Raw genomic sequence first — 72,089 nt, 5'->3', positions numbered from 1 at the left:
ATAAACTCTTAGTATGGTTCATTCACTCACCAATTTTGCAAAAAAAGAAAAATAATTGCAAAAATGACTAGAAAGATGCTTAAGCAAAATGCCTCAAATGCCGTCAATGTACCCTCCTTCCCTTTTGGCACACTAGGAAGGCTAGGACCTATAACTATTGGTTATTGATGTAGGCATGATTGCCCATCTTTTGAAAGGAGGGCAAGGCTACATTCTTCCTTCCCAAACTCAGCCTGGGTGAGATGCTTGTGCATTTGGACACCCTTTCATTATTTGAGCTAATTTACAAAAATAAACTTACCTAGACATCCAAAGAATCCTTCTAATTAGATTCTGGTTGGCCCCCTAATGGAGCTACTATTCACTTCCTAACAGGGCATAATGGTTTTCAATTGGGATTCCAAGTTGTTTTCAAATAGATCAAATTAAAATCCATCCCAATGGGAATGACATCCTTATTTGGAAGCTTTTCATGACAATGGGCACTAGTATTGAGTCCTAAGCTGACTAAAGTCTAGTCACAGTTTACCATTACATTGTGAAATGATCTAGCTAATGAATGTCAATTAGCCTAGTCACAATGAATTATTACATTCAGAAGGGGATCGATGCACAGAAAAAATTAGTTATGCAAGGTAAACAGCCCAAATTGCCAAAATCATTAGTTAGATGGGGTTGTGAATGGTAACTTCAACTACTTATCAATGATAAAACTAGAACTTGTTGAGAATCATAAAAAAAAATCACAAGATTTAGATGGCCCTAGAAGTCTGCTATTTCTAATAACATTAATACTTCTTGGCATAAGTTGCATTCAATTGCACTCCTAAACTATCATGTTAACACCTTTTACAGTTTTATACTTTCATAACTTGATTAGACAGCTGCTGCCATTCATTATCTCAAAAAAGTGAACAGTATATATTTGCACTTGTTGGTTATGACAATACTCAAGTCATCATACTAAAGTTCTACAAGTTGAAATGTACACTCCGCATCCTCTGCATGAGACTATATAGATATAATCCTAACTTAATATCCCTGTAAAATATATCACTAAATCCTCGGATATGTATTCAAATAAAGCATATTTGGTGTTATATTCATATATGATTAATCATTAACATTTCTAAATGCTAAATTTATTAAATACGGGAACTTACAAGTAACAAAATTTGGAACACTCAAATTGAGACAAAGTGATTGTCTATAACTTTAGGTGCCAAAAATTTGTCACATTTACATGTATCAAATAAAATAAACAAAACTAAGGGTAATTATCATTAGGGAATAAACTAATATGTGAAATACAGCTTTATATTTTAGCAAGATTAGAAAGGCATTTCATTGATGCCAAGTCAACCATCACCAGTAAGCATAAGACTGGTTATTTGGACATACAGATGGAGAGATACCAACCACATGACATTATGTAAATTCCGCATTTCAACCACCACATTTGTTGGTAGTACTCCAGCATACCTTTGGGCATCTGAAACTTCCCGAGGAAATCTGTGTAAATCACATAAATAGAGACCATGCATTGCCGTTGACTAATCAGACATGTCTTCATCTTCACTGAACTGATCTATATCATCCCTCCGTGTAAGCTTATTCCGTCCTTCAAGTTCCTCGTCACCAAAGGATCTTCCTCTCTTTGAATTCATAGTATCTATCCTCACCTGAAAGAAATCATATATTATTGAAAGTTCATGGATAGAATAATAAAGCTGCATGAAAGAATTTAGCTTCCAAAAAAACACTCCTGGTTTATTAGAATCAAAGTCAATTATAAAGAATGAAGCTATCAATTCCATTAAATAAGCAAAATTAAAAAACACACACACACACATACAAAGTAAAGGAGCTCATATTCTATCTTAAAGCTACTTATATCCATTTCCCAGCAAGCTAAAGCAGATAGATGAAGGAAATAGAATACTACTCGAGAATGCATTTCATAGAAAGAATTATCACAATCAGCAGATAACAAGAAGAACAAGAATAAATCAATACAAGACAGAGCACTAGACTGAGTTCCGCAAATGTGCTTTTTCAAGACTACAGCCACAACTTCAGCTTTCAGGAATAAGTCAATTAATAGAAGATGATTATACAGTAAAATAATACCACATAATATATAAAAAGCTCAGAAATAGCTCCTATTAATAATTTCTATTAGTATAAAAGCATTAAAAAAAGAGTACAACTGCTATAACACACGTCACCAACATTTTGTAGCTTGTCACAGTTACTTAAGTGAGTAATGGTTCATAACTTCATATGAAATCATAAATTCTGTATGCAATTGAAGAGTTCTTGAGGATTAGCTATTATGGTAGGAAAATCTGTAAGAAGGCTATCATGCAGACAAGAAAGAAAACAGAGCAAGCAGAAAAGGACCAAAGTATACTAAAGAATGTCTCAAAAAGGCTTTGCGCTCATCATCAGCCTGAGAAAGGGGAAGGGTTCAGAAAAAATAGAAGAGTATTTTATGGTTGTGCAATAAATACTACCTGCCAACTATCTTCAAAGACTTAACAACATCCTCTACATTTTCCATTCAGACAAATCAGATGCAGAAAGAATTGAGGTAGTAAGTCAGAGAGTGACCTTAATGAGTAATATAAAACTTGGCAGTAGGAGCAACAGAGTATAGATAAGAGGAAAATTACAAAATCACCAATATCAATCATCTAAGTCAGTCTTTCCATATTATATGGTCAAATATAGTCAATTCATAGATGGAACGAAAGCCTTAGAAATGGTAAGAAAAGAAGTATCCTTGCTATAGGGACCATACTATCATTTACAACTGGAACAATGGTCACATCGAGATTCATAAGGGCTGTAACAAATCGCTCACAAGGAGGTATTCTAGCAATGGAATTTCTCACAGATCGATGCATTTTAATGCCGATGTCTGACAAATTGGACTCTGAAATACCAAAGAATACCCAAGGAAGACGAAGGCAGCACATTAGAAATGGTTAAAGACAAAGAAGTGATATTCTGAGCCTTTGTTTTAAACCTTTTGAGACCAAACAAAAGCATTTCTACTTCAATACAAACCAAACCAGACCCGTATGTATACTTCAGTCAAATGCGCACATTAGTCATTTGGCAGTTACTTATAGTAAACTGTAGAGATAATTTTGCCTTTTGAGATCAAGGGAAAAGAGATTTAGGAGCTTCTCACAAAAAACGAAGTAGAATCCTGAACAATCAATTTGCAAGACTTTGAGATTTCAAATTGGAGTTTAAAACTATATTGTCAAAATACTTTCTTTTTATCCCTAAATGATGAATGAAATCTAAAGTTGAACTAGCAAGGTCCATCTAGTCTCCAGGAATAGATGTTACTTTTCCAAACTTCTCTTTTTTTAATCCAACACCTTCAAAGCCTGCAGTTCATTCATCAAATTTCAGTCCATAGTTTCTTCTCTCCTTTGAGATTTGTAGATAAATTGAGGATCTACATCTTTGTAGCATTATATTTGGAAATTCTTATTTTAGTTGCACTACTTGTCATTGGCATTTGTATATGCCAAGACTCACATAGTATGTAATGGTAGATATGTGAACCTATTAATGTTTTTGTTTTATTAACATTATTAGTGAAAGTATCCACCACTCTTATCATCAAAACTTCTAAAACTCTACAAGGTTCTAAAAGTCCTAACTCGCTCCAAACAAGGATTTCTGTGCCACCCACTGTACATGTGAGGTGGCACATTCTCTGCTAGCAAGCTGCCAAAACAAGTGAGAAACTGCTCTAAATGACAATAAAAGATGCAAGGAACATGCGGTTGCAAAAGTGGAGTGAGAGAGGAAAAGATGGAGAAACATTTGGTGTACTGGTAGCTAGCATTTGTTAACTTGTGATCAATGGAAATGGATGAAAATGGAAGCAGGCCAGGTCGATCTGATTCAACACAATCCATCCTAACCCAAACTGAGATCTGTTTAACTAAAATAAAATGTATTGCAATGTGGGTTGGCTGGGCACAAAACATGACCTAACCCGCAATACGAAGCCATTCACTCAAGTTAAATGTGTTATGACCTGCTATTCCCACCTTCCTTCTTTCCCTGTCCCGACCTTATTGTCCAAAATATTTAGAACAATACAAGTTAACATATTTGAAAGTTAGAACAAATTCAATAGTTGAATAAACGTCCAAAATATTTAGAACAATACAAGTCAACATAATTTCTCCAATGAATTGGGCTCAAAGCAAAATTAGGAAAATGAGAATTACAAACATTGGGGATAAGTTAGAAAATGATATGCAACCCGTATGTATGCCTTCATATGTCCACACAATATTAAATACAACATATATAGATTTATACGCACATATGTAATTTAATATCAATGTATATGTGCAGTGTGTTGGGTCATAATACTTAATAATAAACAATCGCAATCTAATACATGTGGAATTAGTATGAACAAGCAATGAATGTAAGTCATCATACTTACAGTACATAGCATTGCAAACCTAGAATCCCATCTATTAGATATATTCCCAACAAGGAAACAGAAGATGATATAGAGGCATTAGTCTACTTGGTGTATGATATGAAAAGTAAAAAACTATTGCAGGAAAGGAAAGAATGATAAAATGCAGTTCAAAACCAGCTAGACGATATTTTAGACATTAATACTTAATACTGTAAGTTTTCTGTAAATAGTTAGTAAATAAGAGTTCATCAACAATAAAAGTAGGATATCTTAATAAATGCTTCCATGATGCCATGCATCTGAAATCCAAAAGGAGAAAACCAATTTATACATGTTTTGTAGAAGTTTCTCCATGCCCTTTTTGTTCTCCAGCAGCAGCAGCTGGTTTCCTCCTCACAGTAATTTTCGAAGGCACAGGAAAATGTTCTACATCATCTCCAGATCTGCCCTCTTTTGCCTTCTTCTTTTGCAACGCAAGCTTTGTGGGGAGAGGCTGCACAAAGAGAGGTCATTTGCATTGCAACCAACGGAGCACCTAAGCTTAGTATGAGAACATCCAGATTTTTACCAAATATTTTGCAGCTTTGTCCTCAAATGTGACAAGGTATGTTGTTGGGTCATCAGCATCATCACCCCTCACCTGCAACACAAGAAAAGGGTTCTCCTTTATGTACGTAGCCTTTGATGTGAAGTGTGATACCACAAACACATAGATTAAAGGAGCAAGGCATCATGAAGTATTATGACACTTACATCCCAGTGATACTCTCTCAGCCAAGAGTATGATTTCTCCTCATTTTCATCATAGATGTCTTTGGTTAGCTGTCAGCATAAGTAGAGTGAATACCATCAGGACTGTATAGTTCAACTTGATCATACAGTTAAAAAGATGATGGCAGCAATGCAAATTCTATCAATATTGAATCCACATTTGATAGACAAAGGGCAAGCATATTCCATCTCAATTATCTAGATTTGCATGCAAGTAATTGTAAAATTTAAACTTAATACCTCTTCAGGTTCTGGAACCATGTATGCCAGAAACTTCTCTGGTTTTGCAGGATCTGAACCATTTGCTACAAAACTCTTCATTACAGCCTGTCATAGAAATATAAAAGAATATAAAAGAGTCTAAGCAAAAATGGGAAGCACAAATAACTAGACAAAGATGAAAATGCAAAGCTATGTGAGATAACCAATTGATCGTTAACATGTTAGGTAATGCACCAACAAAGCATATCATGCCTTAATACATTCCTCACATGTGATATACTGCACATGGACAAATGATAAATATGAGGATGTGCGGCTCTTCCCGCACCAAAATAAATAGTGTAAAATAAGTATAAATGGGGCTAGACAAGGTTTGAATTCAAAAACTTTAGAAAATTGACAATAATACCATATTAGATAACCATAAGACCCAAAAGCTTAAGTTGATCAGTAGTGCACCAACAATGTACAATATACCTTAACAGTCCACAACTCTAAGCACAAAATATATCCCAATAAGCCAAACTAAACTACATTCTTGTGACAGATTCCAGAATGCCTTAAGAATATCCGTTCAGTTTAAATGTAAATGCATAAACAAAATGCTGCAGAGAAATGAATATACATCCATTTTCAAAAGAGGGATGTAGCCCACCTGTGATTCATGCTCATCACGAACAGATCTCTCAAGTTTGTTGTATTTCTCTGAATCAGCAGTAGGATCTCCATCAAAGTTTACCATAACAAACCGATCATCATACCTGGTACAGTTAATACAATTCAGCAAGCTGCAAAGGTGACACTACCAGTGGCCATCTCAAGCTTGATTAAATTGTCTAATCAGCTTATTCTTCTAGCATGACATCTTTCAACAATTTTATCTTCATGAATTAGAAACGCATAAAAATTGAAAAATGAGAAGCATTTCTCATGTTCTTTGCTGTTAAAAATTTCAACATGTCTATGAAAAGCACAATAATATTGTTTCGCTGAAAATATAGATTGCACCAACAATGTTAACTTGTTTTACATCTTTATACATATAAACTGATCTGGTATCACCATGCTACTTGTGGAACCAGACCAGTTATATCCTCATTCAACTTAGATGTCGTACTCATTTCCATGTCACCATTCAAGAAATTTAAACTTGTTATAGTAATTGCAAGAACAGCCAATGTTTCTTGTTGTGGTAAACACAAATATTTTATCCTCAGATAATAATCTTGCTGCACATACAAGTGCACGCTCATTAAATGAGTATTGGTAATCAATTTACATGCTATATCTCTAGAGAGAGACATACCTATCAAAGTCAGGTAGCAAAGGCAGAACCCATTCAGCCTCCATAGCAGGTTTCGTTTGATGCACGGGAGGCAATTTGGCTGCTTTAAAAGATTCCTCAATGGCCTGAATTTTCTTCTCCCTGAAATATGTGTACAGTTGAGAAAAATAGAAAACCACGTGCTAATTTTCTCTTGAAATGATGTGGCAAAAATATATTGTTCTATTAATGTTTATGGTTCTCCAAAATAAATAAAAGAAGGCAAAAATTTTCTTGATTTAAAGAACTCATGGAATGTTGTATGGGCCTACCTATTGTTGAGATTCTCCAAGAAAGCATTACGCCCCTCCTTTGTTTCCCGCATTTCTTTTGCTTGTTTTTCAGTTATGGACTGTAACAGAATTCAACTTGATTAGCTAAATAATTAATGTTTGTGCCATTAGAAACAAATGTGATGGTGAGTTACTTATGTGTACCAGTTTGGCGGCATCCATGCTAAGTGGAGATATGTATTGAGTCTTGACCAGCCATGAAACACCTTTATCGGTAGGTCGTTCCTTTCTTCTTATACCTTCCTGCTTTATAGGGGTTACTTCCTCATCATCACGCAATAATTCTTCATCTTCTGGAGCAAGAGGAGGCAAGACGGCAGGAGGACTAGAGAAGTATACAGTATGAGTGTCAAAGGGACTAGAAACCTTGCAAAAGGAATAGAAGAAATCGATAATTACATATCTTACTTGTATACACTAATATCAAGAAGGTCAAGAGGTATCCCAAGATCTGGCTCTGGAATAAGTTTGGGCTTGTGCAATTTCTCCAATGATGTTATTGTATATTTTGTATATCTGCAACGAAGCAAGAAATTTCTTACCTATAAAATTGGAGCATAATGGACAAACAGTATATCAAACATGATCAGTTGATTTAATATTGTATTTTGCAAAATACATAAACCACATTATCTACTTTAAAGATAACTTAATCATCTAGAACACAAACATCATCATCTGCTCAGCCAGAAACTAGTAATTTAGTTTTCCAAGTGAAAGGAAAAAAATGACACCAAGCATTATAGTTATTAGAAATAGATCAAGGAAAACACGCAAGGTCAAAAACTAACCTTGAAGAAACATTAAATAAGCCATTATTATTGTAAGAATATCACATATCTTTCTACATAAAAGCCCAAGCAAGCATCTTTTATGGAAAACAAGGGATCTTCTTAGTATTTGTGTCTACTGGAAGGTTTTGTTATGGTTTTATGACCTAAACCAACAGATGCACTACCAATGCCACAGGTGATGCCATTCACATTTTGGCAAGTCAAACAACCATTGCTGATGGAGTCCAATACTGACTGGCAATAGTCAACCCTACAAAACAAATCTAAGCTGACCCACCTTATTAATCCAAAATATTCCACCTAATCACTTGGGCTGTTTCTCAGGTGGTTAGAGCCCAGGCCATGAATAATGGACTAGACATTACTGGGACAATAAGGATTAGATCAAGGTCAAAAGGCTGGTAATGTTTATTGAAAAAAGCAGTTCAGATCTTATCTAGCTAATTTTTAAGAATGACCCATTTAAATAATCCCCAAAGTGTAAAATGACTCATAAGATTTTACATAACAAACTTGCTAATTGGTTGGGACAAGTTTGCATCAGTTCTACAAGACTTCATATTGGAGGTTGACCTAATGTCAATAAAAAATAAAAAGTTTAAAAAAAACCAATCAAATTGGAAAAAAAAAATACTAACAAAGAAAGCCATAACACAGATAAATGTAGCATGCTCTTACGACATTTGCCAAACCATGAAATTTCATATGCCATGTTACTTCTGAGCGAAGCTCTAAGGAGTGTTCATCAAGAATGCTAATCTTCAAAGGAATATGAATCAAATAGAACATGCTAACAGCAGAACAATGAGAAATTCTAATGATGTAATATTAACTATCACAATAAAATGTGATAAGACTGGCATAAAAACCTTGTATCATAAAACAGTGGTAGTTACTAACACCACCTTGAAAGTGATGTTTGCCATGACACTATAATCTACTTTAGCCTGTGGAAAATAGCATATCCCACTGTATAATTCCTTGTAATTGAAGAATAAGGAGAGGTGAAGAAACAAAAAGCAGCTAAGTAGCTCACAAGAAGAAACAACAATCTACAACATCACTGGCTAATCAGACTGATCAAGAGAAATAGCTATAGTGGAAAGTAGACAGAATGAACTACAAAGTAGAGGAGACAACAATATGCTTTATTAAACCTACAAACATGAACAGGTGTGGGAACAGGATGCAAACACATGTTCGTAGGCGAATAACAAAGGATGGTATGACAAGAAAGGAATTCTCAAAGGTCAAGATGATAGAGAAAAGAGGAATTGAAAAGCTATTTGCTAGAAAAGAGAAAAGCCATCACTTCCAACAGCAGTTTAGCTTGCATAGAATCACTTCAATCTAATGATAAGTGAAGGTAGACATACCAATTAATCAGTCCACAGACAGTTTTATCAACTAATAAGAGGACTATATATTCCAGCATGAGTGCAACATACATCCAAATGCTCAATAGATAAAAATATGAAAAAATTACATTAGTAAAAGGACTTAACTATTAAAAGAACATATGGTACATGTGGACTGGTGATGTGATACTAACAGGTACAATAAAACACAGAAGTATAATAGAAGCACAATAAAGACAATAAAGAGAAACAGAGCAAGTAGCCAAACATACCGGTCTTTATCAGTGTTAAGTGGAAGTAATTTTGGTTGTGCTGTTGGATCTGGTAATTCATTCCTAAACCTGAATCAAGGTAATTGGAAGTGAAGATCATAAGTATGTACTATTCACACAACAAGGTACAGCGAAGGCATATTTGGCAACAAATGGTTTACCAAGATGTAGTAAGATTATATGGATACAAATTACTCTAAAGAAGAATGAACAACATTATTTTGAAATACAAAATCATCAGGGGTGATCTCACAAAGCATCAACTCTAAATAGCAATTCCTGCATTCTCTCATGATATCAAATGCATTCTCAAATAAAATAAATAAGTAAATAAAAAGATGGCAACAGATTACTTACATTGTCAAACAAACTACCCAAGAAAAGGTTCCCAGTAAGCAATCACGCAAGCACAAAATCCCGTCAGAGGATTCAAACTTCACATGAAATGCATGATAAGTACTTCTAATAGTTTTCATACGCCTTAAAAGTTTATGGATTTAGAATTCTCCACTATGTGAAAATGACCTGAATTCATAATCAAACTCACTTCATTTTGCACAGGAATGTGGTTGGTTTCTTAAGCCGATTCTCAATCCTCTCCCCACCCAGGAACGGCCCCGTGCGACGTGCATGGAGTGAACCTGCCATTGACCCATAATGTGGCTTTGCGCCACCTCCGCTCGAAGAGGCCAGCATCTGCGTCTTATGCAGCACAGCACCCTGTGACTGCTTCAGCATGTGCTGTCGCCTCTCCTCCTGCTTCTGCTTCTCATACTCTCTTTTCTTCCTTATCCTCCTCTCCTCTTCTGTTTCTGCCCTCCTGGGTGGCCCATTCGGCCCCGCAGCTTTACCCCCTTGCGGTGCAGGTGCGAAAGGTGGCCCCTTTAGCTGCTTGGGTGGGAGGACGGGCTTCTGATTGCGCCCAGGAGGAGCGGATTCCTTCGAATTGGCGTGGGGCGGGGGGTGGGACTGGATCTGGTGGGCAGAGGGCACGGGAGGAGGGGGAGGAGGAGGGGAGGAAGGCGGAGGAGGGGGAGGAGGGGAAGAAGGCGGGGGCTGGACAGGAGGGTTATTATACTGAGAAGGGAATTGCGAAGAAGGAGGGTAGTACATCTGCGGCGGGGGAGGAGGAGGGTAGGAGGACGAAGGGGGCGGAATCGGAGGAGGCGGGGGGAGAGAAGAACCGCCATACCCACCGTACTGCTGCTGCTGCGGCGGCATCATCGGCGGCGGGATCCGGCCGTAGTTAGCCGGTGGCGGCGGCGGGGGCGGCGCGCCGCCCCCGCCTCCCCGGTAAGGTAATGGATTCATCAGATGCTGCTGCTGCTGCGGCGGAGGCGGAGGCGGAGGCATCGAGGGGGGAGGAGGGAGAGGGTTCTGCGCCGGCGGAGGAGGAGGAGGGAAGGATGACTGCGGCGGCGGAGGAGGAGGAGGCGGGAATGGCCGGAACGAGGCCATCGGCAAAACCCTAGATCGGAACCAACTTTAGGAAGACGAGAGTTCTAGGGTTTCGACCGGATGCCGAAGAACGGAGTTGGATTCTCGCTGTTGAGGTATCGAGATATTTATAGAGAGGAGTCGCGCGGCGTGGACGAAGAGTTATAGAGAGAGAGAGAGAGAGAGAGAGAGAGAGAGAGAGAGAGAGAGTGAAACGGAAAGGAGTGACGAAGAGCGCGAGGTGTTTGACAAGCGGAAAGACAAGGAACAGAGTAACGCTTCTTTTCTTCTCTCTTTCTTTCCTTCTCTCTATATATAGAGAAAGAATCTAGACATAGTAATTTCTTTGATTTCCTCTCTTACACTATTTTTGTCTTTATGAGGTGAGGAAATATTACATCATCTCCAATGTCCTAATGCCTATCCATTCCAATATTGGAAAGATTTTCCTCATATCTTCACTAAATCCTTCCTTGGAGATTATTTTTCAATTAATTATATGCTCATTTTATGTCCTAATAAAAAAAGAAATGGTTACTGTATTTCATACAAGATTTACTAATATATAGGCAATATCTCTTAAAGGTATGTAAGATATCCCAGGATATCTATATCTCAATAAAGTTACATAACCAATATCTATCATTTTATTTCTTGACATACATATTCAAAGACTCAAAAAATAGTGAATCCAAAGGTATCATATGTTAATTACTTTCTAAAACAATATTAATATATAGGATTAAGTATATTTTACTTCTCTTATACTTATGTTCAAAATTATTTTACCTCCGTATGCTTTAAAAAGTCTTAAATTAGTCCCTGTATCTACGACTAAAGTGAAACAGTCAATTTTTCTATCAAAATTGATACAACAAATTACCAAAATATCCCTGCCGTGTTTACTAGGTAAAATGTGATATAACTATTAAACTTTATATTAGGTTTAATAAAACACGTGTATATTTTTTGAAGAGAAAAAAAATGCTTATATAAGAGGAGAATGATAATTCTGTATACAAAAAAAATTAAAAATAAGATAATTTAAATGAAACAACTAATCGTCACACTTTAATAATAAGTATATGACTAATTTGAGTTTTTTTTTTTTTGAAGTAATAAGGTAAAGTAATTTTTGGACATAAGTACAGAAAGGTAAAATATATTTAACCCCAATAAAGAACTTTAACTCTAATCTAATATTTTCATATGTAAGATATGAGTTGAAGTGAAAAGAAAAATTAATTATAAAAAAATAAGTACAAAAATAAGAATAATTATACCTGCTTTAGACAAAGATGCTTGGAATCTAATCTGATAGTGTTGGTAAACTGGGGTTGTAGTATATTATAATGGTATAACTCCAAAGAGAAGAAAATAAACAAATAACTTACTGCAAGCTCTAAAATGGATAACCTAAAACTTAATTCAAGCAATAAAATGAACAAGGTACTCTTCTATTCTATAATATATCTCTTATTCATATTTTATAATTTTCAATTGAAAGTTTATGCTCACACTTTCAATTAGCATTTTCTTCTTTCTAGTCTTTTCTCCCAAAGATCTATATTGAATTGTAATTACCAAAATCTAATTAACATATAATATGTTAATCCTATACTTATACTATGGAGGTAGTGGTTTAATTGTAATTGATAAGTATGTAATTTTCTTCAAGTAATAAGTTTTTAAAACAATATTAACATGAAATGGCCAACTAGGATAGAAGAACTTAATTTCACTCTAATATTGTCAAATAAAGATGTTCATGAAATATCATCAATCTTTATAAACTAGACAGGTTTATTATCATTACTATGTCAGACTATAGGATCAAGAAATGATGAAAGAAAAAGAGAAGTATAAATAATTCTTAAAATAATCATTCAAAAATTAAAAAAGATGAGATAAATAAAGGACCCTCTAAAACTAAATAATTAAAAATAAATCAAACTTCAAATTTAGTTGAATTGAGAAAGAGGAATAGTCAGAAAAACAAATACAAAATCAAAATCGTAATCTCATAAATGTGATACATATTGAGCGATTGTTGAAGTATAAAATTTTCCTGAGGAAGAGGGAAATAAGAAGAAAAGAAATAGAGTGTTTGATTTTTACAGGATGATTATTTTGTGACGCAATAAAAAAAAAATGTGTTTCTTGCAAAATTTCATAAATTATGCAAGATTTTTTAAGATGTAAAATTTTTTCTAGGGCATTCATATCTTAATCAAGTATTAGCAATACTTAACTTACTTCAAGATCTATATCTTGGATAAGCTAAATATCACTTCAAGCTATAAAATGAACAAGATACCCTTCTATTACATAATCTCTCTCTTTCATATTTCATTATTTTTAATTCAAGTTACTCAACAATTTCTTTCTTTCCAAATCTAACTGCATTTGAAGTGAAATAAGTAAACAAATAATACTTGACTTCAAGATCTGAAATGGATAAGCTAAAAACTTATTTTAAGCTATAAGATAAATAGAGTACTATTTTATTACATAAGCTATCTCCTTTTATTATTTTTAAATTCAAACAGTAGTTTGATAATTAACTCCTTATTATTTGTAGCACAACAAGCACCACTCTCTCTATCTAAAATAGTGCTTTAATATGTTCGACATGCATAATTTTAAGTTATGCATATTTTTCTATTTTATCTAAGTAGATGCGATAAAGTTATCACACCCAATCTTTTTTTTTTTGCCAAAAAATATTTAAACTATTTATTTGCTTTTAAGGCTTATACATGAATCAAACGAGGCAAAAGTCTTTTCTCTTCCTAAGATTTATATTTAATTATAACTAAGTAAAATATCACATATTTAACCTCTACATACCATGAAGGTAGTGATTTAATTGTTATCGATAGTATATAGATTTATTGCGTCAATAGAAAACAATATTCATATGAAATGAACTCTTAGCATACAAAAATTTATCAACAATCAAATACTATCAAATAAAGTTTTCCACAACCTTCTAAACCTAAACATGTTTATTAGGAAATCAATTATTTGACTAAGAAATGACGAAGGAAAATGAAAGAAAGATAATAACCAAAAAAATCCTTGAAAAATTAAAGAGTGCTCAAGTAAAGGATTATCAATAGATAAAATGGCTGATGTCAAACTTTCAACTTGAGCTGATGTAAGAAAGAAGAATAATTAGAGAAAATAAGTACAAAATTCAGAATAGCTATACCTTTTCCTTCCAAACATGCTTGGAACCTCATCTGACATTATTGATAAGTTGAGATTCTAGTAACTTGTAATGGTATAGGAACAAAGATAGGTGAGGGCAGAGAGATTGTTGAAGTATGATGAGTTTATAAGGATGGGGAAAGAGAAGGAGCGAAGGAAAAAAATGAGAATAACTAGAAACTACGAGATAGGTGGTCTATATATAGTAAATATGATGTTTGTTTCTATACAAGGCGATTATCTCGTAACGCACGCAAAAAAAGTTTTTCGTGTGTATTTTCTACTAGATTTTCTAAGATATGCAATATTTCTTAAGATACGAGATTCTCTAGAATATTCGTTCCTCAGCCAAGTTACATAATTTGCTAACGACAATATACGCAATAAGAAAAATATCATTGTATAGTGCAAATTTAAAGTTTACCCTATAGTTAAAATTAATTTTAACTTATCATTTATGGCCGACATTTAACTCCTTATAGTTGGCACCATATTCCAACTATTAGATTTTTGTTCTATAACTAATAATGCAAATATTGGGATCATTTTAGTTTATTGGCACTAATTTATCATGTTCGTCCTATGATTTGAATAGTTTACTATTTAATTTTAATGATAACAAATAAATATGGGAGTTATATTACTTTGATGATAATAATAAGCTATATTAGGAGAGAGCATAGAGATTGTGGAAGTATGAGGAGTTTATAAGGATAGGGAAGGGAAAGAAGAAGAAGAAAAAAAAATGATAATAATTACAAATTATGAGATAGGTGGTCTACTTGTAGCAAATATAATGTTTGTTTCTATACAAGGCAATTATCTCGTAATGCATTTTGAAAAAGTTTTTCATGTGTATTTCCTACTAGATTATCTAAGATATACAAGATTCTCTAGGAAATTCATTTCTTAGTCAAATTATATAATTTGCTAACAACAACATACACAATAAGAAAAATATCATTGTATAGTGCAAATTTAAAGTTTACCCTATAGAGAATTGAGCATTTAACTCTCTATAGTCGGCACTATAGCAATTTAATATAGCTTTAGCCTAAAGAAGAGGAGCCAACCCATTATGACTCAATTTATGGGTCTAGTTATTTTACTTATGAATTGTAACAATTTATGAGTTTGTTGTTGAAAATAAGGTGCTCAGGCTGAGGCATTCGGACACCCATTCTTGGTGTTTGAATGCCCTAACTAGTCAAGGAACTCTTGTCTCAGGCTTGAACGTCTGAATGCCCTAGCTTGAGAGCTAGAAATGAGTTAGGTGTTCGCATGCCGAAAGAGGACGTTCAAATGCCTGATGCCAACACCATTCAGTGTTAGGGTAAATTTGAATTTTTTTTGAATTATTGGCTAGCATCTAAATATGTGAAAGATAACCATTTTTGATTTCGTCGAATACTTAGAATTGATTGAATCATAAGCTTTGAGCCAACTTATTCCATCATCCATCTTCCCCTCAATACCCATGCTGAATTCCTTCCCACGAGCGAGGAACCACCTCCACCATTTTTCCCTCCTTACTCTAGCGAGCCTCCCTTCGGTCTGTCGCCCCACACTCTTTCATCATCTACAACCCTACTCGAGACCTAACCCTCCATTGCCCTCTCAATCTAGTTGACCTAGCCATCTCTTCATTAATCCTACGTTTCGTAAAACTACCCCCATAATTTTTCCAAAATATCTTCATTCCTGTAAATCTATCTAAATTAAGCCTCCACCACCCTAAGTGTCATGTCGTCACCACCATCACAACTTCCATTGTGATCTCCTCTTTCATTTGAGCCATTCCATCTTCTATCTACTTATATAAAGTAGATCAATCCCCTACCAATAGCCATATCTAAGCTTATATATTCTTCCCCTCACACCAGCTCGTACCAATTTGGAATTGGGTTATAACAAGTTGTCAACCATCACCATTCGCCGTCCGCCACCCTCCGATGACAGCCGCAACATCAAATATTTATCGTTATACTCCGTTCTGATCTTGCTCCACTATTTTAACCATAACTTTCCATCCGAATCTCTAACTGACTTTATTCTAAGATCATTAGATCCAAAACTTTTGAGGTTACTACCCGTCAAAATATCAGAATCATCTTACGAACGAACCATTCTAGATTTGGTTCATAACAAGGTATAAGATCACAAAGTGAGATATAGCAAAAGATAAAATAATATTCTACTAGACAAAAAGATATGCCACATCAAATCTGACTGTCCCTAGTTAAAGAAGTTAATGAGCACAAAAAGAAAGTCCCTTTAGCTACCTAGAGGCAAAAGTGATTCAATTAGCCCATATAAAGTAAAACGATAATGAGCTTGCAAATCTTTACATTATCGCAGAATAAGATAATAAGGTTTGTAAGACAATTACTAAATAATAGTTTTTATATGATGAATTATAAAATGCTTTTAAAGTTGTTTATTCTCTTTCTCATGAAAATGAACATTGAAAGATGAAAAATGATATTTTGAAAAATAAAATTAAAAGAACTATCTTTAAATAATTTTAAGCATGAAAGATTTTTTAAAAGAAGTTGTTGTGCAAAGAAACGAAAAATTTCAAAACTTAATTTGGAAGACAGATATATTATTTTAATAAGATTAATATTGATTATGATTATTCTCAAAATCAAAAGTTTTACATAACTTATTTCTAAAGACAAGTTCTCAAGTTATCGTCATATTATTTATCATTATTGTATAAAAATGGTCATTTATATTATTTATATCATATTAGAATAATACTTATGTTGGAACTAAAATTATTTGGCTTCCTAAAAATCCCCTCATGCTAGATTTAGATTCCAAAAAAAAGAAAAAAAACTTATGTAATTTTAGAACAATCTAAACTTGGACTCAAGAGAGTTTATGTGCTAGATTATAATGAGTATTTTTCTTGTTTGTAGGTATGTTTAAAATTCAAAGACATGAATGATAGATGGTTTTGAGATAGTGAATGCTTAAGAGAGAAAAATTAAAGTTCGCCAACATTGCCACCCAAAAATAGAAGAGCTTGTTAGGTTTGGAGACAATAGTAAAAGAAAAATTACTAGTGTTGATAGCATCGATAAAAATACTTCTCCTATTATTAATATAAATTTACTTATTGAAGGTTTGAAATCTAATCTTTTAAGCATCATTAACTATGTGATAAATGAAATGAAATTATATTTAAGCACTCTTATTGTACTATAGAAAATGTTAAAGATAGTAATACTTCCTTTACTATGTATATCTATGAAATATTTACACTGTTGATCTTAAAAATATTTTTTTCTTTTAATGTCAAATATTTTTCGGTTATACTAATAATGCGTTCTTATTGCATAAAAGACTTGCTACAAATTTGATTATAAAAAGAGAGATAGTTATTAGTTATCTGTAAATCAAATTTGAAAAAAAAATAAACTTTATGTTGCATGCCAAAAAGAAAAAGAAACAAAAACATCTTTTAAAGCTAACAATGTAGTTGATACTACTAGACCTCTACAATATTGCATATGGATCTAATTAGTCCTACAAGGCTATTTATCTTGGTGGAAATGATATGTATATGCTATCATTAGTGATTTTTCTAAATTTACTAGAGCTTTTTTATTGCTCATAAAAATAAAGCTTTTTGTATTTTTTTTATAAAACTTTGTAGATAAATTCAAAATGAAAAAGACTTTGTCACATTTTTAGTATTAGAGGTGATTATGATAGAGAATTTGAAAACAAGAATATTAAATTTTTTTTACAATAAACATAAATAGATCTTAACTTTTTGTCTCCTAAAAACACCTCAATAGAATAGTATAATTGAGAGGAAAATAAAAATTTGGAAGAGTGGCTAGAACCATGCAAGCTTTGTGAGAATGCAATTCTTCAAAAATATTTTTGGCCTGAAGTAGCTAACACTACTTGTAATATTATAAATCGAATTATGATGATATCTATTCTCAGAAAAGAAATTTCTGATGTTTGAAATGAAGAAAACTATATATTAGTTATTTTCATATACGGTTGTTATGTTACATTTAATATAATAATAAAGATATTTTGTATTTGATACCAAATCAAATAAAGCTATTTTTTAAAAATATTTTACATCTAGTAAAAGATATAGAGTTTTCAATAAAAAAAACACTTATAGTGAAAAAATTTATATATATTGTATTTGAAGAGCATAATAATGCATCTCACAAGAATATTTCAATTGAGCTGATAACTAAGTAAGATCAAGAATGAATAATCATTCAACATAGAAAAAATAATCTATAAGTGAAAATCCACCGGTGAAAGGCTCAAATTAATCAAAGAAATGATGGAGCTAACTCAAGTTTTACCACAAAATAGAGGTAGGCTCACAATCATAAAAAAAAATTAATTATTAATAATTCTTTCAAAGATATAAAGGTTCGCTCTTCACTTGGTAATTTATGGCAATTTTGTTTGTCCCTTTCAAATAAAGCCAAAATATTTTTTTTTAAGAAGTCAAAAATTGCCTAAAATTAGATTTTGACTATGCACGAAGAGCTTAATTAATTTGAAAACAAGTTTGTACCTTAGTACCTAAACTAAATGATTATTTTATAACTAATACTAAATGGGGGTTCTAGAAATAAAATAAATGAATCTGGTGTAGTAATTAGAAATAAATCTAAATTAAAATCATAAAGTAAAACATCACTTCAATATTATACTATTCATAGACTATAGAGAGTTCACTTGTGTAACACCCATTTCTAGTTAACTTGCTCCAATTGTGTTTCGGGATCATCTACATATGGTAATAGATCTACCATGATAATAAAAGTGATAGAAGCATAAGCACAAACATACTTGAAACTGATTAATTAAATAATACGCGGACATTCCTTATAGGTTTGGGTAAGAATTCTTACATTTATTTCTCTGGTAAATTTATATATTAATAATAATAGTCTAACACATTATTAAGAGTTATTAATATAATTATCATCATATTTACTATTCTATTAATTATTGTCAATTTAAAGTAAATATGATAGACAACCAATTAACTTACTTTATTGAATATTAAAGCATATTGAATATGATACTAATATCAAGTTAGAACTAATTCCCCCATTATAAACAATTAGTAGAGATTCTCACTGACCATAGTCATATTAATTAATATTAATTTATAACAAAAATATTGTAATCAGTAAAGCTACCTGATGATTAATATTTAAGGGCTTAAATTGATATGAATAATTAAATAAAATGACTAAAGTAAATTAACACAATCTAGAGAACAATTAATTTACTGGGACCATCTCAAGCCCTAAAACAATAGGTTGGGCTGCAATCACCTCAAAGACAACAGCACCATCTTATTAAGTTGGGCCCAAGGCCCAAATCAACCAAGGCTATCACTTGGGCTGGGCCATAGCCAACCTAAGCCAAACTTGATTTGGACCACAATCGGCCTAAGCCACCAATTGAGTTGGCATGCACCCAACCCAACCCCACAACCCTACCTCCTTTCCTCTCTCTCGATAGGAAACCAATCAAGAGAGAGGAAGGAGGTGGTTATCGACATCTAGCAATTTTTGCCACCAACATTCCCAATTAGTGATAACAAATCAATCCCGATAGCCACAATCTCCCTCCAAAGGAGGAGAATGGTTGGGTGAGGTGGTCGACGACACTCAAAGCCGAATCTATGACTGACGTCCAAGAGAAATATCTACCCAACAGACTTAGGCCACGAGAGCACTAAAGAGCAATAGCAACAGTTCATCTTGAGAATGACAGAGTTCCCAACCAGATGAGGAGTAAAGACAAATAATGGTGGTAGCCAGATTCACCCTCGAAATTTTGCAAAAAGAGGCCAATTAGTGTGACCTCTACCAAGGCCAGAAGGAACGAAGAGCTGCAATCGAGAGAGAGCCTCACAAGGTGAAGCTCCTACAAACAACTAGAGAGAGAAAGAGAGAGAGAGAGAGGTCTCTTCAAATTACTAAATAAAATTAAATAAAGAAGGAAATAGAGGACTCATCCACAAACCAATAAGCTGCATTGGTGTGCTCCCATAGCCTGTGCGACAAGAAGCAAAAAGGGGAGGAGAGAAAAGGAAAAAGAAAAGAATGGCAAAATCGAGGGAGGGGTGGGGAGGAATAGGATAGGTGCAATTTTTTTTTTTGTTTGATGTTACAAGCTCCATATGAAATGCCCTCACATTGCTTCTTTTGATTTAGGATATGATGTTTCTCTTTATGGATAAGTTTGAGTAGAGTACATATTTCTAGCTTATCCCATTATTCTACTTGTTGAATTTAACTGTTTTTCCAACCTAGTGATACTTAACCAGAAGCATTTGAGTGAGACAAATAAGAAATATTATTGATTTACTTGCAAAGTAATGTTGAATATTTTCTATCTTCTACAAATCAAGTAAGGTATAAACTTACAATTGACAATTTATAACAGAGCAAGCTTTTCTCTGCTGCTTTTCTAGTAATGGTTAATATATACATAGTGTAAATGATTTGGTATTTTATGTTAGGCACACCAATTGCTTGATTATGTTAGTTTTTTGTGATTGGCAAATTTGTGAGAAAACAAAGTTTTTTATAATGTAAATTCTTTAGATTTGTTGTAAAGATCAATAGCACAATCTCTTCCTATTTAGAAATCAAAATTAGAACTATTTTAGTTTGAAGAATAGTGTTGTAGGAATTTTATTCAAAATCCGTTAGAAACAAGATTTAAATCCATTCGAACATAATTTTTAGAGAGCTCACTTAATCCAACGTGGAAAAGGTGTTCAAACGAGATTTTTCAAATAACATATATTTTCAACATGAGAAGGGCGTTCGAATGAGGTTTAACTCGTTCGAACGGAACGCTAGTTGTCTCTAAATTAAGGCTTTTTGAGAGCCTATCTTTTGGGACAATAAAAATTTTTTTGATAAAAATAAGTGGCATTCCTAGAGACTATTGAAAATATTTGAGAGAGCAAAAATAGAAGAGTTAGAAGAGCTAAACAGTGAGATTTTTATGCTATATTTTGATAGAGTTCTACTAGATTCAAAATTGTATTATCCATTGCCTTACAGGTTACAAAGGCAAGTCTTCAATCTTGAGTATTGAGTATCAAGCACGAGAAGTGGTATATTGAGGGAGAGTCAAGGAAATCACTTCGAAGATAGTTGTGGGTAACAATGAATAGTTTGTAAGTATTTTATAACTGTTGATTATTTAATACTTAGTTTGATAGGAAGAAGGGATAAGTAGTTTTTTTTTTTCACTTTTGTTGGATAAGGGTTTTTTTCCACATTATAAATATGGTGTCTACGTGTGCTCTTGATTTCATTAAGATAACATCTTCTAACAAGTAATTAAATATTTGCATATTGTTTGACTCAATGACTCCAATAAATTTTGTTTATTGCAGATGACTGTGCTTACCAATTATCTTACACTGATACCCATATCTAAGTTTCTTTTTACCATAATGAATATTTGTCATTGCTTTACTTATCCGGTTATTCTTTTCCAAATAGCACTTTGCACTAGTACATAGTATATATATGTCAATTATCTTGTCACATTTGATTTGTCGCAATTACTATAACTCATGAATTAGGACATTTTATCCATCTAATTCTCTTTCTTTTTCTTTTTTCTATAGGAGATCCTGCATTCAGGTTTTTAGCATAGTTATTTTCTTCATAGTTATCATTATCTCTGATAAAAATCTCAATATCATATTATAACAATGTACATGAAAAATATACAGTAATGTTTCTTTATTAGCCATGTTACTGAATTTAAGTTGGTTGGTCGGCCAATCATTTGTCTATATATTAGCAATGTTAATGCATACAATTCTTATAAATGTCCAAGTGCTTGTAATGCGTGAGTTTATGTATGTAAAGATAGCAAACCTTTTTTATATCCTTTTCTTTGTAGGTTGAGCACATAAATTGAAGATAATGACATCTTCTGTCTTTAGACGTTTTATTCCATCCATTATTCTGATTATTCTATTTATCCCTATCATTTTGAGAAACAATTGAATTAATTAACTGCTCTGAGTGGAGAAAGTCTTACTAAGATTAGCCCTAAAAATAGATACCATAAGGCAAGAAATGTCTCTTCCTAAGTGCAACCGAAGCCTATAAAACTGAAGCAGTTTCTTAGAGTAAATATAAAAATAGGAAAAAAATAGAAAACAAAAGAGTGAAGGCATTCCTGATCAAACAAGCAACGAAACAAAGTGTATTATGCACGCTTTTAAATCTATTGACGAGCAACAAGAAGTCGAGCTCCCTTTGGAGGTGAAGATGCTACACAAAATGAGTAGTTAAGTAATGCTCATGCTGCTAAACTTAAATTAAAGTATATTACGTATTTAACAAAAATCAATAATATACTTATATATATATATATTTATGCTGACATTTTAAACATATGCATATATATATATATATATATATATATATAGAGAGAGAGAGAGAGAGAGAGAGAGAGAGAGAGAGAGAGAGAGAGAGAGAGAGAGAGGGGTTCACCAGGGTTTAGGGCTACTTGGCCTATTTCCCTTATGTGGAAAGGTGGGCATTTTCTTTTGTTCTTTGTTCACTTGATTAATGGGCTAAGAAAGTGAGCTTTCTCATTTCTACTACTCCTTTATAATGTATCAAGCTGCATGCATGCAAGCTCATAAACTTGTCTACTTCTTCCTCGTTTCTCTTCTTACCCTGCGAAGTCATGCATAATGTGAGATCCCATCAAGTTCCTGTATGGAAGGACTTGTGCCTTTCCATGATCTGCAACGGAGAACTGCATCGGCTGGCTACCACCGCCGTCGAAGAGGGGATGTTCAGATGCCGGCGTGAACGATAAGCTCATGCCGCCGCCGCTGTGATGTTGTAGACCTAAAGTTAATGAGATGCTTCCTCCTAAGCTCTGCCCACCATATTTGTTGTAGGATGAGAAGTCTAGCTCAGCTATGTTGAAGTCGCTGGATCCCGACAAGCGCTGGTGGCTGCCGTCGACGACGGAGGAAAGCGAGTCAGAGCCGACGAGATGCTGCTTGGGTGGTAGCTTCTTGTCAATGCTAGGGTTAGGGTTTTCATTGGTGCTGTCTTGAGGTTCCCCTTCTTCTTTCATCTCTTTCATGTACATCTCCTCTACCATTGGCTTCCACAGCCTCACTCTTGCATTGATGAACCAATTGGAGACCTGTACATGTTAGCAAATTAATTAACCATGTACATAATATTAATTTTCTCTTTATATAATTGAACTATTCCACTTGTTAGATATATGAGAAGATGATATGCACATCATAGCATATAGAGCTAATTTATATGAATTGAAGTAAAGTACGTACCTGGCTTCTTGAGAGTCCGGTTTGCCGAGATAAGATATGTTTATCGACATCGGTCGGGTACCTGTTGCAAGAAATGGTTACTTAATCATGGTAATAGTCTTAACTTCTCTTAATGATTTAGTTTAACTGTAAATAACTCAACAATAATTTTTCTTTTAATCATAGTAAAAATGGTCATATATGCTTCACCTTAATTCCAATATCTAACATACATTTCACTACACTAAAACGAGCAACTGATCAAATTAGGTTGATAAAAATAAAATAACATATGTATGTTTTACCTAATGTAGTTTTGTAAACATGTAGATTTGATATCTTGTTCAATACTTAAGAGAGAGAGAGAGAGAGAGAGAGAGAGAGAGAGAGAGAGAGGGTTACGGGTTAAGGAAGTGCTCAAAGAGCCAAGCTCTGAGAATTGAGACGGCGCGGCCCGGGAGGCTCCTCTGCGGCCGGCAAGGTTGGTTCTCCATTAGATATCCCTGCTGAAATCCTTTCTCCTTCTGCAAGAACCGATCGAGCACCTTGAGCCTTGGCGTCTCGCCTCTCGCCGCCCCGATTGCAGCAGCAACCGTGTCCTTCTCCTCCATGACCTTCTTGCTCGCTCGAATCTGGCCTATTATCGCATCCCTCAGGCGTCGAAAGTGCCTCGACATAGCCCTCGACGCCAGCTTTGAGTAGATCGTCGCCGCTCCTCCTCCCGCCAAAGCATCAAATGACCACATCACCGCCTGCATTTGGTCACTGTATTTTTTGTATCTTCTATCCACCTACAAATTTATCGGTGTATATCAACATATAAGATAGTTTCTACTTTCACACAAGTAGAAGTAATTAATTAAACAAAAGAGCTAATAATAGTGACATTAATCTTAGAGATAGAGGAGGGGGAAAAAAAATCATGCATGGTGGGTTCCATTTAATGGGAAAAACAAAGAATACTAAGTGGAAAGTACTCCCAAAACTACCAAACCGATCAACTTTAATCATGCAAGTGAATGAAAGAAATGAAATTATTGACCTCTTGTAGCATGGAAACCAGCTTCTCTTTTCTCTTGTGAAGTTCCAAAAGATCCATGGAGTATAGAGACTGGCACAGTGGATTGGAAGAAGACTGACTTGCCCTTTTCCTTGAACTGCTCTGATCACCATCCAAACTACAAAACTCATTCAAGAGCTCCCTCGCCGGAGTGAAGTACTTGAAGTTGCACAACTGGAAGGGCTGGTGCTGTTGGTAGGGGTTCGTCGTCACCGCCGATACGAGCGTTGAATTCTTGTTCGACGACTCGGTGAGATCTCGCGGGAAGAAGCCTCCCCAAAGGTTGGAGCTTTGTTGCTTGGGGATGGAGGGGATTCCAAACATGTCCACCGTAGATTGGAGGCCAAAGAGCTCGTGGTTGAGCTCAAATCCGTGCATCTCCGAGTTGCCGGCGGAGGAGAATTCGACGTAGTTGGACCCATGGGCCATCATGAAGATCACAACGTACCTTTTAGTTTCTAGTCTTAATTATTTCACCCAAAAAAGAAGGTCATAGGGGGAGAGAGAGAGAGAGAGAGAGAGAGAGAGATCATAAACTATAGATGAAAGGCATGATCTTGCTCGCTAAATCTCCCCTTATAGAAGTCCCCTAGACTTAAATATTTCAAAACTTCTATATTTCTTTCTCCTCTTTGGTATAAACGAAGAATACGAACTTGGATTTGCAGCAAGTGCTTGCTTCCTTTCTTCCCAACTTTTTCTCAGATAGGCTTCCGGTGGAGATTCTAAGCAGGCATGGAAAGAAATGGATTGGACCTTAGAAGATCTTATGTCGCGTGAACTCCTTTACTGCTACTACTACATCTGAGAGAGAGAGAGAGAGAGAGAGAGAGAGAGAGAGTACAAAATATTCCCAAAAATGGAGCTGGACCATTAGAACCGAACAAGGAGGAGATGTGGTCCTAATTTTCTCAACTAATCCCCATTAAAGAGTGAACTAAAGGAGACTAGTCCACAGGGGACCGCAGTCCCCCCCCCCCCCCCCCCCCCCCGCCCCCTCTCTCTCTCACACACACACACACATGACACAACCTTGTTAGATATTTTCTATGTTGCCAAACTTGACTTATTCTCACTTTTCTATCCTCTTGACAATTTAGTTTAACTATATGTGTTTCTATTTGTTAAACCTAATTTGGTGTGTAGCTGTTTCAAATAGAACTAGTCATGAAAGAGAAAAGACCGTTATAACCCAATGATCGGATGCCTATCGGCCCATAGCAGAGGTCATACGGATTGAATCCTCTTTATACATTGGAGTTGATCTTTGGTAGATTTATTAGAGGAGGATCGATGCTTGGTCTAATCTATGATTACTCTACAGACTTATTATCTAGTAAAAATTATTAGAGAATTTCTATTGAATTTCCTATCGTCAACGTATTTGTGATGTCACACCTCGCATTTTGAATACCTAAATCACATCGTAGCTATATTTTACAAACTATTAGCAAAACACATCTTTGATGGTTTGAGGGGGAAATTCAAACTAATAATGAGGCAAACAATCTCTAGCTAACTGCGAGATTTAGGTGATAGAAGAAGAAGATAATGACATATTAGGTATTTTTTTATAGACAGACATGTTAATCTTAATAGAATATTCCTTCAGTTTTGTCACCTATATAGATGATGTTAACGTTGTAACACAATGTAGGGTGCATTCTACAAATATTTTTTTAAAAGATATTAAAAATGTAGAGTACAAAACAAAAAACATTAAAAGACAGTGCTAAATAGGAATTTCCTTTCCTTTCTTTTGTGTTAAATTTTACTTTATATTCATGTTAGCAGACATGGAAAAAAAAAACAAATTGCCTATCAAAAATCTCTCCAAAAGATAATATAATGACTTTAAATCATCAAAAAAACAAAGAAAAAAGAAGATGCTCTATGATTAATTCTTAAGTTCTTATATACTTTCTCCAATAATAGCCCAAACGGTTCATCAAAACTTTACAAAACCTGTTCTGAAAAATTAGATATTTGCCAGTGCGTTTGAACCAGTTTTAGTGCATTTGAATGCCCCTCATGAAAGCTCATGTTATTCTCTCTTCTAGGAAATTAACACCATAGATTAAAAATTTTGACATTGAAATTAATTTTCTATTTTAATTTTCTTCATCAAATATCCTATAACTTATGTTAAAATTCATACATAAAATTTAAATAAGTTTCATGAATAAAATTCTTTTTGAAATATAAAACTCATACGTAGAAGCGCTATCCGAGAGCTTCTCGTGGTCAGTTGTGTATAATTTTTTTTATATTGAGTTATACAAGTGGGCAACATACTTAGATAAAGATTGATTTATCTGGGATAATCTTTGAATCATTGAACTCTATATTTTGTATAGTAAGATTTATTATTGTCCCGTAATTTTCTTCTAGTAAAGAATTTGTTATCTATATCTTTATGCATGAATTTTATAGTCTTTTATTTATTATTTATAATCTTACACAAAGTGCAAACGTTTACCAACTTTCGACCACTGATCTTAAAAGAGTTACCAAGTCATTTTATAGAGACGATAGAGAGAGAGATGTCCTTTATGTGGTCCGGTCACTATGTGGACTCAAATAACCACATATCCTAATCAAATTATGGTAGTTAGGAGGCCTTAATCCTTCCACGTTCTAACCTTAACAAAAGTTTAATTCCCATCATTTGGTTCACTTTTTGTTAAGGATGTTGCAATGGATAAAAAGGACAGAAAATTAAACATCTAAGCCCAAAGATTCTTCCTCCATGGGTCCCAAGCTTGGAGGTTGATGTGAATGATTACCTAAAGATAATGCTCCATTTGTGATCCAACCATTAGCTACAAGGATTGAATAATTAACGCCCTTCTAGATCAAAACATGATATGTTGGACTTGGAAATGTGATCAAGAAGTAAAAAAAGTAGGAAGAATTTTATATTTCTTGAAAAGATAATGTTCTAAATTGCTTTAATATAGATTTTGTTGCAATCTGAATATATATATATATATATATATATATATATATATATATATCTTACAAGGTTTTTATAGTTAAATTAGCAAATTTTCAACACACACCATGCACAATCAGAGAGATTAAGGTGATATACCTTAATATATTCTTTTATTGATCATAGGTTCGTAGGCTATAAGGCAAGATATAGGGGCTAACCATCCTTGATATATATGTTGAATAACTGAGCTAATTGTCCTAAGAAAAGGGTCACAATGAGTTTAAATCATGCTCTTTTATAGTTTGGCAAAACTCAATTATTAAACTATAGTGATACCTTGTGATACACGAAGAGTTGATCAGGAGATAGGTATGCCTAACGGCTTTATGACTTTATCATGACGATGATGTTAGGTCAAACACATCTTTCATATGCAAGATGACTAAATTCACAAATCAATCCACGAGACACAAGATAGTTTGAATGGAATCTAGTCTAAAGAACATTTGGATCTTGGATTGGACTTCCACGGTAATTTAGATTATTACACAGATTTCACACCACAAGTTTGGAACTTTGGATGTTGAGAATGAGCAACGTACAACGTCGTCTAAGGTGAAGATTCTTTTTTAAGATTTGAAAGTGATGCTATGATTATTGCTAGAGGTGCTATTTGGGAAAGCATGCTCACTCTCTCTTCTAGGGCAATTGGGTCGAGTTAGTCGGGTTTGAGTTCAGATCATATCATGATAATACAAATACGAAAATAACCCGTTTATTAAATAGGTCAGAATTTCTAAATATGAACGCCATAGTTCACATGGGTTATAAATGAGTTATTCAAATTTATACAAATTATTCGAGTTATAAACAAGATTTTTTGGTTTTATAAATGATTCTTTCGGGGTTATAAATAAATTTTTTGTGTTATAAACATGCTAGTTAGGTTATAAATGGATTAAATAGGTTGAGGTAGTAAATACAAACATGACTTGTTTAATAATCGTGTTAGACAAGTTGATCTAATTATGATTCGAACTCTATTAGCCCTTCTAAACTATTATTGTTTTCCACATATACATTATAATTTTTTTTTTACTATATAGACCTCCTGCCCTAGGAAAATTCATACTTTAGAGAGTCTATCTAGTTATTCTTTTTCTTAGATGAGAGATCTATGTGGATATTTTTTTTTATTAATTCAAGAGTTCTATATAGATAATAAAAAGATATTTAAGACAGTATATAGAGAGGAAAACTAGCTAATAGGGTTTATATATAGGCTCTTACTAATAGTTTGAGTTGGGTTTTGAGACTCGTCGGAAACCCTATTCCACTTATAGCAGAAATAAAATCTTAGGAAAATTTATCAAAAACACCACTATATTTTGATTTCGTTGTTATCACTCTAATATACAAATATTTATTATTATTCGGCCATATTTTAATCTAAACACCTTAACATTAATTTCTCAAACGACATCAACCATATAGTCCTAGATTAACTAATTATAAATGCAAAATAACCTTAATTCTTTTTGAACCTCACCATGTTCCTTTATTATCCAAGAAATTATGAAATATTTACTATTCCATCGAAAATTTTTTAGGCAATAAAAAGCAACATATGGGATCAGATGATAATAAATTAAGGTGTTTTTAGTCAGTTTCTCTCTAATAGATTCTTGTTAGGTATTAGATATTCCATATTGGTACGCACTGACATTAACAGCACAAAATTTGATAGAGACACAACAACTAAATCTAGAGTAATTTTCTTTACTAGATTTCTTTCTTTATCCTTTTATAAATCACAAATCACAACACTAAATTAAAGTTTGTAAATCTGAAGTAAATCAAATCAAATTAAAATTTTTAAATCCAAAGGAAATTTCTTTACTCTTTTGCAAATTTTTAGTAAAATTAATTTGTAAATCTAAAGTAAAGTTCCTAACAAAGGCTCCAATAATGAGGTTCCAAGTTCCAAATTCTAAGTGAAGATTTGGGCCTAGATTTCACTGACCATTGACTAGGCCCAAGTTAGGTCCATTTACAACTCTCAATTTTAGGGATTTTTAATTGACATTGAAACCTTTCCAAATATCATAATTGTTATTGTGCTCTGGGATTTTTGTAATTTAATTATAATTATTCTTTTTAATTTGCAATAATAGATTTTGATGGGCGTTTGGAAATTGTGTGCACTTAATTATAACAAAATATGTATATATTCAGTTTTATTTATTAAGTCGAAAGACTAAATTCAATTAAATTGCAAAGCCTCGTGCACTCTTCAAAATATCATAATTATCAAAATAAAAAAAATATATCATTACGTCGATTAAATCTGATTGATTACGATTAAAGCCAAACTTAAATTATGAAAAAAGGGCTATTTTGTTGTTACATAAATTGAATTTGCTCAAAAGCTATATGATGATATATGGTATCATAGTAGGAGAAGAGGATTTAAACCTTAAAAAAGAAGGGTATTTTAGTTAATTATATGCAATTGTTAACTTAAACAATATTTGCTAGAAATATTTTATAAGCATTCCATTAAAATTAATTAAAATGACAACATTGAAAGAGTAAAAAAATATTTTTAGTTATAATTATGATATTTAAAAAATATAGTAGCAATTGAATATTATAATTCTTTAAAATTAATGAAGAGGATAGTTACTAGATGAGCTTCATAGATCTTTTTATTTTTACTACGATTGCTTGATCTACGTTCAGATCTTTGTGATGCCTTTTAATCTAAACAATGCTCCGTACATCAACATTTTAATCTGTGATAAACGAACTTCATAGATCTCTCTCGAACGAGGTCTTTTTTTTTCTCGAAATGCTACATAAGTACAACATTAAGGAGAACCATTTTTTTGAGATAATGATTTCATTTATTAAAAAATAAATATCTTTAAAAAATCAGTGGACCATTATGTGAATTGCCACAAATAAAATCAATAATACAAGCAATAATTAATTTCTAAATATATTATTTACTATGCAGCTAGTTCTTCTTTATATATATATATATGTTGGATAATTAAAAAGATCTACTAAATTTAAAATTAAAAAGAAATTAAATTTATAATCTTTTTTTATGGATTGACAGTAAAACTGGACCACGGAGTGGCTTTTAGGTAAATAAAGAGAAGGAAAAAGTGAAGGCCCATAATTCGTCACATGGTGAAATAGATGCACCGGTACCCAAACCTGAGGTGAAATCCAAAAAGGACACCCAAGAAGTGACCACAAGACCGACCCAAGGATACGGAAGATATTGTCCATATCTGGAAAGTTCTTAGATGCTGTGGTCCCCGCATCTCGCCGGTGCACCGAAAAGATTAGACGGACGTCGTCGACGTGGGGGCCACGACGACGTGGCCCGAATTTAAAGAAAGGAAAGCGATAGAACAATAGAAGCAACCTGGACCGGAGGAAAGAAAAGAAAAAGAAAACCTCAACGAGCGACCTCTCGGTGCATAACACGTGCACCTTTCTTTTGGTGGGTCCCGCGAGTGAATTATTCGGTCCACTAACTGGGCTTCAATTCTCTGGCCCGGTAGGGACTCCTCTTTCGAGAAGAGGGACAAATTAGAGATTTTTATGGACTATAGCTTTTCTTTATGACATTTTTACGTAATTGCCCCTGAAAGTGTAATAATTTCTTTTTTCATGTATACATCATATTTATACTAGACACAACTGTTATGTTGGGACTTGATATAATGATATGTCTACTTGCTACTGCTACTGCCTTATATATATATATATATATATATATATATATATATATATATACATGGACCCTTCATTCTTTACTTGGTATTGAAATTATTTTACATAGATTAAGCATAACAAAAAGATTGTGTTTAGTACTGTATGCACTTAATTCACTGAATTTCCTCTAATAAATATTGTATTTAGTATTAAAATGACTACATACAGATTCTACAATGTTGCTTCTTCTTCTTTTGCTACTGCTTCTTTTTAATCTCTCAATAATTTTTCTATACAAATTTCTATAATTACTATTTAATTAATAAATAAGAGATTAATTAGAGATAATTGTGAGATACTTAAGATTAGTTAAATGATAAAAAAAATATGATTCTGTATGATTATTGCTTGTTTTTATATAAATTATAATGATAAAATATATAATCTGTAATATATAGAAAGTGTATAAAAATAACAACGAAAGTTGTTATTATATTTGCGAAAGTTGTAAATATGTTTTGTTACGGAAGTTGCTTACTTTTCTTCTTCTACTTCTTCTTCTTCTATCTCTTAATTGTTTTCTCTTTTTTTCTATATAAGTCCATTTAATTATTTTTTAATTAATAAAATAAGATATTAATCAGAGATAGTGGCAAGATAATTATGATTAGTTACATAACTAAAAGCATGACTTTTATGATTATAATTTATTTCTATGTAAATTGTGATACTAAAGTATGTAAATTTGGCAATGTATGGAAATTGCAAAAGTTGTTAATATTTTCTTTTTCTATTACTATTTTTTTTCTATTTCTTTTTCTTCTTCTATCTTTAATCATTCATTTTTTTCTTCAATACAAGTCTCTATAATCACTATTTAATTAATAAAGTAAGAGACTAATCGGAGATAATAGCGAGAGTTAAATAGTAAAAATTATGACTATATGATTATTATCTGTTTCTATGTAAATTGTAATGATAAAGTATGTAAATAACAAAAAAACATGACTTTACATGATTATTATTTGTTTCTACATAAATTGTAATAGTAAAATATGTAAATTCTGTAATGTATTAAAAAATAAAATTTGTTATTATATTTGTAAAAGTTGTTAATATATCTTTTTCTTTTTCTTCTTCTGCTTATTCTTCTTATTTTTTCTTATTTCTATTGTTGCTTCTTCTTCTTCTATCCCTTAGTTATTTTCTTTTGTCTTATATCTTAGCTAAATGTTACAATCAGAGTCTATTATAAACCTCTTAGTCCTGCCTAAGAATAGTTTCAAAATCCTCTGGCAGTGAGGTTTCTGTTACGAACCGGCCTAATCCGATCCGCAACGGTTTTGAAACTTAGATCCTAGCTTGATAGCCCTCCAATGGCTAGATAGATGTTAGGGTTAGTTCTTGGTGTGAGGGGGGAGAAATTTTAGTGGAAGAGGGGGAGATAGAGGCTGGAAGAGGCCGACCAAAGACTTGGGCGGTGGAAGAAGGGAGGTGGGAGAGGGCGCCAATGGCTAGAGTCAAATAGAGAAGGAGATAAGGCTAAAACCAATTCCAATTATCATCAACACCATTACTCTTATGCAACTCTAATTAGGGTTTCCTTCACATATATATATAGGCTCACCCTGAGAACTCCTTAATTAACATAAAAACACTTCAAATAACCATAACAATCCCTAACAAATCAACTAATCCAGTCTTCCTTATCTTCTCGGATTAAACTTTCGTTTCTTCATAGATAGATTCCGAATCTGGAGGTTGGTGATGTTATTCAACTAGTTTAATATTATTTGGATATGTGTAGAATATTCTGCGAATATTTTCCCCAAACTGCGCAGAGTTGAATTTAGCTAATTAAATAAAATCCCAACCTGCTAAGACTTTAACTAAACCAAATAACCAAATAAGATAATTAGACTCAATCCATTGAGCCTAATATCCCTTTAATGTGATCCGATCTAACCTGCTTCGCATCAGTTTCATAGCCCCATCTTACACAATTAACAAATTTTCCTCCCATATATACTCATCCAATCAGCATCTCTATTCGTCTCTCTAAAAGTGTGGCTAAACTCCACGCTATTGAACTCACTCATCAAATCCCAACAATCAACTATAATCCCCCTAATTCTCCAAGGAATTGTTGACTCGCCATTTAGTATCTTCACCAGTTCCACTACATCTGACTCCACAATGATATTCGCCCCACTACCTTGGCCTTTTTGAAGTCCCAATAATATTACTCGGGCTTCGCTACAAAGAGGAGATTCCTTCTCTGTGTCTTTGATAGTTATTATAATTAACTGTCCATCAGCATTTCTAATAACAACACCGGTTTCGCCTTGGTACTCATTCTCAGCATAGGCCCCATCAACATTAATCTTGATCCACCCTGCTTGCAGTGGCACCCACCTTATGTCCCTTGTTTTCTTGCTAGGCTATCGTCGAAGATGTCCATGCTCTCCATACTCTGTAGTCAGCTGCATCGTCTGTACTGCTATGACTTCCGAACTCACCTTACTTTCTTCGGATATTCTCTCATTCCTTGTCTTTGAAATAGTCCAGATGGTTATTGCGATTGTAGCTTTAACTAAGGTGTCCTCCTTGTTAGCTATCTAGTTAGTATTAATCTAGTCATTATCAAGTCGCCCATAGAGATTACACTTGACTTTAGAAGAAGAAGAAAAAGAAAGAGAAGAAAAAGAAGAGGAGGAAATGCGTATGAATCCTCTCTCTCGCATTTGTTTCATTAGCATTTAATGATTACTAAACGACAGAAGGACAGTTTTGAAAGAAAAAAAAACCTCATATATAATAAAAACTGAAAACAACCCTAATTACTAAAACGGAACCAAGAAATTTTTTTAATCATCGTAGCGTTATTTTCTCTCTCTCTCTCTATCTCTCTTTGATTGCACTATTATAATCTCCCCCAAAATATTATCTAAGAAAAAGCATGAAATATTGAGAGGAGAGGATGATGTATACCCGTATTCAACTGCTTTCCTCGTGGAAAACATTGAAAATGACTCAAGTATAAAGCGAGCACACTTTTGTTGCAATTTGCTCTTCCACTAGGGTTGGATTTTGATGCGAAAATGGCCCTTATTATTCGAGGGGCAAATGTGTAATTAACAATGAAAATACGCATGAGGTGCAGAGAGGTCATTTGCCTGAGTGCCTGAGTCGGGGTGGGCCATATGGCTCGGGCAACAAGGACGGCAGATAGGTGGAGCCACGTGACGCCGGGACCTACGTGGTGCTGGTCCCCGCGCCGATCCTCTTCACACGTGTCGACGTCTCCCGCTCACTCCCGTACGGACGAGCACTAGAAAAGCACCACCTATCCATCAATCCGGCGCTACCCAACAAAAGAACACGGAACCGAGCCACTAGGAGCTCGAAACGTGGCCGCCTCACTCGGAGATGCGGGAGACAATGTGGGGTAGTTTTTTGGTTACTTCCGTCTTCTCTTTCTATTCACCTAGGAGATGCGAAAAAAGGAGAGAAGGAAATTAGGGAGGGGGGAAAAATTAAATTAAAAAAAAAAATATAAGAACAAAAGGAAACAGCGAACTCTTCCAAAAAAAGGCAATAAAAGAATAAGCCAATTGCCATTTATCGCAAGCTCTTTCTCGATCGGCTTTCCCCTCGTTCCTTTTCCATTTGTGGTAACGCCGTATATTTAAATCATCTCCCCCCTCCCCTCCCCTCCCCTCCCCTACCCCCCCTACCCCCCACTCTCTCTGTCGCTCTAGAAATCGAGATCAAGAAGTCGAGAGAGAGAGAGAGAGAGAGAGAGAGAGAGAGATGGTGCGAGGGAAGACGGAGATGCGGCGGATCGAGAACGCGACGAGCCGCCAGGTGACGTTCTCGAAGCGCCGGAATGGTCTCCTCAAGAAAGCCTTCGAGCTCTCCGTTCTCTGCGACGCCGAGGTCGCAGTCATCGTCTTCTCCAGCCGCGGAAAGCTCTACGAGTTCTCCAGTTCCAGGTCTCTCTCTCTCTCTCTCTCTCTCTCTCTCTCTCTAACAAATATCTCTCTCTCTCTCTCCCCCTCTACTTCTTATGTTTGATGTGGGTCTCACCAATCATCGATTTGGATGGTCACATCAAGATGACCATCTAGGGTTTGGGTTAAGATTGCTCATCATCATCACCAGTTCTACAGCATCTATATATATATATATATATATATTATGGCACTACTACCAAGAAATGGGTTAAATTTGTCTTTAGAAGTGCTGAGTTGAGACGACTCATTAGTGCTTGGAGTCTGATCTTTATAACCTTTTCAGCACAGTAGTCGGTAGCACAAGAAGTCTTCCCAAAGTACTACAGTTCTTGTAGATTAATTTTAGGCTGTACGTACGGTTACCTGTAGCTCAGTGAAGGACTCGATGTGAAGTTAATATCTCCATCTTCCTCATCAGATGATAGAAACTATATTTGATTAGCACTCAATTGATTTGCAATTTCTCTAGCTAGCTTTAGTGGGCATCATAATAGGAATACTTAGTTTCTCAATGCTACCTTTCATTAACATATAATTGGACGTAAATTTCGGGAAGTACGTAATAGATATGTTAATCATAACGTAAGGCACAAGATTACACAACTATTACTCTTAGACATTATTCATTATTAAATTGAAGAGGATCAAACACTAAATGAAACGTGTAATATTTCGTACACTTTGATATATTGGTTGTTAATTAAATACTAAAACGGACTTCGAGAATATTGCACATCTTTTTATCAGGGCACGCCATTATGGTATATTTTTTTCAGCTTTTTTTTTAATGAACTTTATTTTGGATTTCATATTAATAGTACATAGGAGTGTTGCATTCAAACGTTCAGTAACAAAATTTCAAAGCAAATCTTCTAGGATACTCATAGTACATTGGACCAACTCAAACTTCACCAAAGTTTGAAGGGTTTGGATCTTTTATTTACTAGCAAGTAATTTTCTAGGATTAGTTGTCTCCTCAGATCTATATCTAATTTTGATTAGATATCAGAGTCCTTGTTTCTATAAATTTATACCTATTCCATTAGTCCATCGTAACAGAACTTATTGTTATCTTTAAGGACGTGGCAATTAAACAGTAAACACAATATCTGGTAGCAGAATTCTCGGGTATACATTCTAGGAGATTTCTGTGAGTTTGTTGATAAAATATTATCTATTTCACTTATGACAACTTTTATATGAAGCATTTACTAGTGTGTATATTTTAGTGGCTAGCTGTGCTTCGAGTTCAAACCTTTGCACCCAAATATGTATTCATTGAACCTATCTCCATTTTGATGTTTATATTCATTTTGGGGAGTAATAGACTATGGCAGTACGTCTAGGATAAAGATAAATACATATAAGATCAAATCTATTTCCAAAATCCTTTGCCCTAATGAATTTATCTCATTTAGTGATTATATTCTTCCATAAAGTATGCACTTTGTATGTAGGCATAGGAGATCTTGTGTCAACTCATCCTGACATTCCAAAGTTACTTACTGTTATTATTTAAGAGAAATTTACTGATAAAGTTTAACAGGACTCTGCACTGAACAAAATAGAAAAATGAGGAAGGATTTGAACAACACATTCCCATGTAGTTAATTTTCAAGTTTTGATCTAGTTTCAGATTTTTCACTTCTTTTATGTACTCATTCATGCTTCTAGTCTCTTGAGACTCTTGCTGTTACTAGCGCAATTGTTTTGTTTACTTATTATACTTGTTTTGTTTTGTTTTAGTTAGCAAGCCTTTGTTTGTCTGTCAGTAAAATCTGCCTATATTAATGTTCTTTGCATTAATTAATTGTGAATAATATTTACCTTCATAGATCCTATATCCCATTTTGTTTGCCACCACTAACAACCACCACTAACAAAGTTATGAGGTGATCAGAAGTAGAAGGATACAATATTAGTGCATCTAGGCAGACTGCGAATACCTAAGTTGCTATTCTTAACCAAGATTAGAGACCAACCTAAAATGAAAGGTCCAGAGATAGTAATGCCCTTTTTGTTCATTCTCCAAGTTTATTATCTATTTTACAACACAGGAACATAAGATATAATAAGGTTAATCAAACCAACATATGATATTGCTACATATTATTTTATGAGATAATTGGTTCACAAGAACAACAATATCTAGATTCCTTGTTATGTTGGGTATTATCATGTCACCTCTTACCATTTCCTTTCAACAGCCTTTTTTTTTTTGTGGTCTTTTCTCTCTCAAGACCCGTTATACTTTAATATCATTATTCTTCCATTTTGAAGCACTATCTGATTTTTCTTGTACATGTCTAAGTAACATGAGGACTAAGACAAGTTGAAAGGATTAGTGTGGAATTGAGATGTACTGCTATTAGTCTTACAAACACTACTTCGGAAGATGGCATGAAGAATATTTATTGGGTTTTGCACACAAAGGAATTGAAGGAGTATATTTTTCTTCCATCATTTATGTAAGAATATTTTTGTCACTGTTGGTTCATAGTTATAGAAATCATCAGTTTGAGGGAAGAATTAGTGGTCAACTATGTAAGATAAGCCAAACCTTCTTTATGAGTAGAGCTGCATATAAAAAATTCAAACTTGTGGAAGTGTGTCAAGACAATTTGGCAGATATCCTCACCAAAGTTCATCCAAAAGCCAACTATGAAAAACTTGAAGAGAGCTCTATTGGTAACTAGCAAGTTTGATCGAAGAGGGGAAATTAGCTTTTAGCTTGCTACATCTTTTCATGTATGCTTATCTGAGTATTGTGTGTGTATATTTATGGAGATAGGGAGGGGGGTTAGAGAGAGAGAGAGAGAGAGAGAGAGAGAGAGAATTCTATATTAAAACTTAATATAAAAGGTCTATTTCATTGTAGTCCTAAATAAAACACTAAACCGTTAACATTTTACCCCGTCAAGTAAAATGCTGATTATATCAACATTTTAATTGGAAAAACGTTGATCTAATTAACATTTTAATTGAAAGAAAAATAGTTGAACAATTCAGTAATTTATTAGATAAAGAGGATATACATAAAATGTTGTAAAATTAAGTGTTTTTTTATTACAAACACTTAATGAGAAAGATATAAGTAAAATTATAAAGAAAAAGTTTGTAATATTATAACTTTGTGCACGGTTATCTATTTTAGTTATAAAAAATATTATTGTGAAGATATAGAAAAATTCTATTAAGTTAAAATAACATGACCATTTCATGCAGCGAACATTACTCAAAATCACAAAAACATAGATCATAGCTCTTCCAAATTTATCTTTTAAGTTTTTTTTCTGATAAAACGATCAACTATTCAATATTTATGTTTAAGAAGCAAGCGCTTAGAAAATGCTGTGAAGAGTTGACTGATTTATAAAATAAAATTTTTGGTATTTTTATATTAAATTTGAGGTATGGTGCACTTGGATCAATAAAATACAAAAGTGGGCTAGCTTGGTTCAAAAGTCAAAAGATCTAACAATCTTCTAGCTGATGAGTAGGATATGAGGACAAAAGCTCTTATCATGAGGTGACAAAAGGAGACTTTTCTTTTCCTCATTGGGATAACCTTTGGACAATCAGAAAGACAATTAAGAGCTAGATAGATGGATACTCTAGTGTTTACTGTGTGAGAAGTACAAGTGTTTCAATTGGACTATAGTGAGTAGGAATGTTTTGTATCTTCTAGAATGTGTACCATATTGGGCATTTGGGTGTGTAGACAACTTGGAAAAAAGAAAAGGAGGTGCTCAATTAGAGGCAGGCGATTTTATTTTCAAACCATTTCTCTTAAGTTTTGTTTCATTTTAGCAATAGAATTGAAACACAATCACCATCAAAATATATGTGGTATTCACTTGCTAATCAATATTTCTACATAGTACTATAATAGATAAGCCAAAATTTATCAAAATAATCCAAAGCAATAAATAATCAAGATATCGACGTGCCAAAACAAATCTTAGAATACATGTCTATACCCTTACAAATGTTTCTAGCCCACAAGGGGGCAAAAATTAAAAATCCATATAAATAAATAAATGACACAAACTCTATTTATCTTTGCCAAATCCTTTACTATCATGATTATGTCCAAAATCCTAGAAGAATATAATTAAAGGGTGATGAGCATAAAGCCCAGAAAGTATAATCTATAATAATTAAATAATAATTAAATGCATAAATAAACAGAACATAACATGATAGACTAATAATGCACCCTATATCAATATTTTCATAATGATAGCAAATTATTCTCACTTTCAATTTTCACAAGCATCTTGTGTATCATATCATATGCTCACACGGAGCATCAAGATAACATTACATCAATCATATACAGATTAGACGAAGGACAGACAACTAACGGTAAGGTTGCCAACACAACTTTGCAATATTGTATGACCAGTTATATATAGTCATTAGATTAAGGACCTCAGTTATAAATCCATACTCATATCTCATTCATCACTGCACTCCTTTCTATGATCATGAGTACACAATTCAAAAGGATGTCCTAACGCTTCGTCGTTAAGTACCACTAGAGTTACAACTCTTATCTTACAATCATGATTTCTAAATTATGTAAGTGTCTAATCTCCATATTTGGCAATGTTTACACCTTCTCATACTTGGTAAACAATATGTCTAATTAAGAGAGTAATATATACTAGTGAGGTGAGATTTAAGTATCCAGTGATACATGCATGTGGTGGTGTCTATTATCATATTAACATGACATGATTAGCATAATTGAAGTGCACACAATGTATAAAGCAAGGTTTTAATAATGGGGATCGAGATTGGTTGATCAAAAATACTAAATGGATTGACAATATCAGTCGTATTTATTGTGTATCAGCCACTTTAGTATTAGATAACTTTTAATGACATAAAATTTAAAAAATACTATAAAATACAAGGGAAATTCTAAGGATAATATAAATTATTTTATGTGAACTAAATGGGATTTCCTTTCTCAAAGTAAGTCTAAAAGTTGAAAAACTAAAATAATTTTCCTTTTGTCTAAAGAGTTCTACAACTCTTGTTCTACTTCTCTGTACTATCTCCCCTTATCTCTCAAGTATAGCCACTTAGCTAGCACTATCTTGTATCTCCTCTCTTTCTCTTCCTCTCCTCTTGTAGCATGCATATTCTCTCTCTCCTCTCTCTCTAGTCTCTCTCTCTCTCTATGTTGTTGCAATAGTTGAAGGGTACTTGCAATAGAGGAGAACAAAATAAAGGTTAGAGAGAGAAAGAATGATAAAGGGAGAGTGGGAGAGAGGAGGGAGGGCATAAGGAGAGAGAGAGAGAGATCGTTGGAGAGAGGGTCATTATCAAAGAGAGAGAGGAGAGAAAGGATAAAAAACAAAAGTTAGAGAGAGAAATAAGGACTCACTAGAGTCACCAGAGGATGTGAAAGCCATCGGAGATGATCTCTGAATGTCTACCGCTTATGGACAGCTCGACTCCCAGGTTTTATGCCGCTCTGCACTTATTCTTTGTGCGACCACTTGCGTCATGAACAACAGATCATCACGAACTCCATCATACGTTGAGTACATTGAGTTTTGAGTTGCATGAGAAGATCACCATTGTGGAGGAACGAGAAAAATCCGTCATCACTGCGAAACCACAAAGTAAGATTCGACGGTCACCAAAAGTAGAGTATTCTTGTATCATCAAAATAGTCCATTACATAAATTAACTTTCTTCTTTACTATAGGTGAGCAAAATAAAAAATTAAAGAAAAAAAACAAAAAGCTAATGCTTGAAAAAAAAAAAATCAAATTTCAAGAATTTCAAGAATTTTGACACTTTTAAAATTTCAAAATTTAATAATTTTGAGAATTTCAAATATCCGGTGACTTATCCCTTCCTTGGGGTCTCAACAAATATTTTTTCCCTAATCCACCCAACAAGTAACTATCCAAAAACTAATCAAGCCTATCCAAAGTTCAATTTTAACTTTCTTGCCCGTATCTCAAAATACTAAAATTTCCTTTATTTTCTCTTTCCTCCTTTAATCCATTAAACCTGAACCCACTTGAACCCAAACTCATATAAACCCAAACTAACTCAGCTCACCAATTCAATCCTCCAAATCCATTAGCATCCAACCCAATCCAGCCATTAGCTTTAACCCCAACCTCATTCCCACCCGTTAGCCTTAAATCATCTTCAACTTTAGCATATCTAAACCTAGCCCAATCCCAGCCCAATTGCTTCCTTCAATGAACTCTCCATGCCAACAGCTTCTCCATCGATGTCGTTGCCACTAGACTGCTCACAACCGATGCTATCACCACCAACATTGCTCTCTGCTAAGGCCGACATTGCAAGCATCTCTATGCTCCATCGCCGACACCATTTTCTCTAAATTCCACCACCTATTGCCACATGCTCATAGCCACAAACTCCTATCATCTACCACCACCCTATCAACTCCTCTTGTCCCCATGATCGGTGCCCTTTCTAAAATTGAAGATAAGTCTTGACATTAAAAAAATTTAGGTGTGAAACCCTAACTTAAAGGTGAAGCTATGAAACCTATCTCTAAGCATAATAATACCAAGGATGGCCGTGTTGGTCGGCATGCCCTGTGCCGACCGGCACTTGCCATGCCAGTAGAGGCACGACACTTGGCACGGGGTGTGCTAGTGGCACACCCACGTGCCGAGCCGTGCCGATCCGTGTTGATTTGGCATGGGGGCGTGCCGTCCGGCACAGCCTCGTGCCGGTCATGTGCCAATGTAGATATTTTTTTAATTTTTTTTTATTTTCATCAATCTTTATCAAATTAATTTTACTTATTTTCTTAACAAACATGATATGACATGTAGAACCCATTTTTTTAACTTTTTCTTATTTCTTTCAATTAACTTTTGTCATTTATTATTTTTGAAATGACAACTTATTTGTCATTTTTTAAAATTGAAATGATAATTCATCTGCTAGACCTAGACAACCACAAAGCTGAATTTATCAGAGACAAAAAAAAAGGAAAGGGACCATCTCAACCTCAATATGATTATAGTCAGATGAGGAAAGGACTTGAGTTTATAGGTAGCAGGACATCAAGAAAGGTGTGCCCATACGATTATATGAGTTCATCATCATTACCATCATATCAATCACACCCACCATAGCCATAACATCTTATTATATTTCATATCCACAATCTGCATATGCTTATCGTGTGCCTGTGCCTATGCTAGTTGTTCCCGTGTATATTCAATATCCATATCATATTATTGAAGAATTACAAAATTCTTATTTCTATGAAGACTATGTGAGACGTTATAATGAGCAATATTATCAGTGGATAAGTTTTGAAGAATATCGACAGTATTTAACGCAACATTCTTATGTTATTCTTGTGCTAGCAAATGATGTTTTTGATTCTCCTCATCATTCTACGTTCAACTAGATATTAGTTTTAATTATTGAACTATTATCAATTATGTATTGAATGTTATTATGTATTCAATTATATTATGGAGTGTTTGATCATTAATATTAATTTTAATGAATGTATTCAATTATATTATGTGTTGAATAATATTTATATTCAACTATTGTTTTATCTTTAATAAAATAGATTATTTACAAAAATAATCTAAAGATAAAATATTGTAATGTAGATTTTAAATTTTAATACATATATTTAGACAAAAAAAAAATCAAAAATTGACATACGAAAGACTCAAAAACATTTCTAAATATCCTAAAAAATTTATTAAAAATATTATAGGGGGCGTGCCATTGACACGGGAGGGGGGGGGGGGGGGGGGGGGGGGAGGGGGGGTGCGTGCCGAGGCATACCGCTTGGCACGCCCCGTGGTGACCGGCACGTGCCACTGGCATGACCATCACTGAATAATACTCGGCTTGACTGAAGAGACTTAGTAGGAACCCGACATACTAGAGCAGTATAAGAAAAATGTTAGTTCACTGAATGATAAGTTTTATCATTAGGATAATTTGGGTCTGAAACTTTAGTTTGAAGGTGAAAGTGTGAAACCTATTCCTAAATCTAATGATATTTATCTTGATCGAAGTGAATTGGAGTGATAAGAAACCATTAGACTGAAGCAATATAAGTGTTGTAGGGGACACACTTGACAGAGTTGCTCTTGCATCTTTTTTATGAGTATGGCTTGTTCACAATCATCACTATAAGAGAAGTAGCAGACGAAGGAGTTAAATCGAATAGGATAATTTTGTCGATAGACAATGTGGAATGGACTTGCGTTGATCGTGTGGCTATAAGACTAATTAGAGGCGCAAGGAGAGATCTCATTACAAATATTTTTGCTTAGTAAACTCAAAAGGTTTCCCAAGTTTCGATCAACAATGTCCATTTGGCAAACTCAAGGCTAAAGTGGATGGTCCTTTCAAAGTTCTTCGAGGAATTGGAGACAATGGCAACAAAATTAACCTACCAAGAGATTACAATGTTTCAGCTCCCTTCAACGTCCAGGTTCTTTCATCTTATCATAGGGAAAATGACGTTGATGAACTTCAAGGCAAGTTCTTTTTAACCAAAGGGAGAATGACACTTATAGTCTCCAAAGCCTAAAGCAATGCAAGTATATTCTATAACTCTTGCATGCATTAACTATCTTTTAGTTTTGACTATCTAACTTCTTAGCATTATGGTGGTAAATAGAGGGATGGAAATATTATCATAACATTTAATAGTGGTAGGGAAGTTAAAAGAGAAGGTAATAGTAGTAGTAAAGGGTGCAATCAATGGGTAGGGAAGCGAAAGCAATCTCTAACTCAATAAAAGAACAAATAGAACGATATCAGATGATATTAACCAAATATTAGCAAGGCTAATAGTAACACCAATTTGGAAAAACTCAATCACAATGTTAGCAATAATTGTTACGATCCAAAACCGGAATCATGATCAGCCATGTACTTCAATATGCTTGAGATACATGAAGCCTTACTAATACTTTCTAAGTACACAACAATAAGAATTAATAAAAATAAGAATTTAATTTATATAATAATTTATATAATTTAACCAAATAGAAAATAACTAATGTCATCAGTAATGTGTTTTTAAGCAAATTAAATAAACAAAAAAATTTATAACATAATATCCAAAAGAATGGAAAGGTAAAGGGGTAAGTCCTAAGTAGATGTGGGGTCCCGATGCATTTTGCTTAGTCGCCACGCTTACCATTACTTAAAATATTAGAAGAGAAAAAAATCTATTAGCTAACAACTATAGCTCAGTGAGTAGAATTCAATCGAAAGTCAATTAAATTTAAAATCTATAACTTAAATAAAATCTAATTCTAATGATATAAAATGACAATTTCACTAAGCATGTTTTTAAGGTAACAATCATAATAACAATAATACTAACATAAAGTCATATCTCATGACATGCTCAGTTTTAATATACTAAACTTTTTCTTAATAATAATAATAATATTATTATTATTTATCTCATTTGGGTCTATACTCTATGAATCCACATCGGCTAGAAGTCATCTTGAGATGGCGCTCAAGTCTTTTTCTTATAGCTGATCCATTTTTGGTCATCAGGAGGTGTCACTATGTGATAAACACAGCATATCTCTTCTACTAATCATTGAGAGAGATTAGAGTCACATTAAAAAGTATTTCGATCTAATTTGGGATTGTTTTTTAACCCCACTAGAGTCACCTAAGAAAGTCATCACAGTAATCTAAAAAAGGGCTTTTCCTGGACTTCCAGTTAGACTTAAATTATCACGGAAAGTCGCAAGTAATCTATACCGGGACTGTTTTCTAAGCCATACTAAATATCAGTTATATTTTTTTCCACTAACATTTTGCAATTTGCAAGAAGTATAGCGATGCACTGGATTATATATTTTCACACAGAATTACAATAATTAAATTGCACACAGAAAATATAAATTAAATTTGCATAGAGAAATATGTGGTCTGATAAAAAGTACGAAATACAGTATGAATAAATATGTGAGCGAACCCACTCACCTGAGTTTAGGTAAAATAACTAAAATCTCTAATCTTTAATCCACATACTAAAAATCACCACCTTTAGTAATAAATAACAATAAAATTAAATTATATCATGATTTTTAAAACTTAAAGCTAAATAAATTGTTCAAATGGTCCAAATCAAGCCTAATTAGGTGGGTTGGGCTGCGGCTGGCTCACAGTCCTTTTTTTTTATAATAATAACCGAGCTAGACCAAGGCCCAACCCAATATTTAAGAAGGACTGGGCCCGCAGCCCATGACCTAATACTAAGGATCGGGTCAGGTCTTCGGGTCCTAAATCTAGACTCAAATCCGAAAGGAGAAAAGGTTAGCTCGGGTTAAACCCAAGTCCAACTCTTCTCTCCCTCGATGAGAATGACGAGGGAGAAAAAGAAAAAGAGACGGATGGAGAAGGAAGATCGTCGGTGATCACGGTCGCTGGCAGTCCGTCTACCTCCCCAAAGCCCTCCTCGCGACCATGTCGACCACGCGAGGTGGAGGAGAAGTCATCAGTGATGACCCACAGCCTTAACCCATGGCTGACGACGATGTGAGCCACGAAGGCTCTCTTGAAAGGCAATTATGGCATGAGGCCAACGATGTGGAGCTGCTGAGCATGAGCTGTAGCGACCCGAAGCTGCTAGTCGATTTGATTTGCCGAACCCTATCAAACTTAAATTAAATTTGAGGGGTAGAAGAGGGCTTACCAACGAGTCGCGTGGTAGTCTTTGATTACTTTGACGGCGCTACAGCAGTTTGATTCTATGGCGACAACTCCAACAATAAAGAAAGAACAAGAAGAAGATGAAAAGAGGAAATAAGTGGGCTAGGGTTGGTGGATAATAGAGGATTTAGGGTTTTTATAGGTTAGGTTTTAATTCTAATCCAAATTTGATCTGGAGTAGCCAAAAATCCCGCAGCCACCCTTCTGTTGCGTGATGGAGAAGAAGAAGGGAAGGAGTTTTCACATGTAGTGCATGTGCGCTCTTTTCTCTCTTAAATTTTTTTTTTCTAGTTATTACAATAATTATCCAAGACAATCACAAGTAAGAATCTCAAATATATACAAACCACAAAGAAGAGAATACAAGAGATAAGATTTACGTGGTTCAGTTACGTGTCTACACTATGAGTGATGCAAATCTTTAATCCACTAAAAGAGATGCAAAAATACAATTATTTTCAAGCCTCCAATCTCCCTTAATACAATAGATATTTTCTCTCTCAAAAGTTCTTGATCCTTTTGCCCTATACCCATCTTAATGGTATTTATAAGACTAACTTATGAAGGGAAAACTCTGTTGGGTATTTAAACGGTTACCCTGGTGCATTGGAACGCCCTTTTGCAAATCTCTGTAAATGCGAACGCTTTGTTCGAACGAACTTCGAATGCCTTGTAGAATTAAGCCAGAAACAACAATTTTCCACCTTGGCGAAAATTCCAAGACTTCAACCAAAAACTTTATCTCTGTCATTGCAAAGAGATTGAAGAAACTCCAAAGAAATGCATGGCCTACAAATTTATGTCCGAAGACGCCAAATCTAACACAATCAATCAAATGTGATATTAATCAAGTCCAAACATTGTTAAAACTTGACCTTTGTCACTATTTTTACCAACTTATCTTCAAGGTTATCTGCAATCTCAATCTTTCAAAGAGAAATATCACCTTCCTCCAAAATTTTCCTCACAAAATAAAATTGGAAGTTGATGTGCTTCGTCCTAGCATGATGAACTTAGTTCTTTGCTAAACAAATTACGTTTTTACTATCAAACCAAGCAACTAAATAGCCTCATTTATAGCCTATGTCACTATCTTATACTCTTCCTTTATAGTTGATAAAGTAATAGTTGATTATAAGTAGACCTCTAACATACCGATCCTCTCGCAAGTGTGATATTCGGTAGTAGATCTTAGTTTGTCCAAATAACCTGCATAATCCGAATCTACATATCAAACAAGATGTAGATCAAGTTTATCATCTTTTACAAATTCCAGACTAACTCCTAAAGTACCATGTATATGCCTCAAAATCCACTCCATATCCTACTAATGACCTTTCCCTGGAGTATGCATATATCTACTAACAATACTGATGGCTTGTGAAATATCAGGCTTAGTGCACACCATTGTGTACCTTCGATATAAAATCTCGCTTGACATCTGTGGTTAGTGACATAGGAGCACTTGTACTAATTGGTTTTGTCTTGTTGTTAATGCCAAACTGTTGTATACCTTCTTCAAATAATGTTCTTGTATCAAGCATATTGTCCCCTTTCTTCTATTTCTTTTGATTTCCATGCTGAGTATTTTATTAGCTTCTCAAAGATTTTTTATTTCAAATTCTTTATGCAATTGGAGCTTTAGTTTATCAATCTTCATTTTGCTCTTAGATGCCATTTACATGTCATCTATATTTAAGAGCAAATAAATAAATAAATGATCCATCTTGAAGCTTTTTAAAATAAACACAATAATCATGGTGGTTCTCTTATACTTTTGCTTATGTATAAACTGATCAATCCGTTTATACCATTGCCTTACAGATTGCTTCAGGCCAGATAAGAAATTCTTCAATTTGCAAATCATATCTTCATTTCCACTGACTTTGAATCCTTCTAGCTGGAATATGTAAATATCCTCGTACAAGTCGCCATGCAAAAATGCGATCTTCACATTCATTTGAATTAACTCTAGGTCATATTGTGCAACCAAATCTAGTAAAATTTTAATGGAGGAATATTTCACAATTGGAAAAAAACACTTTATTAGAGCAACTCCAACCGAGCTCCAATATTAGCTCCAAATTTGGAGCTAGGAATAGTGGGGCTCCAAATTTGAAGCCCCACCAAAAAAATGGAGCCAGCTCTATTTATCTTTTCAGCTTTTTAAAAATACCAAATTTGCCTAATAATTATTGCATTCAATAATTTTAATTCTATCTGTATCTTTTATTAAATAATCTAGTTAGTTAAACTAAGTATATAATTAGTTTTACTAATCGGTTTTTAATAAAAATAATACCATTGGAAATGTCCCATCGAGACCTTTAAATTGAGTCTAATATTAAATTATTTTTGAGTTAATTTAAATTTTAAATTTTTTATTTTTTATAAAAATGAGTCTAATAAATTATGTGTCCTAAAATATAATTACTCAAAATTATTTCCTAATGTAAATATTAAATATTAAAATACATCAGATATGAAATACATCAAACATGAAATATATCAAATAAAAAATATATTATAATTTATATTCCTTCGTTCCCGTGCCTTTACCATAAGTATTCAATCAGTGCATTTCGAAGCTCAAAATGAGCCTCTCTATCTTAGATCTTTCTTTGTCAAGCAAGGAATTATTGAAATCGTTCATCATCATTGGCTTCCAACTCTTTAATGACTGGAGGTTGAGTAGAATCAACAATATCTGGTTCCTCGTCCTGTTCATCCTCTATAGTCATATTGTGTAGTATCACATAAGCAATTATAATGTCGGTGGCTATGGAGATGACTTACAAGACTATTAAACATTTATTGTTTAAATTATGAAATGTTAGTTTCTGCTTATTTTATGTAATACAATTTTGATATTTTTAGTTAATGACATGTAATGCTTATTTCGATGTTTATTTCGTGTAATATAATTTTGATGCATTTAATTAAAAAAGTAGTAATTTAAAATTACTTCTGAAACGATTGAATATTAGTCTTATTTTAAAGATCTTGATGGGAGTTTTCTAACCATATATATTTTATTAAAAAATAATAACACTTAGAGGACCTATTAAGTAATTTAAAATAGCTAATATAAATATATATATTATATTATTATTTTAATAAATATAAAGTCTGGTGCATTGGAGTGCACCGGGCTCTTGCTCCAGTTTTGGCTCCATATTTGGAGCCCTTGGATTCCAAATATGGAGCATCCGTTGGAGATGCTCCTATAGTCTATTCCTTCTTTCTATGCATAGCCCTTTACTACCAATCTAGCTTTGTATCTCACACCGCCTTTTATCTTAGGATCTCCCTTCTTGGTGTATATCTATTTGCATCCAATTGCTTTCTTCCCCTCTGGAAGTTACGCTAAGTTCCATGTGCTATTTTTATTAAGAGATTTGTTTCTTCATTCATAGCTACCTTCCAATTTTCACTTTCGGCATTTCTCATGCCTTCTTTGAATGTAGTGGGTATATCTTTATCAACTACTGAAAGTGTATAAGCCAACATATATAAACATCGTGTTGGTTTTCTTATCTCTCTCCTGGGCTTTCTTATTGCTATGAAATCCTGCCCATATGTCTCTTGCTCAATATCAACGTCTTGCAAATTTAAATCTTCATCTCAAATGCCATCATTTATAGAGGTATTCTCTGCCTTTCTATTACCAATTGAACATCTTTCCTTTTGACTTTTCTTCAACATTACTGACTCGTGAAAAATAATGTCCCTACTGGCAATCACCTTCTTCAATTTCGGCCTACAAACCCTAAATCCTTTCACACTTGTGCTAAAGCCAAGAAGATGCCCTTTTGGCTCTAAGATTCAGTTTTTTATTCTTGACATGGTAATATTCATGACAACCAAAAATATGTAACGAATTATAATCCAAAACGAGTTTATCAGACTATATTTCCAATGGGCTTTTCCTATTGTTTGCCAACGAAGGTAATCAGTTGCTCAAAACTCCTTGCCTAAACTAGCATCGGATAACATGCACCGTACCTTTTCTTTCTGGTAGGGTACAATTTAGGCGTTCGACCATGCCATTTTGCTGAAGTATTTTTCTAACAGTAAAGTACTGCTCTATTCCTTCTAATTTACACAATTTATAAAAAGATTTGATGTGTATTCACCACCATTATTTGACCTGAGCTTCTTGATCCTCTTTCTAGTCTAATTTTCAATCATCTTCTTCCAATTCTAAAATATTTCTAGCACTTTATGCTTATGGTCATAGTGTACACCCAAGACCTTCTAAAGTAGTCATCTATGGAAATCACAATTTAATATTTTTTGCCCAAGGAAGCCTTTCGGGTAGGTCTTCAAACATCGATATGAATATAGTTCAAAATGTCTTTGGTTCGACGCATTCTGTAGCAAACTTGACCCTTGTTTGCTTGCCTATAACATAGTATTTGTAAAATTCCAACTTGAGACTCTTCACACTCTTTAGCAATCTTTAGCTTACCAAATCTTGCAATGCTTTCTCTCCCGAATGCTAACCTAATATGTCATAATTTAGTTAGAGTTGACCACATCAACTGAGTTGTTAGAAGCCACAACTACACTATTGATATTTGTAGAATCATGCAAGAAGTATAGATTACTTCTTTTTATACCTTTCATTACAACTAAGGCTCTCAAAGAAATCTTCGGTGCTCCACCTCTCAAAGTAATAGTGAAACTTTTTAATTCCAAAACACCAAGTGAAATAAGGTTATTCTTTAACTGTGGTATGTACCAAACTTTTGTTAGCTCTTTCATAGATCCATCATGAAGATTTAGGCGGATGGTGTCAATGCCTTTAGTTCTACATGAGCTATCATTACCCATGAATAAAACTCCACTTGAGATTTTTTTAAAGATGGAAAACTAATTTCGGTTATGACACATATGATATGTGTACCCAGAATCCAAGATCCATTTATCCATGTCACAAGCAAGAGTTGAGCCTATCAATGTACTAAATGAATCCTTATCATCCAAATGTGCCACATTTGTCTTTTTAGGTTTCTTCTCCTTGCTCTTCAATATAAAGTAATCCTTCTTTCAATTCCCTTTGTTACGACAATAGGAGCATTGGTCTTTTGAAGGTATTTTTCTATCTGAAGATGCACCCATTATCTTTGAATGAGATTTGTCTCTCTTCGGAAAATTTTTATTCTTTGATCTACCCGTCACCGACAAAGCATCTATGACAACTCATTAGTAGTTTGTTTATCTAATTTTGATACTCATTATTGATCAATGCATTTGCAACATTATCATAATGAATAAAGTCTTTTCCATATAGCAAAGTAGTAGTGAGGTGATCATAGGTATTCGAGAATAAATTTAAGAGTACCAATGCATTATCTTCATCTAAGATCTCCACATCCAGATTTGCAAATTAGCAAGTAGTTTGTTGAGGAGTTTAAATGCCTGGCTGTAGGCGTTCTAACCTTATGCTGAAATCGGAAGAATTTCTTCAAAAAGAGCTGATTTTCAATACTCTTTGTCTTGGATTTGTTTTCCAATTTCTTCCACAAGTTCTTTACTGAATTTTTGTTTATAACAAAATACTTTTGATCCTTTGCTAAACACAGTTTAATAGTACTACAAGCTTGCTTGTTCATTTTATCTCATTCTTCTATGATTTGTTCAAGCTTCTTCTCTAATGTAATGTCTAATTTTTGTTGAAATAAGATTTCATTATTTCACATTACCACATTCCAAAATTATTTGTGTCGTCAAACTTCTCTACTTCAAATTTTGTATCTGAAACAATTTTTCAGATTTGAATGATTTCGGCATTCTTTGCAAAACAAAACACCAAATCCAATGCTATCTTCAAATCCAAAAGGTCTAGGTTTGAACCTTGGGGTCTGATACCACTTGTTGTGCAATCAATGGGTAGGGAAGCGAAAGCAATCCCTAAACCAATACAAGAATAAATAGAATAGCAATGGATGGTATTAAATAAATATTAGCTAGGCTAATACCAACACCAATTTAGGAAAAACTCGATTATAGTGTTAGGAGCCGAGAGCAATAATCATCTAAGACAATCACAAATAAGAATCTCAAATATATGCAAACCATAAAGAAGAGAAACAAGAGACAAGATTTGCATGGTTCTACGATGTGCTTACATCCACATGTGATGCAAAATTTCAATCCACTAATAGAGATGTAAAAATATAATTATTTTCAAACCCCCAATCTCCCTTAATACAATTAGTACTTTCTCTCTCAAAAGCCCCTTGACCCTTGATTCTTTTTCCCTAAACCCATCTTAGTATTATCTATAAAACTGACTTACGAAGGGAAAACTCTGTCGGGCGTTCAAGCGGCTGTCTGAGTATGTTCGAACGCCCATTTGCAAATCTTTGTAAATACGAACGCCTCTCAGACATTCGAACGCTTTGTAGAAAAATAATAATTTCTTAGAGATATGTAAAGAGTTTCTTACCCGTATTACATAGCACTAAGAAACTATCATTTATAGGCTTTACTTCTATTTTTCTGGGTGGATTCCAAGTGAAGAAATGTATCCTCATCTCCAACATAGGGGATTCTGTGAAGGAATAAGTGTTTATGTGACATATTTGTATTCCACTCTCTAGTCTCCAAATTACCCATCGTCAAATTCAATTCACATATTTATATTTAACATCTCTTCCAATCTAAACATGAAATTTTCCATCATGTTGCCTGATTTCGCTCGAAAGGGGAGAATATTATTTGCCACTCGTGTAAATCCTTATCTATGTTGTACAAGATCACGCTTTTGGCCACTTTCAAACTTGTGCCTGGGACATCTGGAAACTTAAGGATTTTATAATCATATTTCGGTTCAGACATAAAGAGCATTTTATCAGGTAGGTTGCAGTGAGCACACATTCTCCCTAGAACTTGAAGGATAGAGATGCATGCATTGGAAACACAATGCATAGTTAAACTTCAAGAAAGTGATGGTTTTTACACTCTACAAGACAATTTTTGAGGTGTGTGTACATAGGCTCTTTTATGCACTATGCCATGCCCTTGGAACAAATATTGTGAATATAGACAAGCAATTGTATCTATCAGATTTAAATCACATTAAATAAACTCACATGTAATGAGCATAATAATCAACAATGCTTTAAAGTAAAGTAATATGCACCCAAAGTTATCACAATGAATTAAATAAAAAATGAACCAAGTATTGCTTATACTTGATTGAAATGGTAAATGAGCTTGCGTAGCAAGATTGTGGACGGATACTGTCAAGTGACAGAGAAAGGCCAAGAAGTCAGTTCTTTGAAGGATGACCAAGATGTTGATGGCAAATCTGGGGGTTTATCTTGCTGGATATGGTTAAATATAAGGCAACGATTGGCCGAATATCTACCAATTTAGCTGCTATATCAGATTCTCCATCTACTCAATACATTTCAGCCATAGAAGCCAAGAATTTCTTGCAACAAACACTTTTTTTTAACATTTTTTTTGACTCAGATGCAATCTAAGAAAACTAGTATATCCACAATTTATTTCCAGAAGTGTAGAAGCTTCATCCAAATGCCATCTGCCAATGTTTTCAAATTTTTACACAATCTGTTGATTATATCTATCATGTGTTGAATGCTAATGAGTTACCAAATTTTGTCTTTTTTATTTGATTACATATTAGATATATAGCTTAAGAAAAATATATTTGTAAGTTTTTCATCTGCAACCAGCCTTGGGCTTATATCACCCACCATGTTGCTCACTATCTATCGCGCGCCATGAAATCTCTTGGTTGCTGTATATCCGCCATACGCGTTTTAGAATATTGTCTACCATAAGGGTGCATTTTGTTTGGGAGATATAGATGGTGGAGTTGCATTAATTATCCGTGTGTCCCACGTATCTCATGTTTGGTATGAAAATAGCGGACTGAGGATTACTATATTGCCCTTGTATAAGAAATAATCAGTTGTACCTAAATTGCTGATTGACCTCTTAGATCTCATGAAAGACCCCTTATTCTCTGGTTTTGCTACCATTTTCCAGTGTGTTGTTGCTAAGTCCATCTCAATGTTATCTTTAGCTACTAAAATTGGGCACACAGTCATAAGAGATAACTACTCTTTTTTGTACTGATTGTATGCTCTACTTTGTTGACTAAATGTTACTGTCCTATCCTGGTACATTATTTTCTAATAGTTTCACAAACTGAAACTTTTCTATTTTGGATATTTTCAGTATGCTGAAGACAATTGATCGTTATACAACACATTCAAAGGCGTCCTACGGCAGCAAGAAACCAACAGAACAAAGTATCCAGGTGAGGATTTCCAATTCTTTGCTTAACTAACACTTAACAATTTGGTCTCTTTAGCCATATTAACTGCCAGTAATACAAGAAATCTTATTGTAGTAAGTTTAAATTGCTATAATGTAACATTCTCTCCCTCCCTCAATATTTGCAAGCATACTTACATACAAAGACACATTCACAGACACTCACATAGGTTAGTTAGAATCTACTAAGTTAATCGAGAAATTTGGGAGGTCTAAATGACGATTTCCTGCTGCTCACACCATCGGAATCAAACCTCTTATAGAAGCACCAGAGAATGAAGAATAGTGTTGAAATCATAAGTTTAATTTCACAATCCACAGTAGTATTGAAGAATAGTGTTACATAAGTGGTAACAGAGGTGAACATTGATATGGCTCCTTCAACAAGTATAAGCAAAACTAGCAGTGATACAAAAAAAATGCTCAGCATAGCAGATGTTATATCAATGTACTAGCATTATATTGTTAAAAAATGCAGCAGTTGAAGTCTGAAGCTGCAAGCTTGGCAAAGAAGATTGAGCTTCTCGAAACCTATAAAAGGTACTGACTTGAACTTACAAGAGTAGCTGAGTTGAACAATTTAGACACGGAAAGATATAAATTGTTGAATTCTGGAAACTTTCTGCAGGAGACTCATGGGTGAAGGTCTGGGGTCATGTACTTTGGAGGAACTACTTGAGCTAGAAGCCCATCTACAGAAAAGTCTAAGCAACATCAGGGTAAAGAAGGTAATATATTAGCATTTGCTTTGGTGCATAGTATCTAGCTTTGGCGAAAAGTTGCAATTGATGTCAATTTATATTATGTGCACATAGCAATGGAAGTTGTTGGAGAAAATTTCAGAACTAGAAGAAAAGGTCAGCTACTGCCATTTCACTGTTGTATTTTTCTATGAAGTCGAGACTTCAATATATTTCATGTCCTAATGCTAATTAAGAAATTTCATCTCATCAACAGGAGAGGATGCTTTTTAAGGAGAATGCACTGCTTCGAGAAAAGGTAGTTAGTAAGCCGAATAACTTTTTTGCACATCCTTTAATATGTCATTGCAGCATAGGATTTTCGATAACAGATGTTTCAATGACAAATTTGCATCTGATACCATATTTTGTTTGTTTCTTCAAGGTAAGAGAGTATCTACAGGTAAATGCACCAGAAAGGGTTGTTCCAGATGTTCAAGCTTGTCAAAATATGGAAGTAGAAACGGAGTTATTTATCGGACGGCCAGGAACTAGCGAGACTTGATGACATCTCCTTCAGTCAAAATTCATATATCATTTGGTGATGTCAGACAGTAACTGTATTATCTTTTCTTTTCTAAGAATAAGAAGAAAAAGAAAAGAGTAGCGGTATCTCAACGAGTTATTCATACTTTTACTCTATTTCTAATTCAGGGTTCTTTTAGCAGATGTGAAGAACATGCATCACAATTGTTCTATAAGATAGAAATAAGATATAATACCAAAGTGTTTGAGGAATAACAATTCCTTCCTTTGTATCATTTGCAATATAGGGCATAAGCAAGGGAAGTCTAAACAGAAAGTAGAAAAGGATAACTCTGAGCTTCTCTTCAAAATGTTCATAAATTGATAAATTACAGCTCTCTTTATTTCCTGTCACTTGGTAAAAATCCAAGAGTTTGATGCCTAACAGAGTCTAGGAAGTGAGCAAATTTGAAGGCTTCTATCAGTAGTAGTCCTTAAAAGGCAAGTGAACTAGAAGTATTTTGATTGGTAAGGAATTAAATAACAGCCTTAAGAATGATGATCTAATTGCTTTACTGATAGCTTCATCCTGGTTTTACTCAGCCTAATGCTTCTCTCTTGGTGCAAAAGAAACAACTAAGGATATAGAAGATTTGGCTTAAAAGGAAAAAAAAAAGTACAGAAATTGAAGTATAATTTTTATCTGGGCTCCTAGAAATGAAATGAATCTATCAAACTTTGGACAAGATTTTTCCTATTGCACCCCGTATACATGGCGAAATAAGGACTTGAGAAGAATCAGAGAACACCAGCAGAGGTGGTTAATATGTTAGAAAGAACAGAGAACAGAGCTAGTGAGTTTGACTGGTAAACATAACAAGTACTGAAAAATCATATACAATTTATATTGGTTTAAAGGGACTTGCTATGAAATTTCGGAACATTCTCAAAATCATATATACATTTATTACAATACTATCAATTTTCCTCCTTTTAGATGCTAATCTGAAATGTCAAAAGTTTCCTCAAAAAAGTCTAGGAGTGGGTGAGAATAATATTCATATGAGCTAGAACAAGGAAATTTGGAAGTAAGTTTTACCAATGATCCAACTCAAGAAAATATTAGATATATGATGTTTAAGCAAAGACTAGATCAAAAACTGATTCTGTTTTCAACTGTAATCGGAGTCACAATTCTTTACTTCAATTAGAATCACATCCAAAAATTTATTTGTCTAGGTTCATTTAAACAAAGACACCATCATCACCCATGACACTTGAAATATAATACATTGTTAAACAATACTTCTCCTACAATCCAGTATCAATTTGAATCATGTATAACAACTTTCCATCACCATTAAAAAAAAGAAAAAGAAATGAAGAAGTAGAAGAAGAAGAAGAAGAAACTAATTACAAAAGTTTTAACTAATTAATGTGATGATCAAACATTATATATCTCTTCACATTTGAGTAAAATTCTATTCTATTCTCCTCCCATATAATATTCCTCAGGCAATAGCAATGCCCTACACAATGGACAAGTGACCTGCCCCATATCCACCCACTTATCCACACAACCCTTATGGAATGCATGCAAACAATTCCCCAACTCCCTAACCTCATCCCTTGCTTGCAGTAGCCCTAAGCAAACAGCACAAACATCCTCCTCCTTCTCCTCCTCATGACATGAGCCCTTCGGGAGTCTCTCAAAGTTTAGGACCCGAAGCCTCGCCTTGATCGTCGAGGCGGTTATCGGAGGCGAGGGGGAGGCCAACGACTCGATCGCCGCCGATAGGGGAGACGCGTAATCTTCGATGCCTGAGCTGAGGCCAAGGTAGAATAGAGCAAGGAAGAAGGCATGTTTGATGCAGTCAAGGAACTGGATGACAAGTATAAGAGGTTTTGGGAGGATAACACAATAGCAAACTGATGGGAAGCCCATGATGAAGGTGGTGGTGGTGGTGGCCGTCTTGGGAGAGAGAGAGAGAGAGAGAGAGAGAGAGAGAGAGAGAGAGAGAGAGAGAGAGAGAGAGAGAGAGAGAGAGAAATGTGAGAATTAAGAGGACCCTGAGAGGTGGGGCATATATATAGGAAGGTTGGTTGTGAGGTTAAGATAGAGAGAGAGAGAGAGAGAGAGAGAGAGAGAGAAGAAAGAAGAAGAAGAAGAAGAAGAAGAAGAGAGAGAGAGAGAGAGAGAGAGAGGGTGGTTGACAAGCCATGTGCTCTCTGAGGGTTTTATATGGTGGAAATAGTGAAGGAGCTTCTCAAATGCTGCCGACTTTGACTCCTCAACAAAGTTCCCATGGATTGATAATGGAGATGAACTGAGTGCTGAGAATAATTAATGGATAGATTAAGAAGACGGCGTTGTCATCTTCTTTTTTATGTGTCTGTATGTCTATTGAAGGTGTGAACTCATAGATAGATTACTCTACAAAACTAATCCGTTTAGGTAGAAGTGGTGTTTGGAAAGAGAGAGAAATTATCCTTATCCCCATTTACTATTGTTAGAGTTGGTTTATCTACAAATAACACTTCAATAAAAGATTTACTAAATATTAACCTCAACATCTACACAGGATTTCAACTCGTAATCTCTACGGTGATCTATCCAATGAGCTATAGTAAATGGTAGATTATTTTAAATCAAATGAACATCTTACTATAAGGGTAGAAATGGTCTTGAGAGAAATCAAAAGTTAATCACATGGTAATCACTAAATATTTTTTAATAGAAAATTTTAAGAGGGTATGTGAAATGTAATTAATTTGATATGGACCAAGTTGTAATGTGGTCTCTTTGATGGTTAATTAATGATAGGTCGCCGACGTAGTCGTACTTGTTTAAGTTATTTTCGTTATGTCATCTAGGTACTGTTAATTTATATTCTTCTCTTATTATAATGGCTATCATTGGGGAATAAACACAAAATTGTAGATTAAAATAAAAAGAAAGGAAATATAATTGTTGAGAAGAATCAAGAATTAAGCTAATTAAAGGTGAGTTATTTTGTCGTCTTAGTGGCTATCATTCTGGAACAAAGAGAGAATAAGCATGAAAGAGGGAATCAATTACTAAACTATAGTACAATAATTATACTATTTTGGTTGTTAGTTTACATTATTGAGGATTATATTTGTAAATATTAACTAATTACTCTTAATCCTGAATTATGATTTATTTTAATTCTATGAATGAAGTTGACAAAAAAAAAAAGTAATCCTAGGACACTTATTGACCTAACCCCACAATAATTAACTAAGTTTACTAAATTACCATTAAGAAAACCTTAATGTGTTGTTTAAGAAGTTTAGACATTGCTATTGTACTGTAGACAGGAGTACTTTAGAAGTTAAACAACAGAGAAGAGAAAGACATTAATATCTTTGGTATTTCAATTATAAGAAAGAGTGTAAGAGAATATTGTGTCTATATTTTATGTGAGTAGATAGATCTACATTAAAAATATAATATTATAATTAATTCTTTTTATATTCAAGTTTTCACTCTTCGAGGGAGTAAGATTTTGTTGTTTGAGTAGGATTCACTTTTTCTAATCTTAGAAGGATTTAAAAAAGATATGATTCTTAGTTTAATTAGATCTCAATAGATATGAAATGTTCAAAGTCAAATCCTAGTCTTAGTAGGTTTTAGCTTTCTTAATCTAACTAGGATTTAACTTTGATTTGTACTTTCTATATCTATTTAAAGCTAGTTAAACTAAGAATCATATCTTTTCCAAAGTTTTAATTAATATTAGAGCATATATTAGATTCATGTTTTTTTTTTCTCAATTTCAAATGGTAAATATATTGTCCCTATTGTTAACAATTGGTTGGATAGTTCTAAATTAATCACACTAAAGTCTTATAATTCTTTCTCTTCTCCATTCACTCTTATCTTAGCAAAATCATAGATCTAGACCATGACTTCCAAATATAATTTGTTGAACAAAAAATCATAAATCTCTCGTAGAAATTCCTTAGCGATTTTTTTTATATATTCATATAATTTATTGAGTTGAAAACAATTTTATATTTGAGTCACCCTACTTTTTAACACACTTAGTTCTATAAAATAGTTTGGTGAAAAACTCTAATGTTTAACTATTTTAAGTCTCTCAAATTTTCTTTTATTATATGTTTAATTTACCTTGAAACTTTAATTAAAAAATTGGAAATATCAATGACTAGGCTTATATGAAAATCTAAAAAAAAAAACTTAAAAAAAAGGCTAAATGTAAGAGAAAATATTTCATTATAAATTGCCGGATCCAATTACTGAATTGAAAAACGACTTATATAAATTTTTATATAAATCGTTGAACAAAATTTATATTTAAATATCGATTTTTTACTTAGTTGTGGAAAAAATAAAATAAATAAAACTTGAGAGGTCTAGTTTAGTCAAAAACTCCAAATTGTTTTGTTGTTGTACACAAGTACTTGGGCAATTATAACCAACAACATAAAAGTTGTAATAATAAGAGTAAGTAGAACACTGTAGAAATTAACAATGAAGCGTGCTTGGCGTGAAAGGTAGGGAGAAAGGGGGAGAAGATCCATGAGATTTCCATCTTGTGTTTAGAATTAATCTTTTGTCGGCTCACCTGTTATTTTGTTTGGATGCATCTTGTTCAACTAAACCATCACAACTTCATCAGAAGGAAATTTGCTATTAAGTGCTAGGCCAAGGCTGTCTGTACTAGGATGGGTCATGGGTATTGATCATCGAAGCAAACCCTAACGATAGGCGAGTTTTTGTAGTTCGGTGGTCGGATTCTGTCAGTCCGTTATAAAGATTATATGATACTTGACGTTGATATTTGATGAATGTTCTACTAGAATGTTATAGGCACATACATAGATTACGCGATGAATTTAGAGTTTATATTCTCAAACGTTTTCACTTGAAAATAAATATACTCTTGATTGAGAAGTGAGAAGGAAAGTTAAAATCATAATTTATTTTAGAGTTTATTATTGTATATAAATATATATATAAAGAGAAGTAAAAATGAATAATAAATATCTATATACTAGAATGTGAATGATAATAAAAGTAAATTAAAGTTTTTAATAAATTCCTCTAGAAAATTTTGTTTCCCAGCAGTGAAAGCTTTCATAAAATGCCAAGGATTGAATTGGTAAAGATCCCACTAATTAAAATCAATGCTTAAGCAATTAAATGTGAAGCTAGCCAAACCACCGACACCATTAGAAAACAAATGATAGCCAATATATAATTTTGAAAAGAAAAGACCTTCCCATCTTATTAAACAATGGACCCACTTCTTTCTTCTTTTCATTCCAATAAACATAGCCACATAGTGGTTGGTTTTTATTTTTTATTGTTTTTAACCAAATGGATAAGATTAGCATTTTACTTTTAAATAAAAATATCGATAAGTTCAGCATTTATATCTGTAAGTTATCGAAATAAAATACTAATCTTATAAAATAAAAATGTTAAACTTGTTAGTATTTTCTCTCCTATTTTATTGATAAGCTATAGTTAGTCCAATAAATTTTTTTTGGTATTAATATTTAAGGAGTTATTTATTTTGATAAAAATTAAAAAGAAAAATTAGAAGAGGGCTAATTTGGTCTTTTTTGTTTTTGTTCCTAGAGGTGAGATGAGAAGCTTCCTCTTTACTCCTTGGAAGGTACAAAATGAGACACTTTTATTAAAGTCTTTGGCTGGCATAAAATACAAAGGGGGAGGAGGGAAAAGGGGGAAGAGAGGTGCATGCACTCATCTCTATACTATAAATAAATGTAAATATTTTTTTATTAATATCAAGCATCCTCTCTTGATCTAAAATTTCTTCCAAATATTATTCTTTCTTCTTTGTTAAAAAAAAACCTATTTTAATGTAGTATAAATATAATGCACATTTTTTTTATTAAAATATTATTTTTGCTACTATCTTTAGTTAACCTCATCGATTATTTGGATCGATTTTCTTTTTTATAATTTCTACGATTATAAAAAGCTCCGTTAGCATCGGCCGCCAAAAGATGTACAAGAGCATCTAAATAAACCCCCTTTCTTTAGGTTAGATTTGGGTTGGATCCATTAGGGGCAAAGGGAGGGGAATGAGAGATTATGAATGTAATGTTATGATTATAATAATAATGGAGTGGCATGCATGGATGAATGACTTCCCACTACTCCGACAATGCATCATGGATGGATGACCCCTCCATGCCATGATCTCCTCTTAGGTTGAGTAATTTTTGGCCAATTAAATGAATGAGGTCCAAAGACTAACCCTATTGAGAATTGTTTAACTCAAAGTAGGAGATCTTAAAATGATATGGAGTTTAATTAAAGAAAGTTGGTTTTTTTTTTGTTGTAATAACCACCTACCTATCTTATGGATTTATTAGGAAAATTCTCCTCCCCTTGGATGGAATTTGTACAATTTAATTATATTTAATTTGTAACGATAGACTCTTTGTGCACTTTATTATAATAATCTGTACATCAACTATATAAAAATATATATTTAGTACTATACACTAAATTAAAAAAAGAAATGCAATTAACTTAAATTGAATACTCTGAAAAAAATTCCTTTTATGAGTATATTTGTGATTGAGTTGAGTTCTCATGAAGTTTGAATTGAAACTAATTTCAACTTAATTATAGAATCAAGACCATTTTAAATTAATTTTGAGCTCGAGCCTAAATGAGTCAATCGATAATTAATTTCAAACCTCAATTGATTCAAACCTTAATCGGGTTCGATCAAGCTGAAAGAAGGACTGAATCAATGGTGAAGATATATATAAGAACTAATATAGCAATATAATAGATCTGTAAATTTTGATCTAAAGATTTATATTTGTCATATGTATTATATATTTTATAAAATTAAATGTTATATTATTAATTTTAGCTTTATATCAAGCTGGGCTTAATCGAGTTGCCTGATGATCAAGCTTGACTCACAAATTATTTTCTAAGTGCATGCTGCAGATCAAACTTGAATTGACTCATTTTTAACCGAAGCTTGATCGAGCCTCGGTGAGCTGAGCTCGAGTCGGCTCGGTTATAACAGCCCTAAAGTTTGGTGGTTAGAGTATATTAATTGCATAACCCATTATGTGTTAGAAATGATTAATTTTGATCTTATGAGATATGCAGCATGCTAAAATGAATTAGGGAAAAATGCTGAAAAATGACACAAATATGCTTATTTAAGTCTAATCTCTTTGTGTTTGTAACTCGTGACTAGGTTTTATGATCCAAAGCTAGAGAAAAAAAAAGAAGAACTGTACACCAAGACAGTGAACAACTCGTAATAATGTTGATGAATGATAAAGTCATAGATCAAACTACCAAATTAGAGACATTATACTTTTCCAATGGCAATACTCAGCTTAAATGCTACTTAAGTTGGTTGGAAGATTTATTGTCATTAAATCACCCACCAAAACTTTGTCATCACATCAATTATTTCTCTTAGTTTCATGCTGCATTATTCAATTAGAGATGTTAGCTTACCCATATCTACCACCATTGAATAGCTTTCTCACTTGCATCCTTCCAAATACTAAAATCTTTTCCTTTGAAGACATTGATTTGAGCTTATTACAAGTTCCACCAAAAGATCAAGTACTCCTACAACATCTAATTCACACTCACTTTGCAAAAGATCTTACTCTAGCTTATCATAATCACCAAAGGATGGTTTAAAGTTTTATTGCCCTCTATAGTTTAGAAATAAAAGACCTTGTAATTTAGAGGGTTGGCCCATTTATTGAGCCCATTTAGCTTTGTATATCTTAAAAATAGAACCTCTTATTTGCTTGTATGTCTCTCTAAAAGTAGTATCTATATATATACCTCTTAAAACACATATATCGTTACATATATATATGCTATTTGTATGGATATCTTTCTGATTATTTTTCAATTTAAGTTTGAATAATTTAATATAAAAAAGATAAAATATCATTAACTAATAAAAATACTTGAGAATAATAATAAGGATATTTTTATATTTCTTATATTTAAACTTGTTAATTTTAATGATTAATTAACTCTAAAAAGTATTCACACAGTCAACAAGGGCTTTAATATATATATATATATATATGTGTGTGTGTAAAGACCGTATGTTTTGAGGGGTGTATATATAAATACATACAAATATTAACTTTAGAACGGTATATAAATATATATTGAAATTTTTAGGGTATTTATGCACAAAAAAAAAATCGAACTATTTATACTCTAAGAGGACACAAAATCTCAATTTGACTAAATATCAAAATTCATAAATTCTTAGAATAATAATGAGACCACAAGGCTCAAACTGTATATAACCTATAGGCATACAAAGCTTTATTAGAAAAATTATTGAATATTTAACCCTAAAATTTATAAGGTATATCAAACTTATAAACTTTATGTGTTGGTCCTTCAACTACCCTCTTTGTGCCATATATTTATCATCTTTGTTGGTCTGTCAACAAATACAGCACTCCCTTATTGGATCATTTACAAGTAATTAGCTCAAGTGTTTCATAATCATGCAAACCATAGGCTTCATTTACTCTAATTAGGCCAAACAATTCAAAACAGCAGAATAAGAAAATGATATCTTTATTCACTACAATCACAATCCATGAGTAGGTTTTCAATGAAACAAATCAAAAGCTTCATGCCATGATCATCAAAGAAGTTAAGGAAGATTAAACCATCCAATACTCTCTCTCTCTCTCTCCCTCCTACTTAGTAAATTCTATGGCCCAAGAATTGGCAAAGACATAGGATGCATTGAATCCTTTGAAGCCAGCTTCCTTGGCCAAGTCCCTGAACTCTTTCTCACTCCTCTCTTTGCCTCCAGGGTTGTGAGCCAACATGATGAGATCTGCATGGAAGACACCTTGTGCTTCAGGAGTTGGTTCTGGGGTCACCGGAAGGATACACTCCATGATGATCACCTTGCCGTTCTCTGGCAGAGCCTTATAACAATTCTTCAATAACTTCGCACAGTGCTCGTCGCTCCAATCATGAAGAATCCACTGCAAGATTAGCATTTTGATCATTATTGTTAGTATATAACAGTTTTAGTTTTTAGAATAGTTGATGAATTAGTCAGAACCTTGTATAAGTTTACAAGTCAACAAATATATACTATATTTCTATAGCCTTCCATGTTTGAACTGCTCCCGTGATTTCAACTTTACAGTTGAAGAGAGTCATCTAGAATGATGTGCATGATCTACCTAATTTATAAACCTACTACTATCAAAGTCCTACCTAATCTTATTGAACGATTGATTAGGTAAACTGACCTTCATCAAGATGGCATCTCCAGTTGGGACACTGGCAAACATATCTCCACCTACATGCTCCACTCCTGCACCAAACCCCACAAAATTAATCCATACGTAATAAGAGTCTTGCAGTTTGGAATTTAAATTCTTGGATCAAAACTCACCAAATTTGAAATTAAATTCAATTCAACGACTATCCTAAGTGATTTGCCGAATAGCAAAAGGTGCTGATTAAAGATTAATGTACCTGGGAAAGGAGGTGCTTCAGAGATGACATGGGGGAGGTCAAAGTTGATGCCTTTGATATGGGTGTGCTTGGAGGTGATCATGTGGAGGGTGGCGCCAATGCCGCCGCCAACATCGACGAGCACGTTGACATTGTCGAATCCCCTGTAGAACTCGAGGAGCTTCTTCGTGATGATGACTGAGTGATTCTTCATCCCCTCATTGAACACCTTGTTGAAGCGGGGATCCGTGCCGTGGTACTCGAACGCCGTCATGCCGTATGCCTTGTTGAAAGGGATCCCGCCGTCCAACACCGCATCCTTCAAGTAGTACCTGCAATTCACATCATTCCATAAATCCGGCACGTAACTAACTAACTAACGACATGTCATCAACCTAAGAACAGGCATATTGAAAGAACTAGATTTGGGGAGATCTATGTATGTCTCTTTTGTTCTACTTGCTTTCCTAGTGTTGTTTGACATGATGATCTTTTGAAGTCCTACATTAAAAATTGGTATATATTCTACATCCTGAGGGGCATTTTTGTCAAAAGAGTTTAACTATTCTGATTATTATAACCCATAAAAATAGGAGTTCCCATGCAACTAAAATCGGAAACATGGGTGGTTATTTGCAAAAAGATCCGTAATAAAAATAGAGTTCAGGAATATAAATACTGAAAGCGAGGGCGTGAATTATAAATTTTGTAAATCCCGTGCAAATTAGGCGTTCAGGAATTTACTAAATCCGGGTACTTGGCACCTAGATCACTAATGAAGATATGCATCAAGTATTCAGGTTAGACGGGTCGTGTTAGCGTGTCGGGTTAATACGACCCATTTAAGTATTCAGATTAGATGGGTCGTATTAACGTGTCGGATTAGTACGACCGTTTAAGTATATGGATTAGACGGGTCGTATTAACCAGACTCGTTTATTAAATAGGTTAGACGGGTCGGATCATGTTACTCGTTTATTAATCGGATCGTATTCGTATCTACCAAATGCAACCCGTTTATTAATTGAGTCATATTCGTGTCAAAGTAAAATTAACCCGACCCAAATTTGATCCGACCCGAACCCGCTTAACCCGACCCAATTGCCACCCGTTCGTCAAAGTACGGCCAGTGATAAATTCCTACATCTAGCATCTGGATGGGATCCTATTAAAAATAAGTAGGTAGATGAGTGCGACCCATACCAGCTCTCCATAAGCACCTTATCCTGGTTCATGAGCGCGAGCGGCGCCATGGAGACGCCGTCCTCGTTCTTCGTCAGCCAGCGGCATACCGGCACCGGCTTGTACCTCCTCACGACGTTTCCGTCGCCAGAGGCCTCCACGTCGCAGCCGACCACCTTGTAGGAGGCGAGCAGCCTCAGCATCCGGTCGAGCATCACGGGCGCCTGGGGGTTCGCCGTCGGCAGCTGCGCCGCCACCTCCTCCGCCGTGACGGGCTTCCCGGCTGCGACGAGGATCTCGAGGAGGTCGAGCTCCAGGGCCGCTTTGAGGGTCATGGGGAGGATGGAGGTGCTGCCGAGCTGGAGGGCGAGCATGCACGCAGCCTCGTCCTCCGCGTCTGCGTTCGTGGACCCCATGGAAAAATACACGGAAGAGGAGAGAGACGAGCAATTTGGGAAAGTGAGAAAGTGGATAGTGTGCTGGGAACTGTGGAAGAGGGTCCTTTTATGGGAAGTGAGTTCACCCACCAACGGCAATTATCAGCTTAATTGCCATTTTAAGTTGGTTGGAAGTTTTTAGTGTCATTAAATCACCCATCAACTTTTTTGGCATCACAATAAATTCCACCAAAATTATCGAGTACTCCTAGAAGACCTAATTCACACTCACTATGAAAAAGATGAATTACTCCTACCACAATATTTTGTCATCACCTAATTCCGAGTTTTTGACCAAACTATACTTTTATTTTTTTAGTTTTTTTATAAAATTAGACTATCTCTCAAACTTATTACCAAATAGAGTTAATTCACTGTAGCCTTAACAAAAATACTAAACTAATCAATACTTTTTTTAAAACACTAATCATTTTAGTATTTTTATTATTTGTAAATTTTTTTTCTTAACTGCTGAATATATATATATATATATATATATATATATATATATATAATGTTGATTAATTTAGTGTTTTTATTAGGGCTATAGCAGATTAAATTCTGTTTGGTGAAAAGTATGAGGAATAGTCTATTTCGGTAAAAATAAATTAGAAAAGGACTAGTTTGGTCAAAAGCTCCCTAATTCTGCCAAAAAGATAAGTATTCTTGTAAGAACTATTTGGGTTTTTTATGCGTTTACCCTTACAAATAAAATCTTTTATATGATTTTATGTGTAACACATGCTACTATTTGTTCTTATATTGCAGTAATTATATATTTTTAGTGATAATTTACAAATGCTACTATTTGTTCCTAGATAAGAGCAAATATATTTGATATATATACTCTTTCAATTTATTTAATTATACATATTTTAATTAAAAGAGGAGTGTAAATTTATAAAAATTGCGTAATAATATTAATCCACCAAAACTAAAATTGATTGTGAGAATTGAAGAAAGAAATTGAGAGAGAAGAGGGAGCACATGAGTTGCACGTGCAACCCTTTCCCCTTTCCCTCTCTAGCATGCGACAAGGCGGCCGCAGAAATCTCGCCGAACCCAAATCTAATTTAGATTTGAATTTTTACTCTATAAATTAAACCCTAATTCTCTCTCTCTCTCTCTTTCCTTAACCCCCTAACCTCCTTTCCTTTTTCTTTTTCTTCTCATCCTTTATTTTCTTCTTTCTCACCGTCAGAGTCATGCCATGGAATTAGCTTACCGGAGTGCCGCTAGAGTCATTGGAGACCACCACGTGACTCCTTGGTAATCCCTCTTCCACCCCTAAAGTTTAATTGAGTATAATAAGTTAAAATAGAAATTCATAATTCGTGAGATTTTGACTTCGTTGGCGAATCACGCTGGCAAGCAGCTTCGGGTTGCTGTCGCTCCACCACTAGAAGCCTCTTGTCATTGGTCTCGTGCCGTGGGCGTTCACTTTTGGAGCCCTCGTGGCTTTGATCGCTGTTGGCCATGGAGTTGATCGTCTTCTATGGTTTCTCCTCCACCTCATGAGGACGGCGGCGTCACGAGAGCGTTGAGGGGCTTGAGGTGTGGCCGTTGAACCGTCGCCAGTGGTGATTGCTGATGAAAACTCCCTCTCTTCCTCTATCTTCTCTACCTTGTGTCGATCGTGGGGGAGGGATTTGGTGAATATTTTTCCTCAATTGCACAGATTGCTTCCTTCAATAAATCCAAATTTTGAAGGAATCGTTCCGTAGTCTATCAGTGGTTTCACAGCCAGGCGAACTTCAAACCTCCATTAATGGTGGAAACAAGAAAGATGACATCAATAAGGAGACCAATGGAGAGCACACCGATAAGGGAAGACTCAATCCATGATAACTCTAACCGTGAGGCCGATTCCTTTGGAGCAACCACGGCAGGACCGAGTCAACCAATGTCCATGGGTGTGAACATGGGCTTAACGGATGAACTTAGGGGCATGTTCCAAACATTTGTTGCATAGAGTTGACGCAATGCAGAATGATAACAATGCTTTAAAGGAATATATCATGAACTGATAGGCTTCGTCATCTCTTCGACGAAGATCGGTGCCTCAAGAAGGACCAGCGGTGGGACTACATCGAAGGAATGGCGAAGGACACAAAGGTCCAGATGGCAAGCTTTCACCTCCAAGGAACGGCATTGCATTGGTATTGATCAATTATTCGTGGTGGAGGATTTACTGGTTAGGTTGACTTTTGTAGTAGCATTGCACATAGATTTGGGACAGCGACATATCAAGATTTTTCTACCATATTAAGCAAGATGGTTCAGAGGACGACCGTATTGGAGTACCAAGCAGAATTTGAAAGAGTTAGTAATCGTTATGAGCCATCTTGGCCCGAACCGACATTGATGAGCACATTCATTTCAAGGCTGTGAGAGGAGATACAAGCGGATGCTTGTGCTATTTGTCTTACCACTCTTGAGGAGGCCTTTGAGAAGGCCGTGAGAATGGAGCAAAAACATAAGGCTCTCAAGATGACAGTGAAAATAAATTTGGGCAACCGAGATGGGCAGTTTGCGCCTAGAACGCCGGCTAGAAATTTTGCGGGTTCAAAGACAGCAGCTGCTAGTATTAGACCACGACCACCTTTGAGACCTTTTTTCAATGTTAGAAGAGGCACAAGACTCTCTGTTCGAACTCTCACATTTGCCCAGGTGGAGGAGCGAAGAGCGAAGGGCCTTTGCTTTCGATTTGATAAACGTTTCACCCCCTGTCATCGATGTTCCAAATCGATCGGGAGTGTGATGTTCATCGACGGTCTCGAGGAGGATGATGAGGTTGTTGGTGATGGAGACTATTTAGAGGAGGTCCATGAGGAGGCCGTGGAGGAGGCCACGGAGGAAGATATTTATACACTTAGTTAGGATCTTTTCTTATTGCATTAGTTATTTATTTTTATTAAAATAAAATTTCTGTAGGTCGCGTTCGAACACAGATGGGGTCGCATTCAAACACCCTTGAGAATGCCTGCATTAGGTTCGCAAATACAGAGAACGCGTAATGCGCGTTTGAATGCGGTCGTACAGAGAATGCTTTTTGTGCGTTTGAACCCGATCGGTGAGAATCCTCTAGAATTAGGGTTACTTATTATTTTAGATCTCAACCACTTCGTTCTCTTCGTCTATATCTCTTAATCACATCCACAACCACCTTCATCTCCTTACTCATCAATAGCCCTAACATCCACTCCACCCGTCACCACCACTATCACCCACGTTATTCCATGTTTTCATTCCAGTTTTAGTTCGAATCTGCAAAGGTCATAAATGCAAAAGTTGTAGATCAAGAAGTTACAAATCTAATCTGCTTGGTTTCGTAATTTTTGGATAAGAGGTTAGTGAGGAAATTGGGCTTGGACGCTGAATCAACTTCGGGGTTCGACGTTGCCATTGGAGACGGCACGAAGCTTCGGGTGACGGGCTTGTGTCGCCGGATCGATATACGGGTGCAATGACACAACATCATTGTGGACTTGTATCCATTGGCGCTGTGAGGAGTGGACATTGTCCTTGGCACTCAGTGCTTACCGAGTTTGGGACCCATCACATTTAATTTTCGGAGCATGTGGATGAAATTTAAACAAGAAAATAAAGATGTGCGGCTTGATGGTGTTCGTTCTCCACCGATTCATGCGATGCAGTCGATGGTGGGGCTACCTTGTGCGAGTGATTTGGCCTATCTTCTTCAATTAGTACCAGTAGGAGATGAGCCTCAAGTGAGTCCAGATACTATCATTGAGTTGTCTAATTTATTAGATAAATTTGCTAGACTATTTGAGGAACCAAAGGAGTTGCCACCAAAGTGAATGGCGGACCATCACATAGAGATTGTACTCAGGGTTACACCGGCGAACGTGAGGCCATATCGGTATCCACATGTGCAAAAGAAAGTTATCTCCAAGATGGTAGCCGAGATGTTAGAGCAAGGCCTTATACAATCAACCCATAACTTTTACTCATCGCCCGTGCTATTAGTGCGAAAGAAGGACGGGACATGATGTTTTTGTGTCGACTACCAAGCACTAAACGCTATCACCATCGAGGACCGGTATCCTATTCCGGTCATAGAGGAGCTGTTGGATGAGCTTGCAGAGGCAACCATATTCAGCAAGCTTGACCTGAGGGCCATGTATTATCAAATTCGAGTTCACTCGACGGATGTACACAAAACTGTATCTCGGAATCCGAACGAGCACTACGAGTTTCGGGTGATGCCCTTTGGTCTTACCAATGCTCCAGCTACTTTTCAAGGTCTCATGAATGATATTTTTTGAACTCTACTGCGAAGATATATCTTGGTAGTCTTTGATGACATTTTGGTGTATAGCAGGACTGAATTGGAGCATTGACAGCATTTGGAGGATGTGCTGAATTTATTGAAGCAGCACCAGCTGAAGATTAAGAAGTCCAAATACCTACGGGGAGTACCACAAGTAGAGTATTTAGGCCACATCATCTCAGTGGAAGGTGTAGCGACGAATCCTCAAAAGATAGCATGCATGACCGCTTGGCCAATACCTACTACTACCATAGGATTGCGAGGATTCTTAGGGCTGACCGAATATTATCGCTGCTTCATTGCCGGGTATGGCAAGATCGCTGCTCCTCTCACTTCTTTGTTGAAGGACTCTTTTAGATGGACGGATGAAGCCACTATAGCCTTTGAAAAACTAAAAACAACAATGACAACGACGCTTGTTCTAGCGCTACCGGACTTCACCAAAGAGTTCATTGTGGAATGTGATGCGTCAAGAGTTGGCATAGGAGCTGTACTAATATAAGGGGGATTTCCCATAGCCTTTCTTAGCAAGGCTTTATCACAAAAATCCTAGCAATTATCTACCTACGAGAGAGAGATGTTGGCAATTCTGCATACGGTGACAAAGTAGATGCCTTATTGATCGGTAGGCGATTTATTATTCGAACTGATCAAAGGAGCCTTCCATACTTTATCGGACAATGTATACACACTCCGGCATAGCAGAGATGAGTCACAAAATTGTTGGGGTATAATTATGAAATCCAATACAAGAAATAAATGAAAAATAGAGCGGTGAATGCACAATCGCGCCAACCTAATACCGCCGAGCTCATAGCATATTCTTCTCCTAACTTTTCCTTCCTTGACGAGTTGAGGTATACATGTACATCTGACCCAGATGTTTTGAGATTATTATAGGAGGTGTTGGATGATCCGGAGCGCCATCCAGAGTTGGAGAATCGAGGCGATTTGCTGTTGGATCGCAGATGCATTCAGGTGCCCGCAAATGATAGATTGCGGTAGAAATTATTGGAGCGCTTCCATCAAACTCCAGAGGCTGGTCATGAGGGTGTCTTGAGGACTTATAGGAGGATATTTCATTCTTATGTGCAAATTTATTTATTATATTTTTATGTGCATTTAATTATTATACTCAATGTATCACCGTACCTTGT

General features: G+C 34.5%; 5 protein-coding genes across 6 annotated transcripts; 1 reads left to right on the top strand and 4 right to left on the bottom strand.

The window, feature by feature from the left end:
* Positions 1 to 1,189: 1,189 nt before the first annotated feature.
* LOC140770294 (protein PAF1 homolog) lies at positions 1,190 to 11,215 on the bottom strand. The gene is made up of 12 exons (XM_073111408.1): positions 10,050 to 11,215; positions 9,503 to 9,571; positions 7,487 to 7,594; positions 7,223 to 7,403; positions 7,058 to 7,137; positions 6,768 to 6,887; positions 6,117 to 6,222; positions 5,480 to 5,566; positions 5,222 to 5,290; positions 5,037 to 5,108; positions 4,800 to 4,961; positions 1,190 to 1,682 (listed from the first exon to the last, which is right to left on the bottom strand). Exons 1-12 carry the CDS (start codon positions 10,958 to 10,960, stop codon positions 1,554 to 1,556), a joined length of 2,094 nt encoding a protein of 697 aa, XP_072967509.1. The 5' UTR covers positions 10,961 to 11,215; the 3' UTR covers positions 1,190 to 1,553.
* An 11,161-nt stretch (positions 11,216 to 22,376) lies between these two features.
* On the bottom strand, positions 22,377 to 25,494 carry LOC140774844 (homeobox protein BEL1 homolog). Its single transcript, XM_073117993.1, has 4 exons — positions 24,538 to 25,494; positions 23,898 to 24,286; positions 23,517 to 23,577; positions 22,377 to 23,365 (listed from the first exon to the last, which is right to left on the bottom strand). Exons 1-4 carry the CDS (start codon positions 24,985 to 24,987, stop codon positions 22,877 to 22,879), a joined length of 1,389 nt encoding a protein of 462 aa, XP_072974094.1. The 5' UTR covers positions 24,988 to 25,494; the 3' UTR covers positions 22,377 to 22,876.
* Positions 25,495 to 35,032: 9,538 nt separating this feature from the next.
* Positions 35,033 to 55,775, top strand: LOC140772747 (MADS-box transcription factor 50-like). Of its 2 annotated transcripts, none has more exons than XM_073114975.1 (7): positions 35,033 to 35,220; positions 54,193 to 54,274; positions 54,773 to 54,831; positions 54,920 to 55,019; positions 55,107 to 55,148; positions 55,249 to 55,290; positions 55,417 to 55,775. In XM_073114975.1, the coding sequence occupies exons 1-7, from the start codon at positions 35,039 to 35,041 to the stop codon at positions 55,534 to 55,536; spliced, it is 627 nt and encodes a 208-aa protein (XP_072971076.1). In that variant the 5' UTR covers positions 35,033 to 35,038; the 3' UTR covers positions 55,537 to 55,775. The 2 variants fall into 2 exon arrangements, with proteins under 2 accessions (XP_072971076.1, XP_072971067.1); XM_073114966.1 differs by having other exon boundaries at positions 54,770 to 54,831.
* Positions 55,776 to 56,760: 985 nt separating this feature from the next.
* Positions 56,761 to 57,539, bottom strand: LOC140774876 (brassinosteroid-responsive RING protein 1-like). Its single transcript, XM_073118042.1, has one exon. It carries the CDS (start codon positions 57,439 to 57,441, stop codon positions 56,983 to 56,985), a length of 459 nt encoding a protein of 152 aa, XP_072974143.1. The 5' UTR covers positions 57,442 to 57,539; the 3' UTR covers positions 56,761 to 56,982.
* A 6,561-nt stretch (positions 57,540 to 64,100) lies between these two features.
* On the bottom strand, positions 64,101 to 66,714 carry LOC140775963 (caffeic acid 3-O-methyltransferase-like). The gene is made up of 4 exons (XM_073119477.1): positions 66,223 to 66,714; positions 65,041 to 65,351; positions 64,812 to 64,876; positions 64,101 to 64,538 (listed from the first exon to the last, which is right to left on the bottom strand). The coding sequence occupies exons 1-4, from the start codon at positions 66,615 to 66,617 to the stop codon at positions 64,242 to 64,244; spliced, it is 1,068 nt and encodes a 355-aa protein (XP_072975578.1). The 5' UTR covers positions 66,618 to 66,714; the 3' UTR covers positions 64,101 to 64,241.
* Between the last annotated feature and the right edge of the window lie 5,375 nt (positions 66,715 to 72,089).

This window comes from Typha angustifolia, chromosome 2 (assembly GCF_048772165.1).
Source record: "Typha angustifolia cultivar Huaian chromosome 2, ASM4877216v1, whole genome shotgun sequence".
NCBI classification, from domain to species: Eukaryota; Viridiplantae; Streptophyta; class Magnoliopsida; order Poales; family Typhaceae; genus Typha; species Typha angustifolia.
The sequence above is the reverse complement of the archived record's forward strand: the minus strand, read 5'-3'. Positions and strand labels throughout refer to the sequence as shown.

Bases quoted from the DNA above. Each gene is read 5' to 3' on its own strand.
- LOC140770294 (XM_073111408.1), bottom strand. From the start codon at position 10,960: ATGGCCTCGTTCCGGCCATTCCCGCCTCCTCCTCCTCCGCCGCCGCAG. The intron at 7,138-7,222 runs GTACACATAAGT...ATTCTGTTACAG, and splicing joins GCATGGATGCCGCCAAACTG to TCCATAACTGAAAAACAAGC. The intron at 1,683-4,799 runs GTATAAATTGGT...GATTTCTTTCAG, and splicing joins GAGAAACTTCTACAAAACAT to GTGAGGATAGATACTATGAA.
- LOC140774844 (XM_073117993.1), bottom strand. From the start codon at position 24,987: ATGATGGCCCATGGGTCCAACTACGTCGAATTCTCCTCCGCCGGCAAC. The intron at 24,287-24,537 runs GTCAATAATTTC...ATAAATTTGTAG, and splicing joins TGGTTTCCATGCTACAAGAG to GTGGATAGAAGATACAAAAA. The intron at 23,366-23,516 runs GTACGTACTTTA...TAACATGTACAG, and splicing joins CCGGACTCTCAAGAAGCCAG to GTCTCCAATTGGTTCATCAA.
- LOC140772747 (XM_073114966.1), top strand. From the start codon at position 35,039: ATGGTGCGAGGGAAGACGGAGATGCGGCGGATCGAGAACGCGACGAGC. The intron at 55,149-55,248 runs GTCAGCTACTGC...TCTCATCAACAG, and splicing joins TTTCAGAACTAGAAGAAAAG to GAGAGGATGCTTTTTAAGGA. The intron at 55,291-55,416 runs GTAGTTAGTAAG...TGTTTCTTCAAG, and splicing joins ATGCACTGCTTCGAGAAAAG to GTAAGAGAGTATCTACAGGT.
- LOC140774876 (XM_073118042.1), bottom strand. From the start codon at position 57,441: ATGGGCTTCCCATCAGTTTGCTATTGTGTTATCCTCCCAAAACCTCTT.
- LOC140775963 (XM_073119477.1), bottom strand. From the start codon at position 66,617: ATGGGGTCCACGAACGCAGACGCGGAGGACGAGGCTGCGTGCATGCTC. The intron at 65,352-66,222 runs GTATGGGTCGCA...TGTGAATTGCAG, and splicing joins AAGGTGCTTATGGAGAGCTG to GTACTACTTGAAGGATGCGG. The intron at 64,539-64,811 runs GTCAGTTTACCT...CTAATCTTGCAG, and splicing joins GAGATGCCATCTTGATGAAG to TGGATTCTTCATGATTGGAG.